This window comes from Aplidium turbinatum, chromosome 4 (genome assembly GCF_918807975.1).
Source record: "Aplidium turbinatum chromosome 4, kaAplTurb1.1, whole genome shotgun sequence".
NCBI classification, from domain to species: Eukaryota; Metazoa; Chordata; class Ascidiacea; order Aplousobranchia; family Polyclinidae; genus Aplidium; species Aplidium turbinatum.
In genome coordinates this window covers 33,205,224-33,277,312 of record NC_137475.1, presented here as the reverse complement: position 1 = coordinate 33,277,312, position 72,089 = coordinate 33,205,224, and the positions used below count along the sequence as shown (strand labels likewise).

Below are 72,089 nucleotides of genomic sequence, written 5' to 3'. Positions count from 1 at the left end.
TTCCTTCATTCTCAATGTACAAGAGCTCAAATGAATTCATCACCTCCATTGTTCTTCCGACCTGTTTTCCAATGAGAGCTCCATACACTGCAACACACAGAGGTTGTATTGATGAACACAACGTAATGGCTCCATAGTATCATGTCATAATTATTATTAAAAACCATCATAAATCTTTAATGATTCTTTTTATAAACTTAATTATTATGTTATAAACCTTAGTCTACAAAAGTCAAATCTTGCAAGTTGCAACATATCGTCGCTTCAGTTTCCTCAGTGATCGTGCCACTTAAATCTCATAGTGGAGACACGACATAACGATAGTTCATCTCACTGTGCTCTCCAACATACAATTTAAATGAGGCAATAAATATCGTCAACACTACAAAAACACTGCTTCATGCTTAACATAGAGTCAAGCAGAACAAATTCAACTGAATAAAATGACAAGGTTTATCGTCCAAAAAACCTTAACAGCTTGATTCATCCTCATCATGAGACCTTCAGAAGATTTTTTTTTCAACTTCAAAGTTTAATACAATGAGGTAGAGAGTAACTTTTATAAACCATAAACAGACATAACTCAGCAACAACACTACAATAAACATTATATAAACATAAAACAATAAGCAAACATTTTCAGCTAGTCATACAGCCCTTTTTAAGCCTATTAGAAAAATATTTTTGAAAGACATACTAAAGAATCATACAGTATCACATCAAAAATATGGTCAAATCTAAACATTTGAGAAACTGCTTAACTAGCTCATACAAAATGATAACTGAAAAATTATGCAGCACAACGGGTCAAGTATTTGAGACTTGAGAGGTAAAATTAATTAATTCTTCAGAATTAAGGACTCAAGCAGATTACGCAAGTTGCACAGAAGCACAACATGAGATAGTGGCACAAACAAAGCAAAAGTCTGAAAATATGAAATGTCGCGTGTTGTGCTTCTTGTCTTTATTTTTGCGTATTTTACTTTTCCATTATTATTTTGTGTGAGCTAGTTAAGCAGTTTCTGAAATGCTTAGATTTGACCATATTTTTGATGTGATACTGTATGACTCTTTAGTATTTCTGTATGTATGATCTGATACTGTATGACTCTTTAAAAAAACATATTTTCTTACAGGCTTGAAAAGGGCTGTATGACTAGCCGAAAACTTTCACTTATTGTTTTTTGTTTTTACAATATTAAATGTAGTGTTGTTGCTGATTTATGTCTGTTTATGATTCAAAGTTTAACGTATAGACCTGGTTTTGATTTTCCTTCTTGAGCCCTTACTCTTGTCCAGTGATCAGATATATTCATTATGACCAACGGATGGAGCTTTACTGTTACACTTCCAACAGTCCCAGAACCAGCCATGACTGAGCCTAACAGAAATTAGATATTATTAAAATACATATTACATTTGGTTGAAGATTTTGCATTATGTTTAAAGAATTTTTTTTATTTTATCTGTTGTGAGAATAGTGATACAAGTACAAGTATTATCAATAAAAAAACACTAGCAGCTTCCCGTTTGCTAAAAGTTTATTTGACAACAGTGCTAGCAAATAGCAATACAATTGTATAACCAAGCATTTGGAGGTAAAAAGGAAACAATATAAAATGGTCTTAAAATAGTATAAATTTACTACAATGACCAAACAAATGGACAAATTTTTTTTACAATTTACACGTATTAAAAAAAATTGAGTGAATGGTTGAAGTGAATACAGGTTTGAAATTTATCAATCTAAACCACATATAGTCTTCGAGTCAGCTGCTCCTCTTATTTTGGCTTGCAATTAAGTGTCTTTGCCGAGATACAGCCGCGTGCTCTAGAGCGGTGTTGAACCCACGTCCTTTCGTACGTTGCGCAGACGTTCTCACTACTCAGGCACTTTTTTAAAAATTAGAAATATCTGATATGCTTCTGATAAGCTTGACATAACTGAACCAAACAACAGAAGTCTGCCACAATAGCTCAGTTGGTAAAGTGCCCGACTTCACAAACGAAGAAATTGCAAGATCAAGCATTGCTAGTTGGAACCCTGGGTGTGTGCTTGAGTAACACGTTTCAGGAACTGCTTTCCATTCAGAAACTACTAGTGAACAGAATAACTCGCAGACAACAACACTTCAACAAGCGAATACTTTTCTCTGCCAAACTTTTGACCAGACTGTGTCAGTACTTCAAAGCCTCTAAAAGTATGCGAAAAAGCCAGAATCAAGCTTTCAAAAAAAACTTTCTCAGTCCGAGAATAAAGATTCCCACAATCAATCAATCAATCAACAACAACAGATGAAGAGTACCGGTACCATAGGTAACAGAGCTTAACCTTACCAACAGCACTTGAAAATAATTCTTGAGAAGGAACACTTTCTTTTGATGTACTTGGTTCCATCTCCATATTTGAATGAACAGCCAATAACCTACACAACTTTAACCTGTCAAGTTATAACTCTGATCTTATCAGAAAATTCGAGCAGCCACGCAAATGAACACTCAATGCAAAACCAACGATTTGACTGGAACTTGAAGTTTGTTGAAATGCGAAAATAATAAGCTTGCATTCAGTGCCTCAGTACTGCCAGACGCCTCAAAATAAATTACACTTTTACATCGGCAAAATTTCATCTCAAATTGTGACAATAATTTATATTACGTCTAAAAATGGTTTTATTGAAATTTTATATGTTAATTTACCCTATAATGAAATTCTGTTTGCCTGATAAATGTTCTAACTAATTTGGTTATCTGAATTCACAAAAACTTTTCCACATAATTGTTGTTTATAATATCATCATCATCATTATCAGCCATTGTTGTTCCACTGCAGGATGAAGGCCTTCCCCATATCTTTATAAATTTGTCTGTCTTTGCACGTTTGTGTCCAGTGTTTGTCGAATTGGTAGAGTTTGTCTCGCCATCTTGTTTTCTGTTTCCCTCTTTTGCGTTTATTGTCAAGCGGTATCCAGTCAGTAGCTCTTCTTGTCCATCTGTTGTCAGTTGTTCGCATGATATGTCCTGCCCAATTCCACTTTAAACTTTTTATTGTTTGAATGATATCTTTGATTTGTGTTTGTTGTCGTATCCATTTGGCTGGTTTCCTGTCTTTCCATGTAATGCCTAAGAGTACTTTTTCATGTGATCTTTGCGCAGTGCGTAGTTTGAGTGTTAGTGCTTTCGTTAAGTTCCATGTTTCTGCTCCGTATGTCATTGTTGGGAGAATGCATTGATTATATACTTTTCTTTTCATTGAGATCGGTAATTTACTTTTAAATATTGAGCTCGCTCTTCCAAATGCCTGCCAACCAAGTGTAATTCTTCTTTTAATTTCTTCTTCTTTCTATATCTTTGTATTATATTGTCGAGTTAATCAGAAAGTGATTAGGCTACATACGGTACGGTAACTTTGTAGATATACTCTGAGCGTAAAATGCGAAAATATAGGGTCGCCTGGAATAAATTGCGACCTATATCCCCGATTGCGACCTTAACAAATTTAGTATCGTTGGAAAGCTTAATTCCTCTTGATTACGATTATCACTCTCCTTCAACCAGGGACCCTTGGCAAAAAAATTTATGGCTGTTTTTTAAGCAGCACCTTGCGCCGCTAGTGGCGCAGCTAATCTAGCTATGCTTTCAGCAGAAACATGGTTGAAATTGTAGCAGAATGATTAGGCTAACGCAGTGCCGGATTAAGGGTCTGCTGGCCTGTAGGCACATTTTATAAGTGGCCCGAAAATCAGGGTTGCCAACTAAAAATTAGAATTATCAGTGTTGCCAAACCATTGCCACAAAGATCGTTGTTATAACCAGTGGCGTAGCCAGAAAAAAATTTTTGGGGGGGGGCCAAATATTTGATGAATTGGAGAGAGCGACAAAGTGTTTGATTTAAGTCATCGCCACCTTATGTGCAGTGGCGTATCCTGGTGGATTAAGCAAGGGAAGCAATAAAGGTGGTGGGAGGTTAGAGCGTGCCGAAGGCACGCGCATTCTAGGGGGGTCTGGGGGCATGCTCCCCCGGAAAATTTTTGCAAAACTGCACTCAAATAATGGATTATAGCTCTTTCTGGAAACACTTTCAGGGTAATATTTATATGAAATTTATTAGCAAATAAACAGCTATTAGCTTATTAAAGGTAGCTGTTACACACGAACGGGCAAAAACTGCGGCTAAAATTAGAGAACACAAAGAACTCAGCTACACAAAAACCCAACAGAGCAAGCGATTCTGAAATTGCTTCCACAGATTAGTTAAAAGAGCGTAAATCGCGTAAACTTTGCGCGATTTACGATTTGCAAAATTTATTGGTGTCTTTCTGTGTGTCTAAAACAAGTCCTGGGGGGTGTTAATAGCCAGATGACTTGGAAAACGATAGAAATTTATACAAATTATATTATATTTTCCACAAAGGGGTTAACTTCGGAATCCAAACTTTGAAAATTTGGGGGAGGCATGGCCCCTTTCGCCCCCTGGCTACGCCTATGGTTGCAACTATAACACAGGGTACCGTGCAAAAACTTGGTCATATGCCTAACTAAATATAGCACCTTTGCGCGTTTTTGCGATTGAAAACTCGTTAACTAGTTTTTGGAGGTCAATCTTACGGAGTAGATCGCTTTCAATACACAAAAGTGCCAGTGTACTAAGACGTTGTTGACACATTGTTGATCGTTTAACGTCTTTCGTTTCAGTTGTGAAAACGAGCGTTCCCCCGAGGAATTCGTAGCCATTACAGACAAGTAGCCTACATTCTAAGTGCTATTTCAGTGTTCGGAAATGCATTACAGTCGTGGCCAAAAGTTTAAGACCACACTTGATTTATGACGTTTTTTGTATTACTTCATAATACTGCATCAGATATTGTTTCATTTGCATCATCTTTATTCTGGGTCGAAATCTGATGTAATCAGTCATTATTGAGCAAATATCAATTGAACATTAGCCAGTAGAGATTACTTTTCTGTATTATTTATCTGTCTAAAATGGGTAAAATGTGCTCTCTTTCGGAGGTTCAGTGATGTCAAATTGTTGTTCTCCACAGGGAAGGATACACAGAACATCAAATTGGTGAGCGGCTTAGATTTAATAAAACTTCTGTGCATCAAGCAATTGTGAAATTTTAAAAATCAGGAACTTATGCTGATGCAAAACGCAGTGGTTGTGCTTGAAAAACAACTCCTAGAGATGGCTCTTTATGAACAGGGAAGTGATGAAGTCTCCAACATGTTCAGCCAAACAAATCAGGGTCAATTTGAATGAATCTGGTAGGTATTCCAGTCAGCAGGAGAACTGTTAGCCGCCGTTTAGTTGTAGAATAAGATCTAAAGTCACGAAATCCGAGGCTTAGGCTACACCAGCGATGAAGAAGAAGGGCCTCCTGTTTGCATTGCAGCACAAAGAGTGGATTTCTTCCCAATGGTCTAAAGTTTAATTTTCGGACGAATCAAGTGTCCAACAGTTTGGTGCAAGACAAAGAAATGTCCGTCGACCCTCAGGAACACAATTTGATGAAAAGCATACCCCGCAAACGATGAAATACTCACCAGGTGTGATGATATGGGGAGCCATTTCGACCAAAGGTGCAGCGGAACCCTTTTTTCTAAAACCAGAAACTACGATGAACGGCCAAAAATACTTGAACTTAATGAAGGAAAGCTACAACTGCACAATAATGCACATGTCGGTGCATGAGTGCACGATTTTTGTGCAAGATGGAGCCCTATGTCATCGTTTAAAGATGGTAACAGAGTTTTTTAGGGCTAACAAAATTACTCTTCTGCAGTGGCCGGGGAACAGTCCCAATCTTAACCCTATCGAAAACTTTTGGACTTTTCTCAAGAATAAAGTTGCTGAAAAACATCCCTTGAGTGTTCCTTCCCTAATTGAAGCAATCAAATTAGTCTGGATCCGTGAAATTCCTGAAGAACTTTGCAAAAATTTAGTCGAAAGTATGCCCAGACAAATCAAGGCCATCATCAAAGCGAAAGGAGGACACACCAAATATTAAAAATTTGAGATTTTAATGCAAAGTACAATATAAATGCTTATTACGTTTTCTTATATATAGTTTAGCAAGAAATAAGCAAAAAAACGACAAGAAATAGGACGGAAAACTGATTTTCTCGAAATTTGCGGTTTGGTCTTAAACTTTTGGCCACGACTGTATAAACACCAGTAGTTTGCAGCATTTTATACATCTTCTGGGCACTTCCTGTTGCTGTTGTTTCATCGCGTCTTGGCTCTTTATATCAGCACATAAACTGACGAAATTCTGATGGGAAGTCGGAAGACAGGTCCTTTGAATACACACCAACCAGACCTGCAAAAGCAACATCGATGTCTTTAACAGACATGGAGTCGTACTCAGTCAAAACTCCAAACCTCTGCAGCACCATGGAATAGCCTATGCATCAATACGTTTCTGTAGTGCACTCTTCAGTTGGTCGATGATCACATAAAACGTGTTGATTTTAAATTTTAACATGACTAAATTTTTACTGATTTTAAAGTGGCCTGGATTTTTGACTGGCCTTGTAGGCACGTGCCTACTTTGCCTAATGGTTAATCCGGCACTGGGCTAACGGTCAGCAAGCCCTGTGAAATTCTGGCTGTCGAAGTTGCTCCGGTGACCACTGACCAGCTTATTAGCCATGAGGTTTGTAAGTAACTAGGCAGTAGGCTACTGAGTAGGTTTGGGACAGCAAAGATTCTTGATCTACCACTCTGCACTGGCTGCAGTAGCCTAAATATCACAGAACTTAGTACCAGGCAAGCCTATAGCCTAGTTTAATTTGTTTTGGAAACTGTTTGCAAGAACATCATTATCGGTAAGTTATGTCAGGTTATTCATTTAATTTGGTTTGCAACAGAAGTCAGAACGTTAGGTACGGTACCAGGCAGCAAGGAGATAGGCCTACACAGGTGCACTAGGCCTATAACAGTGTATGCTAGGCTATGATGAAAATTAAAGAAAACAGGTCTAAATGTTCTTTACATGCAGCATGTTTAATCGTCTAGCTTATATTAAATTTTTGAGTTTTCTGTTGTTCTTTTAGTTGAGTTCTCTTTCATTTAACATCTTGGATTTTAAATAGGCCACTGTTATAGGCTGCCAGTGCACTGGTGCACAAACTGACAAATGAAGGATGTTTATTGAGACCTGGTAGCTTCTAGTGATATCCATGCAATAATGCATATTCTGGTAGGTAATTGCACAATTTATCAGTTAAATAAGGAGGCCAGCCTACCAGTAGGCCTAGCTATGAACTATGGTTCTTGTTGCTTCTGAGACCACCTGTAAATGCTATAACATATTCAGATATAGATTAAGTTTGAAAGAGCAAATGTGCTGTGTGGCCATTTTTTTCCCCAGGTCTGAGGTTAGTTTTCTCTCTTCACAGCTTTACAAAGGTTTTTATGAAATAATAATTTCTAAGTTGTTTCAAATTACTTGCTGTTTGCTCATGCTTGGAGTGGATATGATACAACTTCTGCAATATATCAACAAGATAGGCCTACCATAATTATTCAGCTGTGTGGTAGCAGTAGCCTACATTTTAATCTTGCTTTCAGTATTTTCTGGATTTTCCCCACTCTTCATTCCTTAACTGCTTAGCCTACCATGCTTGCCTGAAAGTACATTTTTACCATTTTTTGATCAGTTTTTAAAAGATATGCAAGAATTGAGGTGGCAGTCATTACCAAATGCACTAAATATTATTCTAATATTGTAATACCGTACTTCTATTTGTAATGCCAATGTACGGAGTGTGTGCACACATTATTTGGTGACAATGATTAATTATTTCATCTGTCTTGTTGCTTAGGAAAGCTAAAGATGTTCAATTACCTGAAGAAGGAAGATTTTCAACAATCTGCTGATGTATTTGGTAGATTAGATTCTACACGTGAGCAAATAGCTGATGCTGGAAGAGATTTGTTATTGAAAAGGTTGGTTACTGGGACTGTATTGGTGCACAGTTAATTAAATAAGAAGAAATGAAAATGTTGCTGAGTACCAGTCTGAATGAGATTCACCAATAATAATGAAATATTTTGTTGATTTATCAAGCTTTAGTGAAAAACCTACAGTATTAAACTGCTGTACCCTAAGGAAAAAATGCAAGTTATAGCAAAACAACTTGCGTTATAACATGTCTAGCATAAACAAGTGGTGTAGGCTACTACAAATCAAAACTTTTATGGCAGTCAGACTTGATTTATCTAAGTTGATATAAAACTGCTGTTTCAGGTATGTCAGTGGAAGCATCTTGACACCGAAATCTTGGATCTCGCACAGTGGGGATGGAAAGCTGACACAACAGGAGCAGTTATGCCAATAAAAACCAATTTAGATCCGGCACCAGAATGGCTATTGAACGTTTTACGATGCAAATGCAGAGAAGGAACAAAAAAATCAATGTGGTACAATGTCTTGCAGCTGCAGAAAACATGGCTTAAAGTGCGTAACAGCATGTGGAGAGTGTCGTGGGGAAACTTGTTTCAATCTCAGTTACGTACAAGAAGACTGCCCTGAGGATTGCGACGGTTTGATCATGTTTCAATAAATGATTTCATAAAAAAATGGAACGTTTTGCCCTTTTGATTTTATGAGCGACCGAGCATAGAAGTTCACACCAGTTAAGTGATATGGGAACGTTACTGCAAAGGCTGGACTGAACCTGAAAATGAGCCTAGAAACGTATGAAATTTTTTTCTTAAGTTTGCTCATGATAATAAAATATAAAACAATATGAAAACAATTGTGCGGTACCACATAGTTCATGGCGATCTTTATTCTCCTATGGTCAGTGCCGGATTAAGGGTCTGCTGGCCTGTAGGCACATTTTATAAGTGGCCCGAAAATCAGGGTTGCCAACTAAAAAAATTAGAATTATCAGTGTTGCCAAATCTGTCACAAAGATCGTTGTTGCAACTATAACACAGGGTATCGTGCAAAAACTTGGTCATATGCCTAACTAAATAACACCTTTGCGCGTTTTTGCGATTGAAAACGCGTTAACTAGTTTTTGGAGGTCAATCTTACGGAGTAGGCTAGATCGCTTTCAATACACAAAAGTGCCAGTGTACCAAGACGTTGTTGACACATTGTTGATCGTTTAACGTCTTTAATTTGTTTCAGCTGTGAAAACGAGCGTTACCCACGAGCAATTCGTAGCCATTAAAGACAAGTAGGCTACATTCTAAGTGCTACTTCAATGTTCGGAAATGCATTATAAACTCCAGTAGTGTGCAGCATTTTAAACATCTTCTGGGCACTTCCTGTTGCTGCTGTTTCATCGCGTCTTTGCTCTTTATAGTTTTTATACCAGCACATAAACTGACGAAATTCTGATGGGAAGTCGGAAGACAGGTCCTTTGAATACACACCAACCAGACCAGCAATAGCAACATCGATGTCTTTAACAGACATGGAGTCGTACTTAGTCAAAACCTCAAACCTCTGTAGCACCATGGAATATGCATAAACACAACGCCACGTTTGTTTCGTTGAGTCACCCAACGGAAATGAGAATTTTTAAAAACATCAAAAAGGAAGTGGCAACATGTTTCAATTCGTCTTTTTTAACGATTTTTGCAGCCTTTAATTCATTTGGAAATACAGAGCTATTAAGATAAATACTTATTAATTTAGAAAATAATTATTTTGAAAACATGACTAAATTTTTACTGATTTTAAAGTGGCCTGGATTTTTGACTGGTCTGTAGGCACGTGCCTACTTTGCCTAATGGTTAATCCGGCACTGCCTATGGTAGGAAGGCGCCTGCTGCGTTAATACATAGGGTGGTTGCCCAGACCCACGCACGATTTGCCAATTTTTCTTGTTTGATGGGTATTTGTGTTTTGCCGAAATTTGGGCTACCCGAAAGATTCCACTGGATAGTTGAGCTGTACTCCTCAGACATGACATATCCATTAGCAGTGTGAGTCGAATTTTCACCATCGACAAGAACAATACTTCCACGCCTTGGGCACTCAACTGTCAACCATTTCCTCGCAGGCATAATTATTGAAGTAAAGTTTTGAAAATTTCGAACTTTTTGTATAATGTCCATAATATACTCTCGCCACTTGTAGCGCTTCATTTTGTCATTAAACCGGACCTGGGGTCAAAATGCCCCGTTAAATCATTATATGAAGCTCTGTTCTGTCTAAAAACGATCTTTTAGATCCCACTACTACATCCCAGCTAGCGATGCCTGTCATTTTTGCATCAATTCAACGTTTGCTGACGTTGAATCGGTGTGGAAGTGACGAGTTTAGCTGATTGGGGTGTAAAATTATCGCTTTATCAACGCAACTTTATAACAAAGCACGCTTGATATCTTCAAGACATAACTTCTCTGGGTATAATTGGATTTCCGCAGGATGATGATGTTGTTTTTGCAAGTTTGTTTTATTTGTTTTTGTCATTGTTTTCATGTCAAGTTACAGCCTTTCTATTTTGTGATTCGTGCAAGGCATGGTGCGTTGCGCTTGAAATGGCTTTGCCCGTGGTAGGATTTCTTTGTGGGGTTTTCTTTGCCTGCCTTGCTCTTTTTTACTATGAGCTAAACACATCAAGACGTGTTCCCCTCACGACCATCAGCACTCTTGATAACGCACCATGACCGATCTTCATAGCAACTGTCCATACAAATCTTAAATATATCAGCCGGGGACAGATATCAGCCAGATATCAGCTAAAGCTATGTGGGCTAATAAAGCTATAGTCTAAATATTAGGGTGTCCCACTTTTAGGCGACTTTTCAGGAAAATTAAGTTCGGGTCAAATTCTGAATGGATTTTCGTCACTGATTTCAAAAATAACGTTATTTTTCATTATGACGTCATCTTAATGCGCCAGCTAGCGGATTTTTGCTATTTTGTTTTTATCACGAATATGGTAAGAGCTAGAGAGTTGGAACTTGCGCCAAAATGACCGGAAGGGACGATTTCCTATTTGTTGTCAATACAATATAAAACGCTAACTGCAACAGAAAAGGAGTTATTTTGAAAAAACATGTTTTTGGTCATTTTTGGACAAAAAAAGTGAAACAATTTTGCTTGAGTTGTGCTACAGTGATGCTTTTATTTCGATTGTTAAGCTGCGCCACCTTGTTCAAAATTAAGTACAGTGGTAGTAGCTTAACAATAGAATATAGTGACGCTTTTATTTCGATTGTTATGTCATAAACAGTACATCTTAAAATAAAAATGATGCAATGTTGCATCATTTTTGTTTGGCATATTTTGCAAACAAGATTCATAAACTTTGTCTGGCAGATAGTGGTTTGATGAACAGAATTAAGAAAATACCAAAACCTAAGCCCTAACATCTGAAAATCCGACAAGATTGTAAAGTTTCCATCACAGATATTGCCGCAAATCATTTAAAAGCCAAGATCTTATGATTTTCTGAGCACAAGAAAGAAGCTAAAGATTCATCTTTTCGGAGCAACCATATGTGTCTTCTTGCTCTGGCAGCTCATTTATTGATGGATGTTCCAGGAAATTTGAAACCTCTTTTTTTATCGTCAAGAAGGCGTGTCCTATGCGCGTTGGATAACAACAGCGAATGGTTACTTAAGAATGTTGATTTTTGGGTATTGTGTTGAGCCTCAGGATATCCCTAAACTTCAACGTATGGTTTCTTTTATTGTTTGTGTTCATTTGCCAGCATTTTTAGTCATCTATCTTAAACCTTCCGCTGCTGAAGGTCCCTCAATTGTACTGTTCACAAGAGATTTATTACTTGCAGATAAATATGTTGATGAAACAGTATTCAACGCTGTTCTGATACATCGTTAAGCATGCATCCCCATGGTTGAGCCCTAAAAACGTGGCTTTAAGTTCTCCACGCTGAAGCTCCGCCTTTTGCTGCTGATGCGGTAAGACAGAAAATTTTTCCAAGAACGTTGATATCGAGCAGACGCTTTTGAAGTGTGGCAACTTACGTGATTTTTTCTTCGAAGAAAGTAAGATGGCTCCATGCATTGCATGTTTTTTATCTCCATCAGTGTTTTGGCGTATGATCGACAACAACAACAGAGCGCTTCATTGGAAGACTGAAACGCGTTGTGAACGGCTTGATTCGAGATGACCAAGATGATTTAACCAAAACAGACTTGCGCATTTGTGCTGCTTTCACAGTAGGGCGTGATAAATAATCCCATTGAACTGTGTTGTGTTGTTGAATGGTGGTTTTGTTTGATAGATCTTTGAACTAAATGATCAAGGGTTTAACGTTTGCTAATATTAGTAATTGCAACATGCATGCAAAAATCAATGCCGAGGTAATTAATTGTAAATACAATATGCTAGTAGACTACTACCAAGTACCACTGTACTTAATTGTTAAACATTGTGGCGCAGCACAGCAACTTAATCGAAATAAAAGCGTCACTGTAGCAAAATTGCCATGTTTCTCATTTTTTTGTCCAAAAATGACCAAAAACATGTTTTTTCAAAATAACTCCTTTTCTGTTACAGTTAGCGTTTCATATTGTATTGACAACAAACAGGAAATCGTCCCTTCCGGTCATTTTGGCGCAAGTTCCAACTCTCTAGCTCTTACCATATTCGTGATATGGCCAAAATAGCAAAAATCCGCTAGCTGGCGCATCAAGATGACGTCATAATGAAAAAATAACGTTATTTTTGAAATCAGTGACGAAAATTCATTCAGGATTTGACCCGAACCTAATTTTCCTGAAAAGTCGCCTAAAAGTGGGACACCCTACTAAATATATGTTGTTTATTCGTTTTTTTTGTTTGTAACATTTTGTTTTCTTTTTTTCCCTTTATATCTTAAATTTTTCTGAAGGTGTTGCGACCGTGCCAAATTTTTTTCAACTTAATAACTTACTTCGGTCACAAGCACGTTTTAACGTTCGCGTTTTGTCGCTTCTACCTTTTTCTCGACCTTTGCTATGTTGACGTGTATTGTTTTTGATACTATGATGGTCAGAAATAAAAACAACTGAACTGAAATGTATTGGATCTGCAATTATGGGCTCGGAGTAATAGGTAAGCAATTTTAATTTGATGACGTCAGAGTGACGTCATTTAAAAATAAAAAATATTTTTTCAAATGTGAGTTGTCTCTTTCTTATACACGTAGGTAAAAAAGTTGAAAATTAGACTAGAAACTTGCGCAAAAGGAAACTTGCACTAGCGGCGCAAGGTGCTGCTAAACAAACGGCCATAACTTTTTTTGCCAAGGGTCTCTGGTTGGAGGAGATTAAAAATCTTAATCTAGAAGAGTTAAGCTTTCTAACAATAGGCTACCTAATTTGTTAAGGTCGCAATTTATTCCAGGTCAATACGTTTTACGCTTAGACTAATAGTAGATAGCCTTTTGGAAATGAAGTTTAAAATTAAAGAAATTAGAAACAAATTTATAAATCAATACATTTGTAACATGTAAGCTACCATGTTTCTAACTAACAAATTAAAATTATGAGAATATTAGGCAGAAACCTATGAGAATTGTGCACTTTGCAAATGCACTTCAACTGTTAAAATTCAAAACCTAAATTCTGCTCTCACGGAATTTAGGTCACGCTTCCTGTTAACAAATGCCACTCTCACAGAATTTAGCTCAGCACATCCGCATTTCTCTACCGACATAACTGTGTAACCCTTCCGCTTTCATAACTCTCGCCGTATTACTGGTAAAAAGGCACCACTTTATGAAATATACGGAGAATTGAAAAATGCTCGTAACTTATATAAACCAATAGAATTTCTATTTAAAAACAGACTTTCAAAAGAGAACAGACCGAACGACTCTAGAACAAGAAGGTAAAATTCACGACGGAAAATTAACAAAAACTACATTTACTATTGTATTAACTTGTTTAACTTTTAAAGGCAATCACACCCCTATACAGACACCCTAATTTATCCACTTGTAGCTAGAAACTCAGAGTCTTTCAATAATCAAAAACCAACACTGGGACTCGTCCGCACGCTCAACATCAAAAAAGCCTACGCATTTGAACAGCTGTCAAAATCTTTATGTAATAACTAGCCTATAGGCTACACTCTACCTGAGTGTTTTTTTTTCTCTCTTGCCACTTGAGGCCAAAAGCAAACTGTTTTTATTGTCTGCTCTCTTTTTTCCATTCAACGTGGAAGCAGCTTAGATGGAAAAATACAAATTGTTTAAAAAATGACGTAGCCTAATAATGGACTGCTACAAAATAATGTATTTTTTTCCAACTTCAACGTGCTCTTCAACAGGTCTTGATATCTTTTCGGTAATTATTTTTTAGCGATTTCAGCATTATTTCGAAAAAAAAACGAGCCCAAAAAGAGAAAAAGTTTTATTGCGTTTATTGTGAGAATAGTAGGCTACAGCACAAACATCTGACAAACATAATTAATCAATATCAAAAAACTAGCACCATTGAAAACTAAGTAACGTCAAAAAAATCAACTTTTGTCCCTACCGATAGCTAATTTGATTAAGCTGTTTTAGTCCGAGGGTAAAGATTCAATCAATCAAGTTCTACAACAAGACTATATCAGCCTTTGAGTATTATAACCTGTTCCCCGACCCAGTCAAATGGCGTCAATTGTTGAAAAAGATGCCTGCAGGTCTCCAGTCCTGAACTTTAAAATTGTAAGTTTTCTTGGTGTAGTTTTTGTATGCAACAACCTTGACATCTACCAAATTTTTTCTGTTTCAAAATTTCTCAAATTTGGCACAACTGGGTCAGGGTAAGTTTTTTTCATTCTGAATGTAAAAAGCTTGAAGGGGCCAGACCAGTGATGAATATCCATTGTTTTCAACTTTGTGCAAAATGTTTTTGTCCTATAAAATTTGCATTCCTTAAAAAACTCACGTGTTGTAAACAAAAATAATTGATAAATCCTTTTCCACCTATAACCCATCCCAGCTTTCACCAGTGATTTTGTTCAATAGCATTTGATGGCTTTCAATTTTCTCCGTTTTAGCAAAACGTTACCTTGTGACGTCAAATCAATGATTTCATCAAGAATAACTTTTAAGAAATAGCGTCAGTTTCTAGTTGCTCTGAAGTCTGAAGTACCGGTAACAAATATTCAATAGGCTATCTTTTCAGTTCACCTCTGTAAAGAAATCTTACCAGGACTTCACCCTTTTTGCTCTACAATCGTAAACATATCGTTGAAATTTGCAAACATTAAATTACGTAATTATTACTTACCTTTTTTATATACCTCCACACAATTAAGTTTTGTGCACATTATTTTCATTTTTTAATTCAAAATTTATTCATTCTAAAATTCTCCTTTCAAAAGTTTGGCGTTCTAAACTCTGCAATTCGAACTCATGAATAAAGAAATTTCTTGATATTCATTTCGTTACCTTTGTGTCATCGAAGCGTAGTTACGCCAGCAGCAGTTCTGCTGTCATCAGGAGATTATAAACATTCAACAATAACCTTAAACCCCTGCATTGAGATTAATAAACATTTAGATGAAAAAAAAACAAAAAAAACTTAGAACCCTTGCAATCTCATTTAATTTTCTTTGGAAGACTTGATAATTACTGTAGTTTAAAATTATGGTCAATCAACAATGTTAACTGCATTATTGCAAATTAAAAAAACTTCAAAATTAACTTTCGTATGTTCATGGCCACCTGGAGATGCGGCCTGATTTGTCACATTTTGCAGATTTTGATTACAGCTACTGCTAGTGCTTGACTGACATTTTTTGAGATGTTTTTACTTTTTGCGGTTTCCTAATGACATAAAACGTTTTTGTTGCCTTGGGGAAGCAGTAGCAAATGAGAAAAAGTAAGTTGAAAAACGCAAATTCAGACTGTTATTGAAAATTAACAGTCTGACTAAAATCGTCGAAATCAAATTTTCTTTGTTTTTCAACATGTGAGGATGTTAAAACCTATTGTGTCATCTGGGGGAAAGAATAAAGAAAGCGTAAAAATCTAATTTTTAGAAAAATTTATATAAACGTTCGCCCAAAGTTAGAAAAACCTGGAAGTTTCTGCAAAATGTGACAAATCAGGCCGTATCTTTAGGTGGCCATGGTATGTTTTATTTTGTTTGGATTAACCTTATCAAAAAAAGTACAAATGAAATTCTGTGATTCTGTCGTAGTGTCAGCCGAGTAACCTTCCGATTTTGTAAAGATGTTGCGACCTAGTCATTTATTGAAACTTTAGCTCATTTTAACGTTAGCGTTTTATGGCTTCTTTCTTTCTGTGCACCTGTGCTATGTTGACGTGCATTGTTTTCGCTGTGATGGTTAGAAATAAAATCAAAAGCCTCGACAAGAATGCGAAACTGCCAGGATTAAACTCTGCAAGAAGCTTTCCCAGTCCGAGGATAAAGATTCAATCAATCAAACTGAGCTGTTACATTGGTCAATAAAAAATTAATTTGATCACGATTAGTTATTTTTAAAATTTCCACTTGGCAACTTCGCATGTAACTGTGACCGGTAACGTCTAGAACATCACACAACTAAGGCGAAAGAGCCATGTCCATTGAGTCCTGTCTTTGTCATGAGTTACCAAGGGGAGTGGGGGGGGACTTGTATACCTGGGACTGGTTAATAAGTCCCCCCACCCCCCTTGGTAACTCATGACAAAGACAGGACTCAATTCAATTTTCTCTTTCACCTTAGTTGTGTGATGTTCTAGGTTTTTCCACTGTGACGGGTGATAAACAAGATTAAATTAAACAACCTCACAACGAAAAGTAAAGTACTGGTAGTTTGGTGGTTGGCAAAAGCTAGATATCGGTGGAGGCTACGTTTGAATCAGTTGCAAAAAAGTGTACCGGTAATACAGGAGTAGCAATCGTTTTATTTTGCGTGCATTGTGACAACATGCAGTCGTTTAGATGAAGCAGAATGAAAGGACATGACCCAATTTGTTTTTAAATCATTTGGTGCTTAAACTAAAAAGGCAATTATTTGATTGGGAAGTGAATAGATGATGCATTCAAAGATAATGTGACCTCCAGTAAGATTATTGTACGCTCTCAGAGTTAGACAGCTTAAAACGTACATTATAAGACACTAATGTAGGCTACTAACCGCACAGCAAAATGAATAATATTTTGTAAACTTTTGCTCATGACAACAGTACGGTACACTGTGAGTCACAGATATACAAAAATTAAGGTTGTTCGAAACGAACTTTTTCAAGTTAAAACAAAATTTTTGCCACCTTTTCCTTTTTTAGCAAACATCTAAAAAAAAACAATAAGCCTAAAATACAAAATGCATTGCAACGTCGAAAACAAAGCCTTTGCAGCCTTTTGTATGAGCTGCCACTGGTGACAACCATTGTTTGTTACTGCAGCTCGCACTTCAGGTGAAAAAATTCTTGCAGTGATCACTCGTAATGGAGAGGAACATTTATTTTTTAGCGTGATAGTGGTGCTGCGTTACCCCCCAAAGTATTGCATTATTACCCCCAGGTTGGGAACCACTGGTGTAAATGATTGCGCCTCCCGATGTATGAGGGGACGACATCGTTGCCACCCCTTTTCAGAAGTGTCAAACTGATGTATTTTCCAAGGCTGCATGTGCTTCCATCCCAGTTAACAATTTTTTTTTTTTAATCTGCAGTTTCATTGCTTAGTAGAGATATCATATAGGATATGTAATATGTATATATAGATTGATAGCATCTTTTGTTGTAACTCTTTTTTTGATAGGGTTTTTGTAGTTTTGTTTAACATTTGTTTGATCAAACTTAAAGTTTGCAAATGAGTAGGCTAGCCAACACTATAAGTAACACTATATAATATATATGTAAACAATTTTTGAAAGATTTTTGTTTATCTTTATGTTTTCATTGTTTCTGGATGAATTCGAGGAGCTGATTCCAAAAATATAATTTTTTATAGTAAGCATAGTATTAAACCAACTTACTTAAGATCACATAGGTCTAGTCCTACTAATCCTTTTTTTGACAGTTTGCCAGCAAATCTTCTACACTGCAGTTTTGTACAGTAAAAACAACTGTGCTTTTAGCTTTTTAAAACAACGTTTCTATCCTACTGATAACGTGGTTTTTACCATTATTATATCTGACAAGATTGTCTGGTTAAGTAATGTTTATCATTGACATGTTCTTGCAACGCTTTGAAAAGCTAGTGTAGATGTGTTGTCATGTTTGTTAGTTAGGTAATTGCAAGCCACATTTATTTTCATGTTGTACATAAAGTGATCAATGTTATTTATCTACAATGCACTTAAAACATGCAAGAAAACTGTTTATTTTAAGCTACAACCTTTTTGTCTTTCAGTTTTTAGTGGATTGTAATTTTGCTGTGCTCACTGCTCAGTTACCACAAAGATGTTTCGACAAATAATTCCCATGTGCTCCCGGTAAGTATGTATGTTCGCTGTTCAGCAATATTATACTCTGTACAAGATTAATGGAAAAGATTTTCACACCAATTCTGTTATAGATTATTTATAGATAGTTTATTTATTAGTTTGATTAATAGTAGTAGTAGTAGTAGGCATCCTTCCATCTTTTCAGATGATGGTAGCACTCTGGGTACGGCAGCTTCTCATATGGCTCTGAAGTCCAATCCTGGCGTGGCAGTCTCGTCCACAGTTTGGACATATGAAATCAGAGGAGTTCTGAGGCTGTTGTCTTTCTTTTCTTCTTTGTCTTCTTTCCTCTAATTGCTTCCTCCGCCTCGACTGACCCTTTGCTAGACCCGCACTGACTTCGTAGCGCCATCTGTTGCGATTTGCTGCGATCAGCTCCCAGCCGGCAGGGTCTATGTCAGTTTGCTTCAGGTCTCGTTTGCAAACGTCTTTGTAACGCAGTGCGGGTCGTCCTACTGGGCGTTTCCCTGTGGCAAGTTCACTGTACAGAATGTCCTTTGGAATGCGCCCATCCTTCATTCTGGATACATGCCCCAACCAGCGTAGACGTCGCTGGCAGAGGAGAAATTGTATGCTCAGGGAGCAAGAACGTTCCAGAACAGTGGTGTTGGGTATTCTGTCCTTCCAGAAAATACCAAGAATGCGCCTCAATCACTTGATTAATAACATCTATATAACTGATTAATTGGGATGCTTTATCCAAAATTTCAAGCTGCTTAGTGCTTAGAGCTTGTCTGCAATTGCCCAAATCTTCTCCCACTGAAATGTCTTGTCTAATTCTTGTCACTATTCATACAGGTAACAAACTGCAAGTAAAGTATTGATGGACAATGTACTTGTACAATATTCATCTAACAAGAGATTTTTCTTTTGTCAGAAGCATAGGTTTATCTGGTGCCGCGTGCAGCCGCCTGAAACACACTCTCCCTGATTTGCCTTATGATTATGATGCCTTGGAGCCCCATATTTCTACAGAAATTATGAGGATCCATCACAGTTTACATCATGCAACTTATGTAAACAACCTCAACATTGCTGAGGAAAAACTTGAGGAGGCAAAAGCAGCAAGTAAGAAAATTAATATAATTTTCATCCTTTCAATTAGGGTATAATATTAAAAGTATTTACTCGCATATATTTGAGAAGTTTTGGATCAAGGTGGACAGCTACAATTCTTCACACCACTTGATTAAAGAGTATAAAGAACTGGTTGTTTTATTTGACAATGAACGCTGTTCATAGCCGTACGAGCCAGGGGGGCAGCCGCCCCCCCTGTTGTTTCAAAACGTTGCGAATTCGGGCAAAATCTTGAAATTATTAGGGCAAAAATTGCTATATAAAAAGCTACAAAATTGCATGAATTTAGAAAAACAATAAATTAGTAACTTTTACCTATCAAACTAAGTACAGCCTCTTATTTGCACAAGAAATGTGCCGCAAAATTGTCATTTGGCACACCCGTATTGATGTATTGTATTTCATGGTGATCAAATTGTAGTACGGTACGAAATGCATTTAACCAACTGCATCATGCCAATTTGGGAGGCCACCAAAATATGTCTCTAATACTTTTGTGAAACTGCCCAAATCAAATGGCAAAATTTGCCATATAGCTAATTTTATTAATTTTCACAAATGCATCGTGTTGATTTGGGCAGCTGAAAACATGAAATTAGGCTGTTTGATGAAACTGATTAGTCTGTTTATGCAACTACCCAAATTAGCGTGAGGCAGTTTCCCCAAAATGAACAAATTCATTAATTTTTCCCATTTACATAACTGTATCATTTAGATTTGGGCAACAAAAAAATATGAAATTATCTGATCATAGTCTATTTATAAAACTGCCCAAATTGGCATGATGCAGTTGCCTCGGCATCAAAATTTACTAAGTCTTTAATTTTTTTCATAATATCAATAAATGCATCATCTTGATTTGGGCAACTACAAAATATGAATTTATATAAATCTGGTGAATAGCCTACTTTTATAAAACAATTCGGGTTGGGAGGTCACTGTACTTGTTCAACCATAAACGGACATAGCTAAGCAACACCACAACATTTAACAAAAACATGTTATACCTGTTAAAAGTAATGTTAAGGTGTTGCTTAGCTTTGTTTATTTACTTTTATAAAAGGTTCTGCTACTATTCGGCGAGTTCCCTATTCGGCAAGAGCCTTTTTCGGTGAGTTGCCTATTCGGCGATTTTTTGAAAATCCAACGACGCCTTCTGCAAATCCGATGATTGAATATTATTCAATATTCAGACATTGAATCAATGTAAATACGTACTGTTAGGCTAATTGGGTTCTTTGAATCCTATGTCATCGTCTGTATGCAAACTTTGAGTACTGTATATCAGTTATTTTTGTCATCAAATTACCTAGCCTAACTATATTTTTAGAAGTAGTGCTGCCAGACCTTTTTATTTATGTACTAAAATTCGTATCATCAAAACTACTTTAATTGATTGAACAAAGTTTATTTGAACAGAAGTAGTATGTCTGTGTTTTATTACATTTAATTATAACTTATCTATTGTTATGTAGTTTTTTCTGAATCCGCATGGTCACCCTGAGCCGGTTTCCTGCAATGTTTATTTTTCTGAGTCTTTTATGACATCACAACTGAATATTTAAGTGGCGTTGTTTATTATTTGTGGTGTGTAAAACAATATTTGTTACTCTTACTTACTATGCCAAAGTGCAGAAGCATCGAGCAATGCACAAGCAAGGTATCTTCAAAGATGAATTCAGTTGTTCTATCTTGATTAGCCTACTTTGGTAAGAAATTCTAGCTAGCTGGTGATCAGTGGCGTAGCCAGTGGGGGGTGGGGGTGGGTATTGCAAAGAGCGAGTTTTGCCATTACCAAACATTCAAATATCTCAGCCAGGAATTAGCAACAAGAAAACATAGAGACTTGTAGCTTTATTTCCGAAACATGCCGAAGAAAACATGATCTTATTCTTTTGCTATGCCACCGGACAGCATCCTTTTACAGGAATATTCATAACCACATTTTTGTTGAAAATACTCTCAGAATGCACCAAATTCAAAGTAATTTTTCAAAATTTTTTGGGGGAGGCCCTCCAGACCCCCACTGCTGGGTGTCGCCATAAGCGAAACACACCGTCAACCCCCTCCCTTTCAAAATTACTGGCTACGCCACTGCTGGTGATCTTGTTATGTTAGTTTTTCACTGTTATCACGCACCGCATACATTATATTTGGGCAATTTCTATAAAAGCGTGCACATTTGGGCAAATTTACGTTCTGCCCTCCCAAAATGGTTTGGTCTCGTACGGCTATGACGCTGTTATTAGCAGCTGTACATTGTACAAATATCAAACACTTTGTGGGGTGGATTGTCGGAACTGTCTTGTTGCTTTTGACAGATAAGCGAACAATTGTCATGTGTCCATCTATGGAAAGGTGAACAAAACCAGCAAATAATCTCATATGTGTAATCTCTGAACAGCTTTTTATTGAATGGTGTTACTCTTCGTTTTTTTTTTTAATTGTCCAATAAAGCTCTTATGCTGAGACTATTTAATACTTCAAGAACAGTAGCTGACTACTCATTTTCAGTTTTTCGTCTTTGTAATGTAAATACACTATTTTAATATCCAATTGGTCAATTTTGAAAAACATGTCTTTATGTACCAAAGACAGGCAAGACACAACAATACAACAGGGTTGAGCATTATAACAATATATATTTACATATTTACAAATAGTTTTAAAAGTCGAACGTTTTTGGCTTAACTTTAAAAACCTTCATCAGAGGAAAACGTTCAACTGTTAAAAATATTTGTAAATCTGTAAAATATATTGTTATAATGCTCAACCCTGTTGTGTTGTTGCGTCTTGACTGTGTTTGGTATAAGAAATCAAACTCTCTCCTGAAGCTATGTGTCTTTATGTACACCTGTCAGGGTTGCAGTTGAAGGTCCACAAACAAATGACAAAAACATACTGCACAAGAAATGGTTTAAATTTGATAAAAAGAAGCTTGTCTGCCCCGATAGCTCAATTGGTTGAGCATCCAGCTTTGTGCATAAAGAAACCACAAAATCAAGCAGCACTGGTTTGGCTTTCAGGGGTGTGCTCTTGAGCAACGTCTTTTAAGGACTGCTTTCAACTCAGTTGCACCTAGTGAATGGAATAATTCAAAGACAACAACACATTAACAATCGAAAACTTCTCTTGGTGGTCATGCCTGCATCAGTAGTTCAAATCCTATGCCAGCATGCGTATCTACCAGGAATGACCAATCAGAGGCTTTGTCAGTCCGATGATAAAAATTTAAAACTAATCAACCAGGCTAAATTCGTTTTTAGTATGCTGGAAAAAGGTAAACGCTAATAAAAAAATAAAAAAACGTTGAGAATCTGAGACCTATTGTTTGATAATGTTTAACTACGGTGTAACATGTGACGCTGATATTTTAGATAATGTATCTGGAATAATTGCGGTAGGACCAGCTTTAAAATTTCATGGTGGTGGCCACATCAATCATTCTATTTTTTGGGATACACTGTCTCCAAACTGTGGATCACCTTCGGGAGACTTAAATGCCGCCATACAGGTGCGGTCTTTTTCTTAACTCTATTCAAACCATTTTGCTTAAATAGCTCAGTATTTTGCTAACTAAATCCTCTTGATCAACAAGATGTTATCTGTATGTTATTGCTATCTAGTTTGCGTGTCGCCATCAATTTATTTTCTGTTTTTGTAACTTCATTACTACAGTGCTTTAGTAAAACCAGATAAAGAGTTCATTTTTGACGAAAGCTAACTACGGTACATCCGAAATCTAGTTTGTGTGATAATTTTATCTGACTATATTGTGCATTCTCGCGGATCACTTTTCCAAACATTTCAACTGTTAAGTTTACGAATTGCGTGGCGTGTTTGTTTTTGATTGACTTTTTAGACAACTTATACCTGGGAATGGGATACATTATAGAGGATAACTTATACCAGGAATATATGAGTCTCTGACCTTATGTAGACTATACAATATTGTCAACGATTTTCCTAAACACCGACATCAGATCCGTTGAAAGGTTGGCGGTGCTAAGCGCAACCTCTTTAAAATAAATCCACCAAAACTATGCTAATAAAGTTTTGTTTTTCTGTTTCGGACGAAGGAAAAGCCTTTTCAGAAACGGTTGATTTATAGTTAAGGTGGTACCACTAACGTTGAGTTACTTTTCAAATCCCTTTTTTTTTTCAGCGAGATTTTGGCAACCTCGAAAACCTTCAAGTAAAGTTATCAGCTGCTTCCGCTGCAGTGCAAGGTTCAGGATGGGGCTGGTTAGGTTTTGACAAAGAAAAAAGCAGACTGCAAATCGCAACTTGTGCCAACCAAGACCCACTTCAAGCAACAACTGGTAGGTAGCTTTGTCAACGTGAGATATTTCTCTGGGGTTGTAAGAGGCTGTTCTAATGTCACACGACGTCCTCGGAAACGAGGGCATGTCACAAATACCATATCACACAAGTTGTAGGAAAAACAACCATGGTGTCTCAAAAACGTTACATTTGACGTCATTTGGAAGACAGGAAAGGTAGGCTACATACAGTGACTCACGCAAGAAGGGGATTACCCTTCTTAAGTTCAGTATCCTTTAAATTGTGTGGTTATTTTACATCATAGACTATTTTAGACTTCTTTCGTCTTTGTATTTACTTTTTTTTAAAAACTAAGGTTAAGGAATGTTTGCATCTGTAGGTCGCTGCAGCAGATGAAGTGTTACATGCACGTGACATCGTGAGCGTTCTTCTCGAATTATTTTTGGTAGAAAGTGACTTAAGCGAACGTTTCTCCTTCGGCAGCGAAGCCTGGCGGGCGGTTTGAGGGTTAGGGAAGCAGCCATTTCCTTGACGTGGTTTTAAATCTATTATTCTCTTTCTTTAATTACCAAAGAAAGTTTCTGGATGAGTGCTAGAAAGGTCACAAGGACTGCAGTCTGCTGGTTCATATGGAAAGTTGTCCTATGTTGAAGTGTTTACCTGTCAAAACTCTCCTGCTGTAGCGACCTACAGATTACAAATATGCCTTACTGTCGAGTGGCTCACAACAATGTATTGTGGCCATTGCCTGGTGGTGCAAAGATGCACGACCCCTGCTATTATGTCTAATATACAGACTTAGTAAAAAGATTAAAAAATGCAACTTCCCTGAAACATTTTCGGCATACGCCACAGGTCAAATATTTAAACAGACCCTAATTTATCGAATTACTTTTCTCATACCTAAAACCAAACTGTTTCGTGCAGGTCTCGTTCCCTTGTTTGGGATTGATGTTTGGGAGCATGCGTATTATCTGCAGTACAAAAATGTTCGGCCAGATTATCTCAAAGCAATATTTAACGTTGTCAATTGGGAAAGTGTTTCCAAGAGATTCGCTGATGCCAACTGTTAAAAATCTCATTTAATTTTACTGTTCCGATTCATTTATTTTCCAAAATTATGTTTACGTTTTAAAAGATGTGCAAAAATAAATACAATTCATGACATGGATACTCTTCTGCAATTTTGGTATGAAAACGGTTAATTTTTAGTCATTGGTGAAGATTTTGCAATGAAGTTATTTGCATTGCAAGAAGAATATTTTTAAATAGTTATTTTTGGACGGGAAAACCTCTAGAAGCTGGGCAGTAGAATTTCGTTTCTTGCCGACGCTTTGCTCGATTAACGAAATAGGCCTCCACATAAAAGATGTCTTATTTGCAAGTCTTTTTCGTTTATTACAGTTTCCATTTTACAATTATTTTTTACTTAGAAAAATGTAATTTCAACTTTAGGTCTTGCAAGCTACGTATTATCAAGGCATTATCTCTAGTGTTTTGATAAAACCTGTCATTGGTGTTAGCGTACAATACTCTTAAGTTGAAAATGCCTTTCCATAATCAGTGCTAATCACTGCCATGCCACTAACTACAGTGGTGGTCTACTGCAATTTTCTGAAACATGATGAATAAAACACGAATATATCATCACAACTGCGCCAGCTTGTGAAAATACCAGTATGTAAATTCGGACAGATGGTCAGTTAACTAAAGCTATAAAATCCCTTTGTATGAAAATTAACTGTAGCCACATAGCCTATATTTTATTATAGTCTAGGACTAGGTGTAAAGGAATCACAATATCATTAACTTTAACATTTATCTTGTCAGCAACGTTTTCAAAGAAGTTTCCATTTCGTCCAGACTGTAGAATATCGGACCTTTGTTTCCTTGAAATTCAACTATACCATCTTTTACTATATACAGCCTTTCAGGCATGGCACCGTAGCCTTCGTTTGCCTCGTTTGCAAAATTATCGACTAAAACAGGACATTCAACTTGGACGTTGTCAACAAAAACTTGGGCGGCTTCCAGCCGGTCTTCCAAGGATTTATGCTTATGCAGTTTGTATTCGCTGTCCATAATCCAACCGTCTGTTGGGTGGGCTTCTTCTATATACACTACAACGAAATCCACCGGTTGGTTCGAATATTCATCAACAATTTCTTTGAAGCGATGAATCTGAAAAGTCGAAGTAGGCTTTAGTGTTAAATTTCGTAGCTTACAAATCAATTCTGGCAAACGACCTCGCCGCGGCAGATAGTCTAATATCATGTAAGCTGTTGCAAAAAGTAACAGAACGACTTCAAGTGTATCCGGAACTAAACTGCTCTATGCTTCAAATAATCAGTAGACGCTGGTCGGATCATATACTAAGGGAACGTTCAAATATTACGTAACGCCTTTGAGGGGGAGGGGGGGTTATGCAAAGCGTTACGTTAGCGTCACATCGGGGGGTTCAAGCAAAACGTTACGTAACGCTTTCGAGTACGGAATGGTAGTTTTTTGTGCTGAATTCGTAGTGAAAAAGCGTTACATGGGGGAGGAGGGGATTGAAAAAAGCGTTACGTTGGCGTTACATGGGGGAGGGGGGGTCAAAAATTCGGAAAAAAAGCGTTACGTAATATTTGAACGTTCCCTAAGAGAAAACAGTTTTGTAGACATGATTTTTCGTTCAAAAGTTTTGGTCGAGGCTACGGTAGGCTACTTGATATAGCAAGAAGTTAAATATTTGATTAGCTTACACTCAACGTAGGCCTACAGTAAACCAAAGCACGGTGTCATGAAAACAGACCTCATCCATAAAAGGGGGTCAGGTGCAGGATCCAAAGTTTATGACAAGAGGTCGCCCAGGCTTCATGTGGCTCAGCAGCCGACAAGCGTTTCCATATCTGTCCCAAATGGTAAAGTCGGGAGCTTTTGCGCCTTTTTCAGCCTTTCTTTTTAATTCCACTTCTAATCGTCTTGCCAAGGCCGGTATGGTCTTCCACTGAAATATAGAATACATGCAGTCACTAACTAAATAGCCTACCAAATGCATAAGCGTACGGTAGGCTACGAGTCCGCCAAAAGTGTTCGAAAACATTTTTTTTTTTTTTTCTAAACTTCGGCCTAATGAACTTTTTGTATCGTAAAATTCCAATTTCCTTTGATTTCTTGTCAAATTAGCTTTTTTGTAAAGAATTTTGTTTCACTTCAAGTTGCGCTATTCATTGGGTAAAATTTCGTTTTCCTTTGATCGAAACAACTTTGGTAACCTGAAACCCCACTCTGGCACCAGTAGGCTACACCGCTAGAGAGTAGCCTAAACCAGGGGTCACCAAACTTTTTTCTCTGAGGGCCGGATTGCTGCGAGATTAACAGCTGCGGGCCGGATGCAAATTGCGAAAAGATATACAACTATTTAGAATCTCCATTGACTTGAATTGAGCACAATAAATAACAAAGTCAGCGGTGGAATAGAAAGTTGTGATGAAAATCGAAAGGTTGCGGGAAAAGTTATCCCCTGCTATGATACACTACAGGGCATCCTGCTCTTGAAAAAACATTACATTTTTCCAAATTTGGCCTAGGCTGTATTCATTTGTGGTGGCCTAATGATAAAAACAGAACACCAACCTGTTGGCTGCCTGGTGGAAAAATGTACAAATTCAACATAGCATACAACAGTCAATCAATCAATCAATCATTTTATTTTTCGTAATTAACGCGTCCGGGACGAAAAAGATACTAACTACAAAAATCGATATAAACCTACCAGCACGTTAACGAACGGGAAAAGGTGGCAAAACCTTGAAAGGTTTAAAACGTGCCTGAATGAAAAATTATGTAGTAGCCTATAGGCTATATATCAGTAGTTAGCACGGCCACAAAACCCAAAAAACAAACAGCAAAAAATGAAACAAAAACAGAGAGAAGAGAAGCACACATGTAAACGAACAAATTTGGTGACTATTTTTCTTAACAGTTGTAGTGCAGCTGTTATTTCCGCAGCACGTGGCGGGCCGGATGAAATCAGTTTGCGGGCCGGTTCTGGCCCGCGGGCCGTAGTTTGGTGACCTCTGGCCTAAACCATTACACACGACCTTAGAATTAACAAGAAAGAAAAGCGCAACCTGCAAGGATAAACAATATGGGTTTCGAAAAAGTAAAGCATTACACAATTAACAAGGGAGAAAAGAAGCATGAGCCGTAAAGAAAAAGTGTGGGTGGGTTTCGAAAACGAGAAATTAAAATTTCTTGTTAATTCTATGGTCATGTGTAACTTACCTCAGCAGAGGCTAGGCCTACAATGCATGAATATAATCTACGCTTGTAGCATATAGGCTACTTACACTTATTTTCCAGCCTTTTTCGAATCTTGACTTCTCGTTATTGGATAAGTTAAGTTTTCGCCAAATAATTCCGCGTAAGTTCATTGCAGCAATAGCAATAACAAGTGCTGCTGTCATTATGTACAGCTTTATATTTCCAAGCCATTTTGATACCGTACCATTGGTAAACAAATCCATTTTTATGTAGCTAGGCTCAGCTGCAAGCCTGCAACTGATATCATGTTAAAACGATACGGTAGGCCTCATATTTAGGCAGCTTAAGCTTAACCTAGTTGTGTTAACTTTCTGGGGTCCCACCGTGTCGTTATCAGTAAGTGAGGCTTGAGCTGATAAAGGTTGAAAAACTACCGGTACTAATTTAAAGTATCACCGTTCTGTGGACACAGTGGCTGGGTGCAGTGGCGTAGCTAGGAATTTCGAAAAAAGGGGGGGGGGCGGCGGCGGACGATGCCCGACGGCGTGTTTGCATAAGACGAAACCCAGCGGCGGGGGATCTGGGGTGCCTCCCCCATAAAAATTTGAAAAATCACTTTGAATTTGGTGCATTCTGAGAACATTTTCAACAAAAATGTGGGTCTGAATATTCCTGTAAAATGGTGCTGTCCGGTGGCATAGCAAAACGATAAGATCATGTTTTCTTCTGCATTTTTCGGAAATAAAGCTAAGTCTCTATGTTTTTGGTTGCTAATTCCTGGCTGAGATGTTTGGTATTGGCAAAACTCGTTCTTTTATTGCAGTTTCGTTTAAAATTAGGCAAACTTTGTTTTAGAGATATAAAGAGACTGAAAGCATCATTTTCAATATCGTAACGTCACACGCGTGCCAAAGAGGGGGTTCAAACCCCCTCCTCCCCCCCTTGGCTTCGCCACTGGCTGGGTGTAGGTCTACAGACTTGCCGACTATTCAAAGATTAATTTTCCCCAACAGCTATTTTACGAAGCTCCGAGAAGTAAGAATCAAAAAAGCTCATCTAGTCAGAGCTAATAGTTTAAAGCAGTGGTTCTTAACTGGGAGTTCGAGGACCCCAAGCCAAGGGGTTTGCAAAGCGTTTACATGGTAGGTCAAAGCTTCCGATTTTTTTGTATGATTGATAGGTCACGATATTTAAATATTGGTTGTGCTTTATTTGTTTATTACAGTGTTCAGTTTGTGTTTATTTATTTTTTTAGCTGGGCCTAATTAGCCATACGGTATGCAAAACAAACTTTAAAATATATCTAGAACAGGGATGGCGAACCACTGACCCGCGGGTCACGAAGTGACCCATCACAGATTTTCAGTGACCCACTTGTGTTTTTTAAAATAATGAAATTTAAACAAATATTTCAGCAAAGAATAAATGTTTCACTAAATATTTGTAATAAACGTCAGTTTGCAAATTTATTGAACGCGTGTGACAGTAAATTTAATGGCTTACTCATGTAGGCTACAACAGTGTAAGGTGGTTAAGTTGTGGTAATGTTTTACAGCGATTAATTGAATTGTTGGAAGAAGTACAACTTTTTTTAGCTGAAAAAAATCAAAAATATCCAGAGTTAAGCGAAAGTAGGCCTACGTGGTTGAATGATTTACATTTTTTCGCTGATTTCACAATGCATTACAATAAGTTAAATACTAAATTGCATTGCAAGGCTGTGGAAATATTGTATTATCCATGTTTGGGCACATTAAAGCATTTGAGAAGAAACTCGCTATTTTTTCTGTAGACCTTGAACAAGGTCAGCTGAAATATTTTCCTCAGTTGTTAAAGCACTTTACCAGCACCAATTTAACTTATGAACAAAAGCAAACTGCACTCAACAAGTATGTTTTATTGACGAAAGAGACCAAAAATGTAATGTCAGAAAGGTTTACCCAGTTCCAAAAGCTAGATACTACATTGCAGTTCATTTTTTTCCCGCATGCAATTCAATTTGAAAATCTTGAATTATCAAACTTCGAATGGCTTCGTTTTTATAACTTGGAAATGGAAATGATAGACTTTCAAGAAAGTGCAGTTTGGAAAACAAAATTTGTAGACTTAAATCTCCTACAAAAAATTGAAATGAAAACGGATATAGATGGTTGTGACTTTCCTGCTGTTGAAAACCATGCTGAAAATATAATTCTTACAGAGTGGAACTCCCTGCCAAATTCGTTTGAAACTATAAAAAGATTTGCTGTAGCTCTGTTAACGTTGTTTGGTTCTTCATATTCGTGCGAATCTTTATTTTCGCACATGAATTTTATACAATCAAGCACACGGAATCGTCTCAGCTCAGATATGAGTGCTGCATGTGTAAAGCTAAAAACTACGGATTACCAATCAAGGATAATAAGACTTGCAGAGAAGATGCAGCAGCAAGTTTCGCATTAACATGTAGTTTCGCATTAACATGTAATTAAATGTATGACCCACTTTTGCTTTTTCAAGGATTAAGGTCTCTTTTGTGACCCATGCACTAAAAAAGGTTCGCCATCCCTGATCTAGAACAAAACAGAACATCCGTTCTCTTTTGCTCCAAAGCGTACGGTACGGCACAACAAAACAAAAATTTGGTTTAGAAATTATGTCATAAGATCAATTGCAAAATAAAAACCATCCTAAGCTTGTATGCTGTATGAAAACTAGACTTGAAGTGTAATTATTTTCACTTGAACAATGAGTGACGTAGCTATAAAGAAAATTTTATGGGGGCAAAAGCAACTGTTGGGAGTAGCAAACGTTATTTCCCATGAATTACCGGTACAGTGGTAAAGTTATTGACCCAATAGCCTAGTATTAAAACACTTTTTAGGGGAGCAAGATAAAAATTTTGGTGGGAGCGATTCCCCCTTCAAGCCAAACATGCCACGTTTCTGCTATCACACATAGGCCACAGGCAAAGCAAAAGTTATGAAAGAATTTGCAAAATTGTTTAAGTTTGTCTCACTCCCCTCGAGTTCCCAAACACTTGCCGACTTTAGGTCTGCTGTATCTTCAGCTCTAAAGCTGCCGGCCGAGTTCAAACAGACCCTTTTATTTCTCAGTGTTTGAGCTAGGCACTGACATAGACTAAGCTACGATGGAACAACAATTTGATTTACAAAACTGTGTCAAAAAATTTCATTACAAAAATTCTGTCTATTCTAAACGAAAGTGTGGCTTACTTTGATAAAAGCGTGAACTAACAATTCAATTTTATAAACAGCATTGGCAAGCGACGCTGTTTTTATTCTTTTTAGCTGTCCTGCATTGTAGAATACTTAACTAAAGTCTTAAACATCATCGGAAAATGATGTAGCCTACAATGTTTAGTTACTATTTTCTAATATGTGTCAATACGTTGATCAGCAATATTGCCACCTTACTGGATATGCCTACAAGTTGTCTTACTAATGATTAACAGAAATTGGAAACCTTTTGCCTGCCTTTTGTGCATACAACGACTTGCATAAAACAAGCTCTTCGCTATACTCAAGAGTGCGTAGGACCTACTTCACACAATACTTATAATACTCTCCTGCGTAGTTTAAATTAGACTGAACACAATCATAAAACTCTTCTTTAGTAGTATGATGTTAAATTTGGGCCAAGTGTAAATGCTGAGGCCAGTGATCGGTGCCCCTGTAAGCTGCAATACCTGAGGTCTAAAATCATCTCACTATTAACAAAGTAGCCTATATAACATAATTATGAAATTTGTATTACTAGAATACTAGGCCTGCTATTGCTATTTAGGTTTATTTTCAACAAACGACGTCGAATCCAAACAAAACGTTAACTTATTTCAACAATTTTCTTATTATTCCAACTTATTTCTACAATGATAGAGCTTCCAGATGCAGTTGTTTGCTTCTTTATTCTTTCATTGGACTAAGCCTAATTATGAAAGCTTCATTTTCAGGCTGAGAAAGCTTCTTTGCAAGCCTAATCCTGGCAGTTTCGCTTACTTGTAGAAGCTTTAAACCCCCAACGCAGGCCCGGTCACCGGAATAGGCAAAGTAAACTTTCCCATTGTTGTTGAAGGCTTGTAGTCTGTGAATTGTTTCATCCATTAGTTGTCATCTAATGAAGAGCTGTCCATACCTTGAAATGCGTTGCTCAAGCGGCGCGCATACACAGTGGTAGCCTTGGGCCCTGAGCCCAGGTTTTGTAGGCCTTGGGCAAGAAATAATATGAGGAACCCTTACAGTCCGGTATCGAAAAATTTAAGTACATAAATTCAAATAACCATAAATCACAATAACACAAAAAGGAATTAACATGATACAACAACAAACAGCGATGGTAAGCGAGAAAGGTGTATTTCAAGCTGTGACATCTCCACATCACTCTGATGCAATGTTGTACACCCTGTGCCCTCCGAGTCCTACACCACCCGTGTGTAAGCTGTAGCACTTACACAAAATGCACCTTTCTAGCTTTTATTGCGGCAAACTCTTTAATGAGAGAAGCATTGTCCAATGTTTTGCCCACGTTGTGCTCAATTGAAACAACAGCTAGTCCAACCAAGCGTTCTTGGCTCATCCATTGTAGTGCGAAGGTAATTTTTTATCAACTTTAGTTTAGAAAATGATCTTTCCCCTAAAGCTACAGTAACTGGCACAGTAAGAAATAGTCTTAGTAACAAACACAAGTTAGGGTACACAACATTCAGTTTGTTTTGATACAGATAGGCTACTGTAGAACAAAGAGAACTATGGTTTCTTTTTGTTTTTTTCCGGCCCTGGGCGGTCGCTCAGTTTGCCCACCCCAAAGGCCACCACTGATGCCGCATACCCAAGAGTTATTGATAGATAAATTGCAGCGTGCTACTAACTTATAGCAAATCGATCAATTTAACATGATATTCAGACGCAAGTTTGTGTTTCAAACAAAAATTCTTGAAGTGCCTAAATAAAATATTAAACAAAACAATTCCTAATCATAAACTTGCAATATATGTTTGTAGCTTGTTATTTTTTGCTGTGTGTTTTTTAATAAATTTGTTTCTCTGTTAATGGTCTCCTGAATAACGTAGCCTACACTTGCGTTGAAATAGTTTCAATGGTACATCACTTTCTCACACTGTAAGTTTTCTATTTAATAGTAGCGGAAAAGTACTCTACTTAGGTTACATATCTAGGCCTAACTATCTACTGATTTACTCAATCTTGTCAATTACTTGCAGAGAGATTAATCTTAGCAGCTTGTCTGTTAATATAGGCCTATTCTTCTTCTTCACTGCAGTATTATATTTACAAGGTACCAAATTACCCGTGACTTGATTGTATTTAACGTCCTTGTTTGACATCAATGCTATAGAAAACGTCTTGAGTTGACCTGTTTAAATCTGAAGGTAAATGCATGTGGCCCTTCACATTATTATCTCTCATAATTACGTTGAACATATTTTATCACATTTCTGAGTGTAGCCTTAGAGGCTATATGGTTCATAAAGTAGCTGTAGGCTGCAAATAGGCTGAAAATAGGCTAAAAATAACATCAAATTCAGTATTTAGTTGCTACATGTTTGCGAAAGTTTCTTATTTTATTGTCTTGTCAGTGTAGGTTACATATTGCAAACTACAAATGGTTGTAAAATGTCAATTCGTGTCTGTAAATTCAATTTTTATTTTTCCTTGCTGGCGCGAACATAAACAGCACGATAAAATAAACACACGAGTTTAGCATCAACGAAAGAAAAAGATGACAAAAAATGGCTTAAAAATGCATCAATAAAGCAGTGTTTGAAAGTAAATATTTTTAATTTGCACAGCCACCAAACCTGCTTCAAGTCTCTCTTTTCAAAATTCAATTATCTCTTTAATCAAAAACAAGGCCATGATAGACTTGTACGACTTTAGCTGCGGTTGTCATATCGAGACTGGCTTGCCTCTTCCAAGCCGACAAATTAGCACTTTTGTACACTGATTTAATGTTTGCAGACGTAACTAGACTTTCATTGCTATTTTTTCGAAAAGTCTGCTTCCTCGAAAAACGATTTGGAAGAATAAAAAACGTGAATGATTGCTATTTATTGTTGGGATGTCGCATAATATTAAGAAAACAAAACTTTTATAGGCTAATACCGTTGAAAGGAGGAGAGGTGTGAAAGCTTTTATGATCAATCAATTTTCAGCAATTTATTGCGTAGGCCTACTGTAACACGACATTTTTATAAAGTCAGGTATGTGGCGTCGTGGCTCCGATTTCCTCTAAAAATCTCCCGATTAATGACCTCAGTCGGACAATATATAAACTATGACGTAGACAAGCCTGTGTGAACAACATCAGTTTTTTACGACACATGAAGCTCAGAAAATTTAATTTTTTATTTCATGCTTTTTCTCGTTTGACTTCCAAAATGTTGCAACTTAACTGTTTGACCCTTGAAACTCAAATCTTACTTGAAATCTAAACTAGAAACAGATGCAGAGATTTCCCAGTTCGTCCTTCATCAATGCTTTACGACAGAAGTGTGCAAACCGTGGCTCGCGAGAGAAATGTGGCCTACGAACTTAAAGTTTCGAACCGCGGAAAGATCCGGATTTTAAATCACATATGGCCAGCTAGACAATTTTCATTTATATCTCAAGTTTACAACGGTTAGAAAACATTATTTTTTGTTTGACAACTTGACAAGTTCAACCAGTGTGAAATAAAGCATAAAAATCTTTACCTACATCTATTGACTGCAGTCACATTTTATCTGTGATAACAATTCTACTTGCTCACCAAAAAACAAGACAAAAAATCCTCTGCTGTTTTGCGGTTGAATAGTCCATTCGCGTGCTGCGTGTGAACACTGAACAAGGAGTGAACCTCCACCTGCTGAGCATTCCGCATAGTTGTCATAATATGATGAACAATAGATATTTTCAGTTGTGACCTGCGGACCAAGCTGGTTGTGTGTATTTGGCCGCAGTGCTGAAAGTTTGCACACCCCTGTTCTACGACGTTAGCTATATTGGTTGCCGTGGACCAGTAAAGAAGCTGTTAACGAAACTGAAACGGACAACGGCAGTGACCTTGTAGAAACTGAGACGTCCAAATGTCATCTGCACATTCAGGCCAGAAAAACATCGAATGGTCCTTCCACTCCCCAGGATCAAATCATGTTTGGTATGTAATGTAGGCCTATGGGAGAATATGAAAAGAAGCGTACGCCAGATTCTGTTAAAGTTACAAAAACAAGCAACCCCAAACGATGCTGTCTACGCGCTGCTGTTAGAAGTGCCAGATATTGTGAATTCGAGACCTTTTACCTCACAGCACAGTCCTTGAATAATTCACAGACCACAACACTTCAACGACAATCGGAAACGTCGCTCTGCCAATCTCGGTAACCGGTCCTGCGTCAGTGATTCAAAGAATCTACAACTGCCAGGAACAACCTAGCATCAGATGCTTTCTCAGTAAGATTAAAGATAAAGATCCCAACCAACCAAGTCCTAGTTCCTGCACGCGCATCGTGATTCGAGCGTCAACCATCACACCCAGCATTGTACGTTTGTGACATGAAACGACAAGGCACAGAGTAAGCTTATAATAATTTGTTATAACTTTTTGTTATACTACTCTAACTCAGAGTCAACACCTCGTCTCAGACAAACAATTGAGTTGCAATGTGATGGCAACTTCAACAATCGCTATTTGAAACTGGTTGCTGCCACCTTTGAAACATTTACAGTTTGTTCTTTAATCAAGCTATTTTATCTCGGAAATAAAGTGTTGCAAATAACCGCTTTACCATCAACTTTGAAAGACGCATAAAAATAAAATTATACAGTATATTGTACATGAACAAAGCAATGAAAAATTTTCGAAAATGTTTTTTTAAAGGAGTTTCTTTTATTAACGATAAAAATATTGTTTTTCAGTCCCTTGGTGGTGCTATTGAGTAGTATTCATTATCATCATGTTTCTTTTTGTATTGATATACTGCGTATACCGCCGTATACCCTCGAATACAGCACTGGATTTATTGTAAGTGTTGCACACAAATATTTTAGACAAAAACTTAGTTTTACCAGGTTCTACTTCTTTTTTTAGTAAGTAACTGAGGCGAAATATATTGTGCGTAAGAGGTAAGAGCCGCATAAAATTAAAAAAGCGCATGCGGCCAGCGAGCCGCGGGTCGGCCAGGCCCACAAAGTGTCTAAAATATTTCAATGTTCTTCTTTTGACTATTTGTAAGAGAATTTTGAGAGAATTGAATTTGGATAATATTTCAGCGTATTAAAGATCACAAAAAATAGAGCTGGCATTGATTTGAGTGGCATCAAATAAGCAGGAGCTGTTCAATGCAAATACACTATTGTGCAATTATTATTTCGTTTCGAAGCTTAACTTATTTGTTACGACTTCGCTGACAATGAAGTGTCTCACTGCGGAATTCTTCTTTATTTTCCAAATAAACCAAATTAAAATGCATAATATTTTGTTTGTGGAAGCGACATACATATACCCAGAGCCGTTGAAAGGATATTTTGCGCCTGATTTCAATGAAATCCTTGGCCTCCAAGTCAAGACATTTTGTAAAAAAAACGCAATGTATCCAAAGAATATGCTGTGTCCAAAAGTCCCCTTGAACCTCCTCGAACACCTGTTCAGGCAAGGCTATTGCCTTTTAAGGATTTTGTCACCTTTTCCCCTCATTGACGTGCTGGTAGGCCTATAGTATATTGTTTATTGCTGCTGGAGTGCTGGTAGGACTATATGTATTGTCCCAAACACGTTAATAGAGAAAACGAAATGATGTGATATGTTCCAAACGAGAAGACCTGTTTCTTTTTTGCATTTTATTTCATAGTATGGGATAAGTGGGGAGGTAGGGCTACGTTCCCCCTTTTCCCCCCACAATAAAACGAGAAAAATACGAAGTTGTTATCCGTATTTGTAATATTTCGTCGTTCGCTTCAAATTGCTTCAATTTAGTTGCCGGCAAAATGTCATAGGGTAGGCTACACAGGGCTCAGGGTAGAAATTATTTTTATTTGACCATCAAAACTATAACAAAATATTCAATACAAACACATGGTCTCAACGTTTGCATGTCTATCTTCTCTTGCAATTATTGCTTTGTTAAAACTCTAGAGCCCCTACAAATTTTTGTCAGGGGCAGGGCCGTTTAGAACATATCAAGCGATATGCTCGGGGCCCAACAAGATCCTCAGGCCCAATTCAAGATACTTCTAAAAAACGAACGATATCCACAGGTTACGCGAAAGTTCCTTCAAACAAACCCCTCAGTGCATACCGACCCCGGGTCCAAACGTACTCCGGGACTCACCTGTCAACGTTACGCTGAAAGGTCATGCAAAGATAGGCAAAAAACACCGTCACACAAAATGAAGACTTTTTTATATTTAGAGATCACGTTGACCATGGTGCCTTGCTGCATTGATTGTTCGGAAAATATAACAATGCTTGGATTCACGAAGAAGCCTAGCTTAGTTGTAGGCTACAGACAAGAACTGTGCGAAATAACTTTTTTAGACGACCAAACAAAATGGAAAAAAAAGGCAACACAACCCCACTACGAATGGAAATTAAACAAAGAAAATAATCACTGAATAAGTAAATCTGGATGACGAAGCAATGTACTGTTGACTTAGTGTTGTGTAAAGTTAATGCGAGTTTAAGAAGCGATTTGAGTTCAAAATAACATTTTCACCCAAGAGCCGAAAAGTTTTGCGTCAATATGTTTTCAACAACGGATTTCGATGTGTGGTAGTAGCCTACTTGTATAAGTTTGGTATTATTTTTGCTTCTCATATGCAGAGGTGACATTGGTAAAACAAAGACGTCGTAAACTGTACTTGCACCATCAATATCATGGTTTATGATAATAGGGAAATTTTGGCTTTATCACTTTGAGCCGGCAATTCGTTCGACGGTTTGGGTGAAGTCGTGTTCTTTGTTTATTTATTTATTGCATAGTCTTGTGATCGATTGGACTTTAAACTGTATTTGACCGTAAGTAAACTCCTGTGTTGTTTGTGACTGAGGTGACATTTCAGCAGATTCAACGTCGCTTTGCATTAACATAACATTACGCAACAGCACGTTGCCCGGCACGCAGAGATAAACCTGTGGTTTTGAAATAACGCTGTTTTGTATAATAAATTTAAACTTCGCTTTGCAAAAATATTCCCAGCATCGCTATGCGCTTCTCAGCATGTTCTGTATTACTGTACTCAAACATTTCTGCTCATTTAATCATTGCTTTGTTTTGCTTCGCATTGTTTCGTTCAGTTTTTTTTTATTTTATTTCAATAATAAAATAACTATTAAATAAGGAATCGATGTAGGCTACTAGTTTCATACGGCATTTTCGCACGAGAAGCTCCTTGTGCCTAAACCAGTTTTTAAATCTATTTTCTCATTGGCAAACTGTGTTGTGTCCAGGGCCCACAAGAGGGGGGGGACAACCGGTGCATTGCACCGGGGCCCAGTAAATTCAAGGGGGCCCGACAAAATGTCTAAATTCACGCGATAAAAAGATTGATTTCAACGATTTTGCATAAAATATTGTATTATTTCCGTATGTCGAATAGGGCCCTCTTATGGTTAGCCTAAGCTATGCCCTTTTTTTAAATTACAGAATTTTCAATTTTTTGAGTTTAGGAGGGCCCGACAAAATGTTTACATTTGCGTGCTCAGGTTGATTTTGCATAAAATATTGTTTTTTATATGAATATTAGTTTTGTATTTTGAATGGGCCCCCTCATGGGTATGCCCTTTTTTAGAACAACAATATTTTCATTTTCTTGCGTTCAGGGGGCCAATAAAATGTTTAAATTTGCGTGTTAAGATCAATTTTGCATAAATTTTTTTTAATATTTTGAAGTTGGTATTTCTTAATGTCATGAACAATAGCAATGCATTCATCCTAAGTTTGCTGCCCTAGTCTCTGCAGATTTCAAGGTCAGAAATGGCATTGTATGATACAAGTTTTTGTTTTCAACAGCTATAAACTTTTCCTCAAATTAGGGCAGAACTCCATATCTGACAACGTTATTGAGGCTATATTTACACTATGTAGTGTTTTAGCATTTTACAGCATTTTATCTTTGTGTATAACTAGTGTGTATCTGTGAATTTAAAGTTATATTTACAATAGTGCATTGTTTGTGAAATAATGGAGTGTTAATACTTTAACCTATTTAGTTTATAGACAGTCTAACTAAAATCAAGTGATCAACAGTTTGATTGCTTTTTTTGCAACTTGGTCAAATCGATGTGTTTTGATAGCCCCATCGATGAAGTCAAGTGTGGTATCAGTTTGAGGATGACAGGATAAAATTCTACTGTAGCTGATTTATTTCTTTCTGTTCCATACCAAAAATCTGGGGGTAACGTGTGATCGCCGATAATGTCCCTACCATATGGTTGATTCCTTGTTCAATATTCTTTCTTTTTGTGGTTAAGAAACTTTAGATCAGGAGTTCCCAATCACCAGGTCGCGACCCACTACCGGGTCGCGAAAACGTTCAATCAAAATGGCGGTCAAGAGTGTGAGTTGGTTAGAAGTGTGTTCTTGGCCATCAAATAAATTTATTGCAGTTAAAGCAATTGCAATCATGCACTTAATAGGCCTACGTATGAATCTTATCCATAACTTGTTGTATATCTATCAAAGTAGTGACTGATCCAAGGAGGGGAAATCCAGAGGGGGACAGGAGTTCCTTTGTCACTTGCTACAAAAAAATAGTTAAAAAAAAACAAGTAAATTTATTAGGGCCTACAGTTTTGCAAAATTTTCTCGCTCGCTTCCTGATGTCCATCCTGATGATAACCATCCTCAATGATGTCACAAACTAGGTAGCAAAATTAGTCTTTTGACATTCATTCAACGTTTCCAAATGTCCAGTCGCTTGCAGACTTGAAAAAAAACAGATAATAAATAAAAAATAAACCATATCATGTTTAGAGTAGTTACAACAGGATACGATTTTGTAAAATGTAAAAGAATACGCGGTACAAAGGGCGGTGTTAACCGCTCCAGTGCCCCCAGATGCTCACCCACTCTCGTGGCTGAATGTCGCGTGGTCACTGTTCATACCGATGTGTGGAATTCGAATCATGCAAGCAAGTGAACTTACACACGACGTTCAACTTTAAACATAGGCGGAAGGGAGTTTTAGACTTTAACTGAAAATAGCAACCGGCTTTAAATGTTTTGTAAAGGGGAAAATCTTGACGTTAAATTTCGTTGCAATAAATCTGGACAAATTTGTGGCAGAACGCTTGGATTCCTTTCCAATGAATGAGATTGTTGGAAAGTTTCTGAAATCAGGTTACATTCTTTCCAGATTGCTCGTAATCGTTTGTCCGAGCTCAACACAAAGATTCAACAAGCACTAAGTAATTATTATTAAATCCTCCGACCCAGTGCTTAACTGGCAACTGTTTGTCAGCAGAATTTCCTGTGCTCCTATCTCTTAACCGTCTTTGATTAAATTGTCACGTGTTTTTCTTCATGTCTTGTGTTTTGTTTAAAGGGGACCTGAAATGAAAAATTAAAGTTTTTTTGGTGATTCTTTACTGTTTAAGTATTATATTTTTCGAAAAATTTTTTTGATATGCCTTTTTGTTTGGGAGATATACCCAAATAAAAATTGGCCACCTGATTGCGCTATGTGTCTTGTGACGTCATCGGCTGGCAACCAAGTAAACAGCTTCATGCATTTGCCTTAGAAACGTCGCATAGGTCATTGTATATCGAGCATAAACAAGATGTCTGAAACAAGACAAGGATTTCTATTTGAATCAAAAAGACGGCGACTTGACAGCGAAGAACATCATTCTGATTCGTGCTCTGACAACACCAGTTTGGACAGCAGTCGGATAGAAAATTTGCATTGAAAAAAATGCAGGAAAATAATTTGCTTGAACCAAGTGGTTTATATCAACTAAAAGTAGCCGATGTATTCAGAGTTGCCTAATATGCCTACCCTGCCAATGTTTTACTGTCCTACTGACCTGTTTCAAAGTCTTGTTGTTTTCTCGCTTTGCTATTCAATCCAAACGTCCGATCGTACTCACAGACCTGAACCTAGGTCGATCGAGTTTTGTGGGTACTGTATTGACAGTGGCTTTCACATATCTTGAAGAATCAAAGACAGAAGAAACAGCTTCAGGGATGAGCAGGTGTCTGGACTTGGTGCCTTGTGGCTCTGCCTGTAGATCACGTTGGTAATCGCTGGCCAGAAAACGATTGCTGCACACACGGCAGTGCTTGTTTACAGGTGGGTTTCTGAGTTTCATCGCTGAGATCCATTTCTTCAGCTTGTCGTCATTATTTAGAGGTAAACGATGAAAGGATACCCCTTTGACGATTCCCCGGTTAGTACAACCGGAAGCCATCATTTTAAGGGCGTAAAAACTCCCTTAGCACAAAATTGTTCGCTTTTTCGGTAGCCTACGCGATTTGTTCCTGGTGTTTGCACGCGAAACAGAAGACCTTGGATTAATGGATGCCGCTTTTCCAGCCAATGACGTCATCAAAATTTTTGACCAATCAGATTCATTCAATTCAAAAAAGGTTTTTTTAGGTTTTTTAATTAATGGTAACACAAAAAATAAAAAAACTGTTGAAAAACGTTTTATTTCAGAAAGATCTACAAATACAAAAGCCATGTATTTTCGTTGCAGTGCACCTTTAATTATCTTGTGTTGTGCTTCTGTTAGGGTTGTAGGCCTAAAGGGGTGGAAAGTTTCCGGAAATTTTGAAAACTTTCCGGGAATTTTGAAGGACCCGGGAATATTGGAAATTTTCATTTGGCATTTGTTATGTTTAAAACATTTGTTAAATATTTTATTAACCAGAAGAAAATATTCAAAACCTATCTTAAGCATTTCTTAAAAACACTTCAATTATAAACACTATTGGTGTTAATTAAGAATGAGGCTTATGCATAATTATCCCTGATAATTATGCATACCTTTTCAATATTTAAAAAAGTACTGGTCAGTAGGCTATTTGGGAACACCCACACCAAGGTCCGCAATAGGCTCGCCAATGAAAGGGTGGAAAAACTAGTATCAGTTAGGTCAAAATTGGCATTGTTTGAGCCGTGTGAAGACAAGTCAACTCAAATTGAAGTTGACTCTGAAGTCGATGACGCTGCCAGCACAGTCATTAGTAATCATCTGAGGAAGCCGAACAGGAGGAGATGCTAACCTGCAGCTAGAACGACGACTTTGTAGCTGCTTCAGCATAGTAGCCTAATACTGACTCAGTATTGTTTTTCTTTGCAAAAAAACAGATTGGCGATGATTCATTTTTGGAGTGATTAAACTAAAACTAAACCATGTGTTTGTCTGAAGTAAACAGTATAAAACCATCAGTAGCGTAGCCAGGAATTTTGAAAGCGGGGGTTTTCGCCTAAAACGACACCCAGCGGCGGGGGGTCTGGGGGGCCTCCCCCAGAAAATTTTGAAAAATTACTTTGAATTTGGTGCATTCTGAGAGCATTTTCAACAAAAACGTGGGTATGAATATTACTGTAAAATGGTGCTGTCCGGTGGCATAGCAAAAGGATAAATCATCTTTTCTTCTGCATTTTTCGGAAATAAAGCTATAAGTGTCTATGTTTTCTTGTTGCTAATTCCTGGCGGAGATGTTTGAATGTTTGGTATTGGCAAAACTCACTCTTTTAATGCAGTTTTGTATAAAATTAGGCAATGTTTTTTAGACTGAAAGCATCATTCTCAATATCGTGACGTCACACGCGTGCCAAAGGGGGGGGGGGGGGGTTGTAACCCCCCCCCCCCCCTTGGCTACGCCACTGAGACCATTATTTTCTGGTTTCAACATCAAATTAAGATTGTTTTGAAAGTTTCCGAAAATTCCCCAAAATTTCCGTTAATTCCCAAAATTTTCATGGAAAGTTTCGGCTCTAAAAATTCCCGGGAATTTTGCAACCCTAGCTTCTGTCTATCTTACGCAGTCTGTTTGGACACTTCCTCTTTGAACTTAATTTTTTTTCCGATTACTTGACCCGTTGTGCTACGCAATCATATAGCAGGAGGGCAAGATAGCAGTTTCTCAATGCATAGATAAGACCATGTTTTAGCCAAGTTGATGTTGGCAGCAGTGGCCGAGTGGTTAGCGCGTTGGGCTCGCAGTCGAGAGCCTGCATGTTCGACTCCAGCCACCTGCACTTGCTGTTGTTTCTCTGGGCAAGAAACTTTACGATAATTGCCTCTACCCAGTGATCGATTTCGAGTAATGGGTAGTACCAAATTTAAGTCATAAGTAGAGTAGACAACCGGAAAATCAGACATTGCTGTCGGCTGCAGCGTGGGTCAGGTGTATGTCGGAAGGCGTACACCGATGCATAGCGCTCAAGTCCGCTTTCCCGCAATGCAGGATAAAGATAAACAAACAAAAAAACAAAAACTATATTTTATGTTTCTCTAATATTTCTTATACATGCAAATTTGTTTTTCTTCTTTTTTTTAAAACTTGAAAAGGACTACATGAATAGTCGAAAACATTCGCTACGTTAATTTATTTCTGTTTTATTGTAATGTTAAATGTTGTGATGTTGCTAAGCGTTGTTTATTTATGGTTAAAAAAGGACCCCCTCTACCCAAATTGTAATATTTATATCTATACACTGTCGAGTGTCGAAGTGTAAATGATTAAAGTTGGACACAAATCTACCTTCTCGTCTGATCAACATGAATTTTTTTACCAACAAGAAAGCATGAACGAGACAAAATAATAGACTAACTTATTCTAACATTTTTCAAACCATTTCAATAGCCTACTCCACTTGTAACAAACAACCATTACCCTTTACCCAACGTAGGGTAATAGTGAAGTGGAAATTCTTTTCCTGGGCTCATGAAGATCGATTTTTGTTAGCTTCGTAGCCTACACGCTACACGCATGACAATATTTCTTGCTATAGAATTTATTACAGCTACAATCGACTAACGTATGTCAAATGTTCAAAGATATTAAAGTTGGTACCGTACAGCGTAATGCAAACAACTGTTAAAGTGAACTGAATAACAAAATGGTCATAACTGTATTCAAAACCAGAGAATTACAGAGTTTAGCCTCTTGTTGTTTTTCTCTTGCTTTCTTGAAAGCGAAAGATGAGCTCAGCATATTCACCAATAAAATATTGTTGAATAAATATATTCTCGTCAAATCAATTTTGCTTGGAATTTAGGGTGCTACAACATCGGAAAAACCTCACTGCTGCAGTGTGAGGCTACTTCCCGTTACCACTGTAGGGTGCATTATCATGATTTGAAGAGTATTAAATAAACATGAGATCACATATTTCCATAAATTTGTTTTGACGATACACACTTTGTGCACACGTGGATAGGTCACTTGCCTAGCACCTGGGTATGCGCATTCTGCGATGGATACAGCGCTATGACAAAATTTCTAAAAAAAAGAAGATAATTGACTACGAAACATTGTAATAAAAAAAAATTTAGGGTTATGGGAAGTTAGAAAAAACAAGAAAAGGCTTTGACTAGTGACTTGGTTCCAGTGGTTTCAAAAAGAGTGAAAATATTATTTTAGAAATGCGTTTTTTAAGGTGAATTTTCGAAGCATTTCTGGAAAATTTTGTTTGGCTCGCTTGGTGATTTGGCAACATTGAGAATGAAATTTAGAAGTCTGAAAAAGGGAGAATCCAGTATCCACTGAAGTGTATCACTTGCTTTGGCAGTTTTGCTTCGAAAGCACAATCTTCGACAGACCGAGTGAACTAGGCAGCAGCGCGCTACAGCTTTGTATTTGTTTTGTGTTCGTCTCATGTTGATTTACGAAGGTTGTGAAATATGCAATAATTTTTTCTTAATCAGCTGTTTGTAAGTGTTATACAAATAGATTGAACCATTAACATGATAGTTAGTTTTCAAATGCCGTGTATTGTTTGTTCAGGCTGTTGGTTCCTACAATTACCATATCTCTCGCTCTAAGAGACTAAGCCGACCTCATTTTTTTTTATCATTGTAATTAAGATATATTTTTTGACTTTTTATGAAATTAAGTTAAGCTCTTTAAAGCATACGAAGGCCTTTTATACATCCTACTTTGTTTAAAGTGGAAGTTTTGCAGACCACTTTTCATATGCTACTACATTAGATCCAGATGAAGATAGTGCCAAGAGAATAGTTTAGAAATACTTTGCAAAAGTTGGTTAAGTAGCCTACTTTGTAGAATACAATTTCAAACTTGAGTTATATTCAGGCTTAACAAAGTTCTTCTTTTTCTCAAAGTAGGATAAATTTGCAATAACTATTTATACTTAAAAGGTAGTTCAAGTTTGTGCGTCCACTTTTTGAATTTAACATCTTCTGAATTAACCTGATCTCATTGAATGTATCTTTTCAAAGTTACTTTATGAAAAAAACAATCAAAGATTAATTGGTTTATGAGCTTCTAACACAAACAAGACCTAAAAGAAAAAAAGGTAAATAGTATACCGGTACTGGGTATAGTATATAAATGGTTTATGTATAATATACTTATCAATGCCCATCATAATGAGGTTATTGCTGATGTTGATTTCAAGATACAAAATAAATGCAGTACATAACATAGTACATAGAACTTCATAGAACAGATACAGTAACCATATTTCAGATGCAAATATTTGTTTGCATGGTGTACAAATCATTTGTGTAACAAGGGTCAATTTTATATTATTTCGTATTATTCTTCAGTATATTATTCACATATATTATTCAGTATTATTTTGTTGTTGTTGTTCGTTCTTTGTGCATTTGCAGTTTGTGTAGTATTTCGTTGTTTTGGATATGGACACCTTTGTCTGATGCAAATAAATATTATATTATTATTATATGATATACAACAAATATAGCATGTAGGCTACTACTAAAATTTCTAGTTGTATCTTACAAATTTTGGTTAATCATGAATCATCATAATAGGCTATTAACCAGATTAGGAATGAAATACAGTAGCACTGTTCTATCATGAGATCTCTTTGACCAAACTGCTTAAAATTTATCTTGCCTTGTGTTGTTGAAGCTTTGTTAAGCTTCTAGTTATGGAGCAGAGGCTGACCCATAGCATACAGGCTCAGCTTTTCTTTAGCAAAGCATGGTGTTCCTGTTTGGTTCTGCAGTGCTCATTGCCACAACATTGACATCTATATTATTAGTACCTAACACACTGTAGTCAGATGCTTATGTCCCACACTGATAAGTAATGTTATTATTTTTGCAAGTACCGTATTTTACGGACCATAAGGGGCACCGGACTATAAGGCGCACGATCAATAAATTGCTTTGATTAGTTTTTTGTTCATACATAAGGCGCACCGGACCATATATAATAGTATATCGGTACTGGTTTTGAGTGTAGGCAATAAAGCACTACCGCACTTGATCCATACATAAGGCGCATCAGACCATAAGGCGCACGATCAATTTATGAGGAAAAAAAAAGAATTTAAAGTGCGCCTTATGGTCCGTAAAATACGGTACCTAACGTGTATAGTGTTACTATCACAAATCTTGGTTGACAAAAATTGAAGTCAAACGTTTTTTCCTTTATAAAGCCAATTCTCCCTTGAACGATCAGGCCTGTCGACTGAAATCAAGACACCCATTTTTGTCAGTTGCTCAGTATATGCTTAGCAAAGCTGACAAACAAAACATTACTGTGGCTATTTAAGCGGGTCATAAATGGAAAGTTAAATACAGTACCTTCAGAGTTCATTTCCTTGTTGTTGATAAATTGCCCATCCACTTGCTCTATTAAGACAGGCATGGGTGCACCTCACTATCTTTAGAGAAGGCTTTTCCACTCAAGCCTACTTCAATTATTCCTGACAAGCTTCTTCCTTTGTATTGTAGTGTCTGTTCATATGTATAATGCAAAAAAAGATACTATCCTTAGTGTAAGAGGCTTAAACAAAAAGGTTCATTGCTTCTACTGTGCTAACTGTAGTGTAGTTTTTACAACTTATCTAACATTTAATTTTGGTCAGCCATTATATTTCAAACTAAATTTGTTTATGAAGGAAAATGAAGGAACACACTGTGGTTGATTTGACTGAACATAATGGAGTACCAGGTCATGGGGATGCATCTACTTGGTCGACAGAACAAGTAAAAATGTGGCTTAAGGAGAATGGATATAAAACAATTGAGGTACATCAAAGCAGAATGGTTGGCAGGAGCTAACACTGTTACTTTCTGGTCTGATATTGCATGTGGTAGATTTAGTTTGTGTTTTGTTATGTTTTTTTTGTGTTACAGTTTTAAATTAACTTATACAATATATATAAAGTGTTAATTGTGCTAATGTTTGTTAGAGTGGTTGTTCTTTGTATGAGTAGATGTTGCTTAAACAAAAAGTTTAACTATAGAGTTTTGATGCGTTGTTGTATCCCAAATATGCAAAACTAAGAAACACCACAGGACTTAGCATAGTTAGTTAAACATACCAAAATAGACAAAGAAGTAAGTTGTAACGGTTTGGACACAATACCTCTCATCAGAAACAACAGCATAGTTATTTCCTGACGAGGACACATTTTTGTATCAAAAGTTTTCAATTTAACAGCACTGTATTTATTTTTCTGTGTTCAGTTTGTAAAAATATGCAAAATCTTATTCTGTTGCTTAGTTCCTCTAAGTTGCAGTAAGTTGTGTAAGGAATTGCATAGAAGTAAGTTGCTTAAAGTTTTCTCCAGTTAACACTGCATTGTTTTATTTGCTGTAAATTTTGTTTGCAGGCAAATCTTTCCAACAGTCAACACTCCATAAATGGACAGGCTTTGTTGTCACTTACACGTGATGATCTTCAACAGGCTCCCTTTAATATGACCGACTTACATGAAGTAGATCATCTGCATTCCTGTATTGAAACATTAAGGAGGGATCAACTTACTAAATACATGAAGAAAATTGAACGCAATGTGAGTTTGCATTCAAATTTATATTTCAAACAACGATGGGTAACATTTTCTTTAGATTTTAAAATTATATTGTTGTATTTTTACTTGTATTAATTGTGTCTATTTTAAATGTTCTTCCTCAAAAAAGGTTTTCCTCAGTTAAACTGCATTTAATTAAGGTTCAATATCTTTTTTTGGTTAAATTTGGAATATTTTTTTGTAATACAAACTTTTGCTATAAGTTAATAATTTTTCTTTAGGGTTTGTGGAATGGATTTCATAACAATTCTACAAAGCACATAGGCAATGGTCGAATTCCAAATGGCCATTCACACTCACAATCAATGATGGAAAATGGTGACTCAAACCAATATTCAAAAGCTACTACTCCTCTTTTAGCAGGTTAGATTTAGTAATGTTGAAAAGTTTTTTGGTTGTGGGACAAGTATTGTGATAAAAATATTTTCATGTGGAAAGAATGTACTGATGAGGTTTTATTATTGCAGCTTTTTTATTACTATTGGAATTTTATTTACTCATTCTGTCTCAAGAATCTTATTGAAGTTTTTTTGTGCACGTTTATCAAAGTTATTTAATTGGAAAATGGTGATATAATTTTAGTAGTATTGACGCCTTTAAAGTATGGTATGGTGTATGGAATTTGTAGGATGTTCACCAAAGGTTTAACAGTGCAAATGTGTGACCTAATATTGGTTTTTGAAGTACTTTTTTGTACAAACGCCATACTTGAAGATATACCAGGTGTGTAACTAGCTGGAAAATCTAGAGAGAAGTTTTATAAAAATACGGCTTAGATTAAAATTTGCTCAGGTTGCTTTTTTTAAATTCTACACAGAATACATTGTTCGGCTTCATTTCCTGATATGCGCTAATTGACGTCGATTTTAATGTATCATTGCACTGTGTTGACCCCGTCTTCTCAAAGGTTACTTTGTGTCAGCTTGAGATATGCATAACTGCACTTCAAATATTCGCCTTCAAGCTATGCCACATGTGAAATTTAGAAAGCAACATCTGTTTTTTAATTTCTTTTTAATTGGGTAATTTTCCAATCTGACAAGTTCTTTCCAGCCAGCACACCTGGCCTTTTTACATTGATTGCACGTAGGCAGACTCAAAAAAGGAATCAACCTTAAAGATTGATTTGTTATTTGAGTTGTAGCAAAATATTTTTACTGATAGTCTAACTTTAACCAGTCAAATGAACAGACGTATTTAGTTAATACTGTGTTTCAACGACACATCAGTTTTTCATTGTGTCTTATTTTTGTTTGATTATCTTGATGTAGCATTCTTTTGTGATGTTTAACCTTAGAAATAGCTGTAATTATGTAATACCTTTAGCCTGATTCGTTCTGTAGGTATGTGTGTGAGATAGAAGACAGAGGCCCAACCCTTAGTATTGTTCAATGGAAAATATATGATCAATCAATATCCATCCTTATTAAGCTGAGTGATTAATATCATTGTAATTATGATTTAGCAAGCAAGTGATGTGACTAATCTTACTTCCCTGTGTGGTGTTCCAGCGTTTTTTTGCTATCCATAATTTCCTGCTTCAAATTCATGTATTGTTACGATGCATAACTTGTGACTCATCTCTCAGTTTCAACCGAGCTGTCATTGTTGTTTTCGATTCCCTAACCCCACTAGCTGAATTGGACCTTTTCACGTCGGGTCAATGTAAAAATGATCAATTTTGCTGATTGAAAAACTGCCAATTTGTATTCATCGCTTAAGTTCTAATTTTTTTCAGGTGGTGATTATTCCAGTAATACTTCAAATATTCACGTGCCAGTGGAACAGTATCCTTCCGAAAAGTTAAAAACCTTCATAGCGCTGATGTATATGATGTTCGGTAAGGATTTAAAGAGACTCGTTTTCTTTCAAATGGTTGGAACGAAACTATTAAAGCTTTACTGCTGCTCAATGTGATATTATTTAGCACAAAACGTTGGTTTTGCTATAAAAGGATGACTTGGTTCTTCAGCGTCTTGTTTGCTTTCTTGTACTAACTTTTAGTCTCGAGTAGTTTTCTCGTTGCCATCTGTTCAGACAAAAGCCATATGGCTTGAAACTATTTCGCGCTTTGATGCTTGGTAGATTGTAAAACATATGAAACGGCAGTAAAACCTGGTAGATAGGCGCATTTGTAATCTGCAGGTCGCTGCAGCAGATGGAATGTTTTGACCGGTAGACGCCTTGGTAGGTAGGCCTACTGTTATAACCCGTAAAATGAATGAACGCTTGCACAGAATACTCATTTATCTCCATTTTTTGTCGAATTGACCTGAACGAACGATATAGGCTAAAACACGACGCTTTTTGCTCACACGCAGCTCACATTCTTTCAGGTTTTGTGGTCTCTGTGCTGATGCTCCAATTAGTCCATGAGAGGGTACCTCCAATGACAGTTGACCCGCCTCTCCCCGACGTCTTTTTTGATATTGTACCGAAGAGAGTGGAAGGTGCTTTTAACGTTTGTGAGTCCGTCGGAATGGTGCTTGTTATCTTTCTATTGATCCTTGGAGTTTTCCACAAACACAGGTCGGCGAGGCTGTTGAAGTTGAATTTTTTCTTTACCAGAAAAACTGCGATTGTTTTTCATACCAGCAATGATTCATGTTATTAACCTACTAAATGTTGCAAGCCTATTCTTATGCGTTCGACATACACTTTCATGCCCTTACGTTTAAAGACTTGAAGCATCACTTCTTTTGTATACCCAGTATGTCGCTTCAAATGAGTTGACTCTTGGCAGCTATCATTAAAAGCATTCGTTGGTTTGATATGGGCGACACAAACTGCTCAAAGAAGCCTGTTTTCTCTCAATTGATTCAGTTTTAAAGCGTTGAAATCATGTTGAAACCATCATACCTTTCACTGCGTGCCAGGCTTCGTTGCATCAATTCCGGAAGCTAGTGTTAAACTTATTGAATCCATTTGGCACAACGTGATATTTTCATCGACAGCGTTGGTTGCGAAGTTCTCTAAGACCACAAACCAACCTAAACAAACCCCTTCTTGAACAGTACCAAACTATGAAATCGATCTAACGTTACTTTAAACCCTTCTTGCTACACTGCATTTCGAACTAACAAAACCAGCCTCTTTTGCATTGATCTATGATGCGTGTATGGCTTGTATGCAATGCACGTAACTGCAGACAGTGGCACACTGTTTCGGCCTTACATTGCCCCTATGTATGTATGTATAATTTTTTGCAATGTAAATCCAACGGATGATGGGTTGCCCACATAGCTTTCATTTTAGTTATAACTTGCAGTTTTTCTTCTGCGTAGAAATTATATATAAAACTAACAAGCAACATCATCTTTTCCCAGGTTCATTATCTGTCGAAGAGTATTCTTCATCATGGGTACACTGTATTTATATCGTTCTATTACCATGTACGTCACGACGCTACCGGTTCCTGGCATGCATTTCAAATGTGCGGACAAGGTACGTATGTCGACAACCGTTGTTTGAAACCTATCTCCATCAATTTAATGGTTGCGATAAGACAAGTCGTTGATGAGTGAGAATTATTCTCACTTTTGTTCATGTCAGTAACACGTTTTTGTAACCACTGCACACTATGTATGTTAGCCAAGCGCTTTTCAAACTTTTCTATTGTGCGAATAATTTTTATGCGACCCTTTGGTTTGCAGTTTCCAGTGTAAACTACCCACTGTAGGCCCACTGGCCCAATTTCAGTTTGTTTAGTGACCCAAAAATTACGAATATTTACGACTCCATTTGGGGTCATGGTAGGCTACCAAAATATAATTATCCTATTTTATTGTTTCGCTCATTTAAAAAGTCAATATGTTTTACTTTTATGTGACAATATCTCAAAACAAACTAAACAGGGTTAGTAAAAGTTTGTTTGAGAATAAAAATTGACATCGGTTAGTGCAGTCTTGCAGAAATTAGCCTACGTGAGTTGGCAAATAGTTAATTTCCTAGTTTTCGTATAAATAAACCATTTTTTAAGTTTCTTAAATGTGAGTTTACCAAATGTGCTTGGTCAATAGATTATTATCAATTACTGGTACAGTAGATAGATATGAAATTACCTCAGCCAAATATTTGCAAGGCTTGTAGCCTATTTCTAAATCTAACAGTTTCACGTCAACATGACCTGAGAGGGGTCGGCAGGGTCTGCAATCCGCTATTAATTGTTGGCAATTGCTTTGGATTAGAAGTAAAACTGACTGGTTTTCAGGCTTGCCTGCAATGATAGGTTTGTTAACTCTTTACCGATTGGAATGTATTTTTTCTCTGTCAAAGTGCGGGACTGTGCACGAAGCCTAGTTTCGCAATAATGAAAATAGATGGCGGCATTGCTTCTGTGGCTGCAAAGGTCGAGGTTTTTCAATAAGTTAAATATTTGCTTTTCCAGATGTGCCAATCGTTAAAAGATAGAGTTGTTCCAGCACACTGATGCAATTTACTGATTTGCACGCAAAGCAATCGAAGAAAAAACACGGCCATAGAAAGCCATTACCTGCCGTTAACCATCGATCTTAAACTTGCCGAGTGCAATCTAAAAGGGTTGGCTCACGTTTTTTTGACGTTAATCTAAACTAGCGCAAGATGTGATAGTTATCTCATTTCACACCAAAAAACACTCAATGCTGATTAGTAGCCTCTTTCAATCTAGTTTGTGTCACACAATGCATTTTTGCACGTAACACACAAAGTTGGTATCTTATTAGAAAAAATCATAAAATGCATTCAGCATTTAATGAAACGAAAGTGTTCTTAGCTTTGCATTCAGCACTTCATCTTTTCCTTTAGGCGATTTTGTTTCTTTTGTTGTAACATTTTCATGACCTAGTCTTGGTGCTCCAGTGACTGCAGTGAGAAACGATTTACTTTATGTTTAACTCAACTTTTTGTGAACCCTAATGTTCGGAATCGAATTTTCGAGTTAAATTCAACTAAAAAAAATTCTCTTGAATATTTATTAAATGTCAAATCAATGCAAAAAAGTGGTCATTTTGCCGAATGATGCGAAAAATATCCATTGGATGCGAAATCGCGATTGACATCGATTTCAACTTGGTTGACTGATCCGTGAACAAATGTTTGCTCAGAATTAAGTGCAAACAGTGAACAACAGGAGTCATCTTGTATTTGTCATTCTTTTGTCTGATTCTTTGAATTTGCTAGCAGGATTTGTCTCCTAACCACAATGACGCAGGGGAAGCTTTGTATTATATTTGCATTTTGCAATATAACATTGCAAGGGAAAGCCGTTTCAGCAACGGTGTTTTTGCAACACGCAGCAAAGCTATATCCCAGACAGCAAAACCCGTCATTTTTCGTTGATTCAACATCTGCAGACGTTGAATGAAGAAAAAAATGACAGATTTAGCTGTCTGGGATAGGTGATGCAAGAAAAATTGAATGGCAAAATTATAGCAATTTGTGTGAAGGTTGCCATGGTTAAAATCTTTACATTTAAACGAATTCTGCAGTGCATAGTGAATGCAAGAAATGATTAAAGTATCAGAATCCGCAAAGTTGTCTAGTCTTTCAATGTAATTTCTAATTCTTGTCCATTGGCGGTCGATAATACTACTTTTGAGATTCTGAGTTAAATCATGACCTGAAACATGCCTCAAATCTTTTAGAATGATTAATCGGATTTTTCACTTCGTTGTGTTTGCAGATCGATTTATTCTGCCGCAACCAAAAAGCTTAGATCTAACCAATGTTTGTACCACCATGGTTTGTACTGTGCACTTAGTAGTAATAGCCTGGGGTGGTCATCGTCATAGTTGTTACGTCGTCAAGACAATGTAACAGTGGAAACTTTTACCCGCACAGCAAATCAATCGTCTTTTACATTGATTCAACGTCGCAGAAATGTGAAAAAAATTAACTTTGAATAAATGTAAAAAACGATCAATTTGATGTCTGGGTGAGGTGAGACTTGTGTGAGTGATGTGCGACGGTGGATGGAATGTTGTAGGAAGAACTTGGGCGTTAGTGTAGAATGAGTTTGTATGTAAACTACTACTTTTCATAACACAACTTGTGCCTGGGGAATTGTGGGATTTATAACATTATCTTTGCCAACTCCTGCATTTAAAACAGGCTGATGTTCTCTTGAATGTCGCTGTGTAAGCTGGCAATAATAATATTTTTGGCTTGTTTTTCCACGCCTGATGGGGTATCAAAATATTGGGTTGTTGGTGTTCAGTGTTTACATTCCTAGCTGTGATAAGCAATGCAGTAATAAGAGTGAAAGCACAACGAAAGTCGCAGTGTCTTTCACCATAGTTTGGCATAGCCTTGCAATGCAATACACATCCTCAGAACGAGTGATACTCAAAGTAAAGTGTTAAGGGTCAGTGGTTTTAGAAACGTTATCACCATACCTTATGTAACACAGCGTGACGTCACAAAGTGCTACTCTTTTTATGTGATGACTAGGGCAAGTTTTTTTTGCACTAAAAACATGAGAAAGTTGCACTTAATTTTAACAAAAGTTGCATTTATTTATTTACCTTTTTACCATTCATTTACTTCGAAAGACTAGACACAACCTGTTTCCGTTTATGCGGGCTTGGCCAAAAGCCAAGTCATAATTCCACTTCTAATTTAGTTCGGGCGCTGTCGTGCTTGGCTGAGGTTGTTGAACTTCTAGCTTGCAAGCAAACTGTTGCGTCATAGATAACATTGAGATGCAGCTAATCCATCACATAGCTTTTGTTGTGCAAATCAAAGAGAATAGAACCATACTGTACTAGAAACAGTTTTATGGCATGTTTTTTAAATCACTCCTTTACAGTTTGCTCAATACTTGATAAAAGTTGCAGTAAAAAGTTGCATGAAAAATAGAAAAAAGTTGCAATATAAAATTCCTACAAACAGCTTAAAACATCATACTACATAAATTCTGAGTATTTAGGAAGCTGCCGGAAGCTGTAAAAAAAAGTTGCAAAAACTTGCCCTAGTGATGACCAGTATTATCAACAAACACTACATTCACTTCAGCAAGAAATCCTACTAAGCTGTTGCCAGCCAGCTACACCAAAAGCAAAGATCCTAATCGAACTAATTAATCATCCACATGCTACTAAGCACTGAACTATGGCAGATGAAACGGATGTGGAAACTATACCACAAAGTGATATTAAGAATAGCAATTCAAATGTCAGGTTTTTTCAATTTTATTTTGCTGTGGAACTCATTCAACAAATCAGTCGTTTTGTACATTGATACAACGTCTGCAGACGTTGCATCAATGTAAAAAGCGGCTGATTTGCTGTCTGGGGATATTCTGTCGGAAGTATGGCTGTGAAAATTTCGCGATTTGAAACAAATTTAAAATGGCAAGGTAAAAGAAATATACTGCATCAATGTGATAGGAAATATTTGTGATTATAAAAATGATTATCACCTGCTGTAGCGCTGAAGATCATCATCAAAATCACATGTTTTTGTCACATTGGCCTTTTTTTCTTGGCAATCGTTTGTGGTATAAACCTCTAAATTTTTCCAAAACGCCCAATATCTGTGCGGGGGCGATTCAGGCAGGTCGACTGCGTTTCTTTCCTGGTGGCATAGGTCCAGCGTGAGAGACAACGGAGGGGAGTCTGGAGGTGTTCTGTGTCCATTCCTCTTTCCATCGTTTTACTAATCGTAGGGTTATTTTGACAACGTTAACATTTTTCTGGTAATGAAAAAATTGCTACACTTTTATAACGATATTATAGCTACAGGACAGATGGTGTGGCATAAGTATTCTCTCAGCATATTTAATCATCGGGTGGAATACATGATGAACTTTAAATGTCAAAATTCATACGCGAATTCATCTCAACTTCGACAAATGGGTCAAAGCGATGGAAAATTAACATTTGAGTACAGTTGCCTAAGTGTAAAATAATTTTTTTAAAGAAACTCTTGATCCAATGTTCTGTTTTTTTTGGGGGTTCTTTTTTGCACAGTCTTAACAATTTCAAGTTTCGTAGTTTAAGTTTTTAATGAACGTCCAAAGTGTTTTCCAAAGTAAAAGAAAAAGTTGGCAATATCTTGAAACGTTAGAAATAAACCGCCAATAAAGCAAACTCCTTTGAAGCTGTTTGCTCAGACGGTTACTTTGACGGCCCTCAACGCCTGTGAGTGTGCATAGCAGTGTCTTAAACAAACTCCACCGGTGATTTTATTGTTTTGAAACAATATGAATCATGGAGGTTATCACTTTGTTTGCTCAGACGTCTGCGAAGCCATCTTTCAAGTGGCAAGCGAATATAAGCATTGAAAAAAAGTTTCTTTTACTTCTACACAAAATTTAGATTCCTGATATAGGCTTAGAAAAAGTCAAAAAGGTTCGGTTATATTAGGAAATACGTCAAGTATATTCACTTGTTTAAACCCGATTGCTTTGCCTTGCTTGTCTTTTGATACAAAGAAGCAATTGCCTTGCTCAAACACAGAGCGGGGTCGCACAGGGAATCGAACACCTCTTCGATTTCGAGCCATACACGCTGCTACTGCGCAACGCCCATACTACAAAACGTAAAAGAATTCTTTTATACGAAAGTGAAAAAGTTGCACTACAATTGCTAATTTTTTCCCAACGTAAAGAAACTAGCGGTCATTTATGTAGCCTACTCTGTTATAAGATACCCATTTTTGTTCATTGTGTCATAATCAGTATTTCACATTCGTCAACTTATCAACATGATAAAACTCGTTGAAACTCTGAGACCAGTTTCAAGACAGACGAAATATCATTCACCTAAAAAGAATGATCAATGACCGCTTGGCACTTAGACAGCAAAATGCGTCTGGGATAGAGTAAGGACTACAGCCAGAAACAACAAATAGTTGTTTTGTTTTCCAATGTTTAACCTCTCTCTTACGCAAAATCAAAATAATTTCATTGTTTGAAGAAGTCTTACAACGGAAGTAGGTCATAGAAGCAAAGTGTATAACGTGGACGTCCACGTCTATAGCACGGAAATGCTAAACAAAAAAGCGGTCAAAATTAACGGCTTGGTATTTAGAAGTATTAACTTGAATATTGCACATACAGAAAAAATTATCCCATTAACGTAGACTTGTAGAAAAATGATTAAAAGTCGCGGAAGCTTTGCGCAAAAAAGTAGAAGCTCTCTGTACAGATTTTAAAACGGACGAAATACCATTGGCTTGAAAATGAAAAACGATCAAAAATAAGCACTCGGCACTTTGATTATGAAAACACCCGAGATTGTGCAGGGCCTCCAAAGTAAATTCCAATTTCATACAGGCGCATGGGAAGATATCTGTGATGCTGGGTCGAGCTGCTAGTCTGTTGTACGGAGGAGGTTTATCTGTCACCGGATCGCATCATCTGTGTGGAGACTATTTGTTCAGTGGTCACACGATCATTCTCGTTATCACTTACCTCACAATTACAGAGTGTAAGTCTTTTGTTTCTTTTGTTTTTGACTACGTTCGCTCGCCTCAATCCAAATGGTATTCTCGAGAGAAAGCATTTTTTTATATATGGCCGTTATTAATACCGCAAGAGAAATCAAGAATAGTTGAGTGCTAAATGAAGAAGACCTTTATAAATGTGCGTTTCTTGATAGTAAAGTAAAGGTGAGTCCCATACTTGATTCAAGCCTCGGGGAACGAGAAGATAAGGTTCTCATTAGACTAAGCCTTCGGCATTAACGAGAGTAGGGTGGCCAGTTCCTTTCTCTCAGCCGCCTTTCCTTCAGCAACTACGCCCACCCAGTTTGTTACACCCTGGGTAGAGGTGAGCGGTGTTTTTTCAACAACCAGCTTAACCTGGGAGTCGAACCAGGATTGCATGATTGGAAAGCGAGCTCCTTATCCGCTGCACCATCCCACCGCCGTTTCTTGATAATATGTCTAAAAGAGGAAAAAATGGCACAAGTCTCAGTCCAATCTTGCAGGTAACAACACTCGTTTTGGAGATGTCCAGTGTAAAGTATGGGATGAGCATCATCTTGAGTACCAGATTCAGCAAGGAAATGTCATTGTGCCATTTTTTCTTTATTTGCATTGGTGCTGTTTTTTCGTGTACCATTTTTTTCCATTCACCTCACATTACAACAGGTATATTTTATTCCTGAAGTGTGCAGCCAATACTTGACCTGCGTTTGATTTTATGTTTACATTTTTCAATTTAAAACACTCAGTTCTGAGTCCAAGTGGTTTAAAATATACTTATTTCCCCAGAGAATTGCACCACAGCATGCTGTAATGCCCAGGTTTAAAGGCTTTAACGCATGAGCGATTACATAGTTTGGCAGATGTATTGAAGAAACTCTAGCGACGTTAAAACAATGCAACGAAGCAACTTTTCTGCAGCTAGAAAGGAATATCCATCCAGCAAAATCTGATTGCAAAAAGGATGAATTTTACTAATTGGGCGAATTTATCAGCTACAAATACCGAAGTTCATAATTTTAATCTTTGCAAAATTTTTGGATGATTCAGTTCAAAAGAATGTGCGGCATTCTTGTGATAGCGCGATAGCATCCGACACTTTGTAAGCATTTCACCAGTCACAATACGTCATGGTGGAAAGCAATATTCTCCTCACTCAATCACTGACTCAACTCTAAACTTATAAAAACAAAAGAGATGACATCACATACTCTTTAAAGTTTCCAGTCAAGAACTTGACGCCATCGTCTTGACGTCTAGGGACGTTGAAATGATATTCGAAAGGCAACATTGCATTGCTGGCGAATTTGCTACGCGGATAACCTTTATTGTTATTGGGCGTTTCATTGGCGCGGGCTGTCAGCATGCTGCGGTTGTTGCATAACCACCTTGTCAATAAGGTTGTTGCTGAAAGGGATCTCTTCAGCAACAACCTTGAAGAATTTTTAATATAAAATCTTACGTCCGTACAACAACTAAACATTGTTGAATCATGGCTGAATCATAAAATAAATCTGCGTTTTACCAGTGACTGCAGGCTAGAACATCACAAGATGTTGAAAAAGATAACTAGCTTTATATCTGATGCTGTATTTCCATCAGTGTCCCTCTATTTATCTTATTTATTTTTGTTGTTTTCTCAAGATATTTTACATGTTCCAGCTGATAAGGTTGTTTACGGATAGACTACCTATTTTCAAGTATTACTGTTGAAAGATGGTACTGCTATTTTGCATTCATCAAATGCTGGCATTTGCACACCAATCTAACCTCTTCTGAGTGTAATTTATTAAGAATCGATTTCGCTATAGTAATAGCATCTTCAGCTGAAACGTTAGGTTTTTGAAAAATTTCCACCGCTTCCAATAAAACAAATATTTCGGTTATTCGAAAAAGATGAAGTATTTCGGTTATTCGAAATGAAAATTCTCGCAGCGACTTTTTGTCTCAGTGCGAAACTCTTTCGTCTTTTCGTTTCGAATTCGTTTCTTGAAATGAATAATTTCGTTTTGCTCAAATGAATTTGCCCCGTAGGCCACGATTTGCCCCAAACACTCTTACAACACAACTGAGATGTCTATGATGGTTTAGCTACGTCGGTTTATAAAGTTTTTATATATTCTCAACAGCATCAGGTTCTCTCGCCTGTTGCTGAATTCTGATCAATTATAAACGTGCAGTTATTTTTGGAAAAGGGCGCGTTGGCAGTTGCCGACTTAATACAGTGCATCCTGTTTGGGCAATGGGCACTTTCCATCAGGGCTCGAAAGCGAAGTAATTCGTCTGGCTTTTACTGATTAATTTGTTATCAAAGCGTTGCAAACAACACATTTGCTGTTTCAATCTCCTTGCCTCGGCATCCCAAAAGCGATAAGTCGCACATTTTCAAAATCACGAAAAATCGAACTTTATTGCCTCGTCAACAGATACGCCGAAAAGATGGTGGTGGCTGCATTGGATATCCTGGTTGCTCTCTGCTATCGGCATCGTTTGTATATTGCTCGCTCATGATCATTACACGGTCGATGTGGTCGTCGCTTACCTTCTGACGACAAGATTATTTTGGTCATACCACACCATGTGCAACATGGGGGTAAGTATATTTTGTGATAGTGTATCTGTTGCTGGCTTTGGCAAAGATGAGAATTGCTCCATACCAAGTTGCGTTGGTATGATCAACGTCAATACAATGCAATGAAATGTTTGTTTGATCTGTGCTATGTAGATCATACACAAACCAAACACCTTTGTGCTGTTACTTTTACCAGTTTTGTATACAATACAAACAGGTTTACAAGTTGCATTTATTGCAATGCTTGATGCTTGCTAAAAGAAACGCCGGCTGCATAGCCGAATAGTGAGACCCCTGGTTCGATAGGGCACCGGTTCGGTACCGCTCAAGAGCGTGTGGCTGTGTTTTTTGCAAGAAACTTAAAGGCATGTCGACTGCGGAGTGGCGCCCTTCCTTTGACTAAAGCTCTTGATTTCTCTCATGATTATCAACAAGTACACTGCTCTAGAGTGAAATGCCTACAACCAAGGCTATGGCCTGCTGAAATCATAGGTCACTTGCGGTTAAGTGCGCTTTGATGCCCCCATAATGCCCCTAAGTAGCATGTTGTAGAAAAGGAAACTCAGCAAGTGTGTAATAATGTAATCATCGTCTCCCACACAGTCGTGCGGTGTTCTCAATGTTGTATGACGCCTACAAACAATTGAATGATGATGTGCTTCTATTTTTGTCTCACTGCTCACTTGAAGTAATCCTTCACTACTTCCTCGTACGGTAATCTGTTCATAGGTCGTCATACTCTGTCAACGCTTTAGAAAATAAAAAAACTGCATGTCGGCGAGCTGTTGTAGTCCGCCTTTATTGCTGTAATTATTTATCAATACATTGAAGGGGTACTCGACTAAGAGTCTTTTAATATCCCTCAGATGATTCATTGATTCTCGGTTGGTGTGGTAAGATCAAAACCATACTCGGAGACCGCAAACTTGGGCTTGTATTTTTTGTGTTTGCGTGTTGTTTTAGATTTGCGGATTGCTTGTTTTTTTACTTTTTGTTAACGAAAATTTGCAATAATAAGGCAGGGCGTGGAGAAAACTTGCAGCAGTTCATATATATACGTTAAATTACTCTGGTGCGTGGGAGATTTTTTTTTCAATTGTCGCTAAGCGGTTTGCCACCATTTTCTGTGGACTTGCGTATTTTGGCCTTGTTTTTTCAGATTTGCTTAGTTTTTACAAAATAACCTTGCAACGCTACTTGAAAGGCAATTCTTTTTTGTGTGGTTCAAAGTGTCTGTGAAGATATGGAAACCTGATAGAAATGGAACTGTCAGTTGATGCTACCAATACACAACATACCTGTAATTCATATGCAGTCTACGCTGACAGCAGGGCTCATCATTTGATTACTGGTCACTTTTTTTGGACTTTGCATCCTTTAACCAAAAATGGATAACTAGCTGCTGTTGCGTCATGGCGGTTGCTTGGGTCAGCTTTATAAAACATGCAGGTTTTGTTTAAACACGATTTATTGCAACGATGTAGTCAGCTAGCTGGCGTGTGGTGATGAAAATGTCACCCGCAATGTATTCCCTTATCATGCATTTTGACACACGGCGATGCTGTCATTTCCTGAAATGAAATCATTTCATTTCTGACGTTATACCACAACACTTTGAAGCTTCGATTCTCACTGTGGACAGGAGAAATGTCTTTCTATGATTAAACCTGTGCTTTCTGTTTTGTGGTTGGTTTAAAACCAAATTTTTGAATCAATCAGATACGTTGGATCAATGTAAAGCCGACGGATGTTGTTAGCTGAGGAATGTGAGAGTGAAAGCGATTTCGAGAAGTTTTCTCAACCATCAGCAAACATTTTTAAATATATCTTTTTGCGATAACCATTTCATACAGCTGACTGTGCAGCCAACAAAGTGACCTAGCCAGCAAATCGGTCCTTTTTTGCATTGATTGAACATCTGCAGAAGTTGAATAAATGCAAAAAAGGACTGATTTGCAGGCTGGGGAACAACACATGCTCACTACTTCATTGCAGTATTGAAAACATAATCTTCACAAACACACGGAATTTCACAAAGTTCTAAAGGAAACTTCGCTTCCTTTCTTGCTCCAGCGAAATACGAGTCTCTCTCGAAACAGCTTGGCGTCTCAATATAATTGCCCACCGTATTGCGAAGCCGTATATCCTCTATTTGAAATTTCGTCGGTATGACGCACTCGCCATGCACGACAGTAGATGTTCAACTAATTTTCCCTTCTGGCCTCTTTCATCCAAGCTAAGACCTTCTACTTCGCTATCAGACATACTAACCCGGTCTCGTTAGAAACGGTTCAACCAACGCCGCCTGACGTTGCAACGCTGTAAAACTTACAACTTTTGCTGGCTGCCAGTTGGAAGCACTATCATGATGCTGAGCGAAGTTTTATGGTTCACCATCTGGCTATGAAAATTTAGTGATAGTCGACATGTTCGAGCGCCAGCAAGTTTTTTTTTTATAATTGTGAGGTTTCACTTGTGTGCCATAGGCGGACGGAAGTTTTTTCGTTTTCCCGCTCTATCTTTCACGTTCACCACGCTGAGAATTAAAAGCAATCTAAGGGAAGTAAAGTCAATGAAATAAAGTTTTTTTTTTTATTAACTTATTGCGGTGTGGTTTTAAAGGGCGGGGAAACCCAAATTCACTTTTTGCGAGTTTTTTGTTTCAGCGTGATGTCATTGTGTACAACATGCGTTTTAGCAATAAAAAAGTCCAAATTTTGTTGCCCTCGTCTCGCTAAGGCCGCTTTTGTTTGATACCCGTTTGCGAGGTCTCGTTGCGCATCAAGCTGTGATTCTGTTCGCTGTGACGTCACAAGGTACATATAGTTGTGGCCAAAAGTTTAAGACCAGACTTGATTTATGGCGATTTTTGCATTACTTCAAAATACTGCATCATATATTGTTTCAGTTGCATCATCTTTATGCATCATCTTATATCTGATGCAGTATTTTAAAGTAATGCAAAAATCGTCATAAATCAAGTCTGGTCTTAAACTTTTGGCCACAACTATATGTACCTTGTGACGTCACAGCGAACAGAATCACAGCTTGATGCGCAACGAGACCTCGCAAACGGGTATCAAACAAAAGCGGCCTTAGCGAGACGAGGGCAACAAAATTTGGACTTTTTTATTGCTAAAACGCATGTTGTACACAATGACATCACGCTGAAACAAAAAACTCGCAAAGTTAATTTGGGTTTCCCCGCCCTTTAAGTAAGAGTTCTGGACACAAGGAGTCGGTTTCAAAATCTTAATTTGATAGGTTGATAAAAAATCAATTTTTTATCGTTTGGTCATTTTTTTTAATTTTAGGTCAATAAGCCAATTTTATGTAATTGACATGTCCACTCATTGTCCAGTCCAAATACTTTTTTTTATGTGCTGAGAAAAAACTGATACTAACAACTTTTTGTTCATCAATCTCAACCTGTGCTTCATTTAGCTTCGTAACATTAAAATCACTGCAAAACAATTACGACATTTCCAAAATCGTTGACATAGAGAAATCAGAAAGTTAATTCAGCACCGGTTCGACACGCTCAAGAGCATGTGGCTGTGTCTTGGCAAGACACCAAAATACTTGCCGTTGATTGAGGAGTGGCACCCCTTCGATTATACCCCTTGATTTTTTTTCATGATTGTGGACAGTACACTGCTCCAGGGGAAATTATTATACCCTTTTTATGGCCTACTGAACTGAACATTACGTCACACATGGCGTCACATCTCAACTCTTGTTGTTAGTGAACGTGATGTTCATTGTGGAGTTAGTTGCCTGTTTAGTGCTTATACGGTACAGCCTTCAGACGACCCATAATATGTGCTGTTCAGGATTTCAATGTTTTTTCGTTGAGTTATATATTCTTTCGTTCAAGCAGCCTTATTTTAAATATAAAATGTAAGAAACAATGGTTCATTTAGCCAAATTTTCGTTCGATCAATAAAGTCAACTTTATTGAATTTTAAAGTCATTGTTTTTGAAATTTTAGGTCAATAAAAACTTGCCCCAGCAAAAACTAAAAATAGATAGCGTACGCTGCTACCTCGACAGCAAACAGGTTTATTAATGGAGTGCGAATCCCGCTTCTGAAATATCCCCGCATTTGAGGCAGTTCGGTACCCAACGTCTGTTTACGTTTAATCACTGTAAAATGGACGAAATTTGTCATTTGGGAGATGGCATACATCCCCAAATAAATTCCGTACCTTCATTCAAAAAAGCATACTCGACCTTATTTTTGGACTTTGCCCATTTTCCAAAGTTTGTGAACTTTGGATTTTGTTTATATAATCGCCCATTCCTGCGCGAGATCAATCTACAACTGTGTTTGTTTCAACATATAATTAGATTCTGTTTTTGCGCAACGGCTTGCACAAACGGAGTGTGATATTGATTACAGCTTTATTAATTATTTAAGTTACGTTGGAAAGGTTTACGCTAAATTGAGTACGTTTTGCGTAACCCGACGTAGAACTGACGCAAAAGTGTAGACTAACGATTTTTTTTTCACTTTAGGCTCTCAAGGATGTGAGCAAATCCAACCTGTTGTCACGGGCGTGGTGGTTTCCAATCTTTTGCTACCTTGAAGGGAACGCGCCCACGAATGGACGTTTGCCACGTCAGTTTGAATGGCCGTTGCCTTGGCCACAACGACTGTGTAATGTTGTGAGGCATTCTCGAAAGTCACCCATCAAAGGTGTATGACGATGTCACGTATGAGGAACAACATATTTGGTTTAATACAGACAGAATTTCGGGAACGTTCATCTCTCACTTGAAAGTCTCTACCCTTGCAGTAGCGAAACTTTGAAACGAAACTTTCCAGAGTAACGATAAAAAACATTACCAAAGTTGTTTGCAGCAGAAAATCAATTATCTTTCTGAGAGTTTTGATTTGAATAGAAAAACAAATTGCCGTTTTTTGTAAGTTTTGTCTGAACCTGCAGAAGCAACACCGTGGTGATGGAGTGTTTCTGTACTGACAAAAACGCCATCAACGGGAATTTCGTTACAACGATTCAAATTGAACCAATCAGCAAGCGATTTTTCAGGAGAGAATAATGACGTCTTTGTGTGCCATGACGCGATTGCTGTAATTTTACCTCAAAATTGTAATTGCTGACGCTGAATTGACTGATTCTCGACATTTAATCGTTTAGTTTCTCCAACAAGCTATTGCTTTTTTGCTCGTTGCAACAAAAATACCGTTGACTTCGGACTTCACCAGGTGATTGTATCATTTTAAGATGAAATTTTGCGCTATGTGAATGTCACTTAAACCACAGTATGTAGTAAATTTTAGGCCAGAAAAATTTCAAACGCATTTTGTGATCTGTCTTCATTTGCCATGACAACGGCACTGCTTCATTCGACATATTTTTCATCCATGACGTCTCGTTTGCGTTTCGTTGCCATCAGTGTTACCGTACGTTGAATTGCATTGAATAAAGGCAGCAGCGAGTTGGTTAGGCTAGGATTGTTTTTCAGATAGCCAGCACCCAATCATCATATCAGTTTTTATTGATTTAATGTCTGCAGACGTTGAACCAATAAAAGTGGAGCTGATTTGCGAGATGGGTAAATCAGCTGCTTTGTTTCTGTGAAGTGCAAATCGTTCATTACGTTTCATCATGCTGCATTACACATTGCAAAAATTGTCTGTAAATAGGTACATTGAGTTTTTTTCTCGTTGAAACAAACTCAATTTTGACGTCTCCGTTGATTTTACATCATGAGATGCAAAACTAATCTGACTCGTTTCCACCGTCGTTCTTGTGTTTGTTTTAGTACGCTGTTTTGAATTCTTTTACATTCTCGTTATTTAGCTTTTCATCAACAAATCGTTTTTTTTTTAATTTGTTGCGTTGTCAAATTTCCGCTTTAAATTTCTGTCCGATTTGTTAATTTTTGAAGAACGATCGCTGTGACACCTGTCAATTTGTACGCAGTAGTATCCCGGACGCAAAATTTTTTTTCCCACCAAATTTCTGTCTCATTTGCATATTTTGGTAAAAGTTTGTATTAAAACCGTGTGAATGCAACATCTTCTCGTTGGCACGGATGGTTCAGTCGTTTCATCCTTTGCCTAGTGATCGTGAGAACGAGGGTTCGACGCCCGTCAAAGTCAAACTTTTTTTTTTCTTTAAATTAATTTTTGAGGTGCACAAGAGCTTTTCAAAAAAAGTAGGGTTAGGGAAAACGTATGTTTTATTATCATAGCAGAATTTCATTGGCAAATAGTTATTTCGCAATCAGAATCAACCAATCTCTCAAAACACCTTCGGAAAATCTTACTTTTAGAGTGACTAGAATTAATGAGACAGAAATCTCGTGGGAAAAAAAATTTCGCATCCCGGACAGCAATTCATGTCATTTTTACATCGACTCAACAATCTGGAAACGTTGAATCAATGTGAAAATGGATTGATTCGCTGTCTGGAACACGCAAATCATTCTATTTTTATAACGCTAAAACAATGAAAAAGTAGACCGACTTGCTAGCTTGAAATTTCACCAACCAAAATTTGCTCTTTTTACATCACTTCGTTGTCTGACTGGACCCTGGTCAATCAAACAGCTGCCAGTTGCTCCACTTTCTAGATAGAAAATAGTCATTTTTTACATTGATTCAACGTCTGCAATATAAAAAATGACTGATTTGTTGTCTGGAATTGTATCAAGTTTGATTGTAGCGGCGTTGGTCGTCTGGCCAATAGATTGCTACGACCACAACTGCAAAATCTGTTCCTTTTTGCGTTGATTCAACGTCCACCTACATTGAATCAAAGTAAAAAGGATTGATTTTGCTGACTGGAACGGTTTTGAATGTGCCAGTTTTATTTAATTCTGCAGTCAAATGTGATGTCGCGAAAAACAGCACCGATGGCCGTCTTCATCTTGTTGCACCGAGAACGTTGTCCTCAACTACCGTTTATTGCAGTTGAACGCCTTCTTTTCGATGCTGAAAAAAAAAACTTGTGATCTTCAAGTAAACTCTTGTGTTACTATCGTTACAAGAACAAACGGTTACCAGAAGTTTTTTTGCAATCTATTGTCATCTTCGATTTTGTACTATAACAATGCAACCATGACGTTTTTTGTTACTGCTGCAGCGCCAATGCTTTGTTTCCCGAGAAATTGCAATACAACATCATGTGTTACTGCTCTTCTGTGTTTAACTTTTGTTCTTCCAGCAACATAGTGTTATTTTGAACATGACTTTACGTGAAATCTGTTTTAACTTTTGTTGAAATTTGCAACACTTCTGTTCTATCCAGCCAGCAGAAGTTTATATTTTCACACTGTTTCAACGCTACATGGTCTAAAAGCGATGTAAACAACTAAACATGGCAGCTCTTTTAGATGAAATGCTTTTCTCATCATTCAATGTTAAAATCTTCAAAAGTGCATGGAGATCGTTTGCTGCTCTGCATTATTTTTGTCCGAAACGAACCTGACAAATTTCGTTGGTATGAAGTTACAGTTGCACCTTGAATGAGATGTGTAGCCATGTAAATGTGATGATCCACTGAATAGGTTAAAGATTGTAAAATCGATTTCGCGAAGGCAAAATCATAAAGAATTCATCTTTCTCAAGGAGCTGTTCAAACATCATATGACGCCAATTTTTTGTCGTTTTCTTCCCTTTATGACGTAATCGTGGTAACGTTTCTCACACTCTCTCCCTCAAAAGGCATCGTATATTGCGTGAAGAGTGCAAAGATAGAAATTGTGAATTGGTAAGAAATCATATTTTGACTCTATTTGTAATGAGCAATAAAGTAACCGCTATTTTTAGTTGAGGATTCGTGAAAGACTTGCTAAAATTTGAAATTGCCGCGTGGTTTCATTGAATAATTGTTACACTAGCAATGGTTTTGTGATTTTCTCGCTATATCATCAATGATCTTTTTACTTTTTGACTGTTCGGTATTAAAGTACGATTAACTTTCACTGCCTGCCATCTGTGTTTTTACGTTAATTTTTTGACCGCTATTATTTTGTGCTCGAAACATGAGGCAATCGGCCACCATGAAAAATCTTCTTTATTTTTGGATAATATCTTGAGTTATGTAATGGTGTCGTGGCGAGCAATATTGGTCCTTTTTAGATTGATTCAACGTCTGCAAATGTTGATGCGACCAATTTCCAAGGGACCAATTTTGCAAGCTGGTCTGAGCTCGTTTCCGTCCAAATGTTTTATTCAAAGATTGTTATTTTCTGTCAAACTGAGACAAAATTTTTGATTAGGATTTTTTTTACCAACTTTTTACATATTTCCAACTACAAATTTGGCTTCAATGGCGATGCAATGCTTTTCATTTATAATTGTTTTCTGAAATATTCGTTTTTTAATATTGACACTTGAAACTTTCAAAATGTGTAGGCATGCTCAAGGAAACGTTTGGTTGTCTTCAACTTAGTCCATGTGTTTCTTACTCGTACATCTGTTTGATTTGCCATTCATTTTAGTGCAAGTGGTGTTTGGCGTGGCATCCGTTGTAGGAAATGTAAAATAAAAACATCATTTTCCTTTGAATGTCATGCTGATGCAGTAATTGTGTTAACGTTTGGCAAACATCTGGGAAACTATTGATAAATGTAGTAGTAGTAGTAGTCCAGTTTTAATCCGGTGATGTCCCCGTTACCGAGGGTGGCCGGATTCACCTCCAAGTGCCGCAATCGTCTTCACACCCTGCCTCCACATCGAAATTCTTCCTCTCATTTTCAACGGAAATCTTCTACCACATAACAACTCTCGACACTCTCTGAATTTCACCCAACCAAACCTTCCTCTTGCAGTCACTGCCGCTTCACAACCACCACTGGCATTCAATCTATCTCCTAGATAGCAAAAGGCATTTACTGATTCAACTTCGTCATTCAGCTTTTCAACAGGACCAATCATTCCTTCCTCAATCTTCTTGCATCTTTCACATTCAAAACCATCTCCAGATCTGCATGTCACTCTCTTCATCTTTGCACATCTTCCATGCACCCATTTCTTGCATTTCGTACATGTAACAGAATTTGCCATCACTTTTCTTCCGCAGACGCCACATGGGTCAATTTTGCTCATTGTGATTTCCCCTTCCGTTCCGCTTATTACGACCTTTGTCTTTTTGATGTTCACACGCATACCTTTACATTCAAACGACTCCTTCCACTTCTCAAATTTCCCTCTCAGATCTTCCATTGTGTCACTCAACAAAACCAAATCATCGGCGTACAGTATCTCCATTAATGAATCTTCTCTTACACATTCGGTAATCACATCAATCACAATGGCAAAGATTAGAGGAGAGAGGACAGAACCCTGGTGTACACCGACCTTCACCGAAAACTCGTCTGATAGGGCAGATCCAACGCGAACTCTCGTCCTTGCACCGTCGTAAAGACCCATTACGGCTTGCACGAGAGCTTCTGGCATTACTTTTTTTCTCATTGCCCATTCCATCACTCTTCTTGGAACTCTATCAAACGCCTTTTCCATGTCCACGAAACACATGTACAAGTTCTTACCCTTGTCCCGATATTCCTCTTGCAACCTTCTCAAAATAAAAATAGCATCTGTCGTTCCCTTCCCAGGCATAAATCCACACTGCATCTCGTCCAGCTTCACCACAGATCTTATTCTATTCTCCAACACCCTTTCCACTACCTTCATTGCATGCTCCAACAGTTTTATTCCCCTATATGACCCACAATCCATTACATCACCCTTTCCCTTGAAGATGGGTATCACCACACTCATCTTCCATTCATTTGGCATTCCTTTTCCATCTAACACACGTTGACTGATTTCCTGCATTGTTTTCAATCCTGTCTCTCCACTTGCGCGTATCATTTCCACAGTGACTACAGATAGTCCAGGAGCCTTCCCCGATTTCATTTTCTTCATTGCTTGCGTCACCTCCTCTCGAGTAACTCTCTTTAATGGACCTGCTACCACGTCGGCTTCCACATTTTGATCCCAATCGTTTTCTTCGTTCATTATGTTTTCCATATGTTCTTTCCAAATTCTTTCACGATCTTTCTCACTGAAACCAAGTTTTCCATCCCTTCCTTTAATACATCGTTAGTTACATCGTTAGGACTGTTTTTTAATTTGGTCAATTCCTGCTCAGCTTCTTCATAGCTTTTGCAACTATTCTCTTTGTCCGATTTTTCAATTGCTTGTACTTGAGCTTAGTTTCTTCTGATCTATTTCTGCTAGGGAGGGGCACAAAATTGCAAAATCAACAATTCAATAATGAGTACACCTGAACTTTATGCTATGGATCAATGTCAATGCACTAAAAAATTTTTTTTTTATTTTGGTCGCAAAAACCCCCCGGATAATCAGATATCAAAAATGTGGGGGGGCGCAGATGGTTTTTCAGAGGTAATTCCAGAACCACTTGTCAGAAATGCTTGCAATTGGTCTTAAAAGATGCAGAATAACAGTCTGAGCAGTTTGAGACCTTATTTTTTAATCTAACAGAACATCAACATGATATTTTTTTAAAAAGTGACATTTTTCTTTTTTTTCACCCCTAAAAAACATTAATTTTGCATTTTCTCAGAGTTTTAAAATAAATAAAAAAAACATACTTACAATTTACCAAATTATAGGTTACTGATGGAGTAGTTATAATAACAGTTGCCAGTCTTCTTCTGTAGGTTGGAAGAAACAGTTAAAGTTTTCTATGGTCTTAAACTGAAGGAAGATAATCAAGTAAACTGGGTGAAGTACGCAAAAATACATATAAATAAGTATGCAAAATGACCTCTAAATACACGCATTAAATACAGGAAAGTGTTGTAGTATGTAAAGAGATAGAGTCCACAAAGTTGCAATACTTCGAACACGTTCTCCCAGAAAGTTCATTCAACATTAGATAGGGTTAACGTTTCAATGGCAGAGTCAAAATCTTTCTATGTTACGGTTGAGGAACACTGAAGTTTACTCAGGTAAATCAGCAAACGTACTCTCAATGTCACTGATGACTTGCAAAAGTTTCCTGTTGAACATAAGGCAAGGATGTGTGTGACAAAAGAGATATTGAGGAATATGGTCAACACTAAGATCAATAGCAACCATTTCATCCGCATGAAGATTATGTGTAGCTAAATCTGTCATCTGAAATGTAATTTTCTTGAAAATTTCCTCAACTGCAACACCACTCACAGTGGATAAAATAGCAAGGATGGTTTGCTTTAATAAAGCCAAGTTTTCTCTGTATTCATTGCTCACAGGTAAAGCTGGGAGCCTTCTATAAGTAGCTACCATTAATGGTGATACTCTCCAGTACCCTGGAGCTTAGAGCCATCAGTGTGATAGGTTACCACAAAATCACTGCTATCCATAATCTCCTCTACCAAGCAACCACTAGAGACAAAGCATGTATGGCACCTCTAGTTCTTCGAATACTTTTGCTGTGGGGAGCTGTATCAAGATCAATCAGCTCTTCATTTTCATTATGATATTTCCAGTTTTTCCGATCAAACATTATTCCGACCAGTTTCAATCACTGCAGGTGTTGCTTGCATTTTGGAGCAATGGTTATTTACTAATCAACACATCAACTGTTTTGTAAAAAGTTGGCCTTACAATGTTTGAGCTCTGTCGAATATGTCTGTATTCTTTGGGAATGCAATCACTTGAAGATTTATCAGTAATAATGTGACTACAGGGCCTTTTCTTACTTTTAGATTGTTCCATTTCTGGAGAATAATCATCATGGTCATCAGTTTCCATTGCAACATCTCGTGCATCAATAGCTTCAACAACACTTGCTGTTCAAAGCCAATTCTTCCCTCCTTTCTTCTTTTGCTGCATCTTCTCAAATTTACGTTCTTGAGCAATTTTCCTTTCCATGAATTTTTGCCATCTATTTGTTACTTCTTCACAGTAGTGCTTGCGAACTGTTCTCATATCATCCAGAAACTTCCACTCCATTTCTCCCATCTTTATTCCATACATATGTTCCAAAGCCACTCTTCGTTCCTTATTTTCAAATAACTTGGTCATGGATGCATTGAAGTCAGTAAAGATGGACTTCTTTGCTGGCTGCATATAAAATTTTTTGCTTTGACTTTTTCATGGTATCTTTGAACAAACTATAAAGACTAATAGCACGCTTCTTGACAGTCTTCAAACTG

At 37.4% G+C, this 72,089-nt stretch overlaps 4 protein-coding genes and 1 pseudogene across 5 annotated transcripts in view; 2 read left to right on the top strand and 3 right to left on the bottom strand.

Moving 5' to 3' along the window:
* The window catches only part of LOC145768493 (COP9 signalosome complex subunit 6-like), a 6,155-nt gene extending 3,632 nt beyond the window's left edge, over positions 1–2,523 (bottom strand). The window contains exons 1-3 of the mRNA XM_082579997.1: positions 2,338–2,523; positions 1,259–1,381; positions 1–87 (exon numbers count right to left, since the gene is read on the bottom strand). The exon at positions 1–87 is cut by the window's left edge and continues 45 nt beyond it. Coding sequence (XP_082436123.1) covers positions 1–87; positions 1,259–1,381; positions 2,338–2,404 — 277 coding nt within the window. The 5' untranslated portion in view covers positions 2,405–2,523. The remainder of the gene's footprint in view (positions 88–1,258; positions 1,382–2,337) is intronic.
* Positions 2,524–18,278: 15,755 nt separating this feature from the next.
* On the top strand, positions 18,279–24,906 carry LOC145768150 (superoxide dismutase [Mn], mitochondrial-like). The gene is made up of 5 exons (XM_082579620.1): positions 18,279–18,362; positions 19,252–19,442; positions 22,829–22,965; positions 23,617–23,773; positions 24,663–24,906. The coding sequence occupies exons 1-5, from the start codon at positions 18,331–18,333 to the stop codon at positions 24,806–24,808; spliced, it is 663 nt and encodes a 220-aa protein (XP_082435746.1). The 5' UTR covers positions 18,279–18,330; the 3' UTR covers positions 24,809–24,906.
* A 7-nt stretch (positions 24,907–24,913) lies between these two features.
* LOC145768149 (thyroxine 5'-deiodinase-like) lies at positions 24,914–28,269 on the bottom strand (annotated as a pseudogene). The gene is made up of 3 exons (XR_014288913.1): positions 28,070–28,269; positions 26,530–26,724; positions 24,914–25,916 (listed from the first exon to the last, which is right to left on the bottom strand). The product of XR_014288913.1 is annotated as a thyroxine 5'-deiodinase-like (transcript).
* Positions 28,270–45,277: 17,008 nt separating this feature from the next.
* Positions 45,278–68,484, top strand: LOC145768799 (phosphatidylcholine:ceramide cholinephosphotransferase 2-like). Its single transcript, XM_082580394.1, has 10 exons — positions 45,278–45,466; positions 47,045–47,174; positions 47,762–47,944; positions 48,184–48,325; positions 49,701–49,802; positions 50,299–50,491; positions 51,289–51,406; positions 57,219–57,372; positions 59,797–59,963; positions 64,461–68,484. Exons 2-10 carry the CDS (start codon positions 47,049–47,051, stop codon positions 64,647–64,649), a joined length of 1,374 nt encoding a protein of 457 aa, XP_082436520.1. The 5' UTR covers positions 45,278–45,466; positions 47,045–47,048; the 3' UTR covers positions 64,650–68,484.
* On the bottom strand, positions 66,622–71,685 carry LOC145769083 (uncharacterized). The gene is made up of 4 exons (XM_082580679.1): positions 71,634–71,685; positions 69,626–70,010; positions 69,277–69,493; positions 66,622–66,717 (listed from the first exon to the last, which is right to left on the bottom strand). Exons 1-4 carry the CDS (start codon positions 71,683–71,685, stop codon positions 66,622–66,624), a joined length of 750 nt encoding a protein of 249 aa, XP_082436805.1.
* Between the last annotated feature and the right edge of the window lie 404 nt (positions 71,686–72,089).

Excerpts from the sequence above, each read along its gene's own strand:
- LOC145768799 (XM_082580394.1), top strand. The coding sequence starts at position 47,049 with ATGAAGGAACACACTGTGGTTGATTTGACTGAACATAATGGAGTACCA. Across the intron at positions 47,175-47,761 it reads ATGGATATAAAACAATTGAG|GCAAATCTTTCCAACAGTCA; the intron begins GTACATCAAAGC and ends TTTTGTTTGCAG. Across the intron at positions 47,945-48,183 it reads TGAAGAAAATTGAACGCAAT|GGTTTGTGGAATGGATTTCA; the intron begins GTGAGTTTGCAT and ends ATTTTTCTTTAG.
- LOC145769083 (XM_082580679.1), bottom strand. The coding sequence starts at position 71,685 with ATGGAAACTGATGACCATGATGATTATTCTCCAGAAATGGAACAATCT. Across the intron at positions 69,494-69,625 it reads TCATATAGGGGAATAAAACT|GTTGCAAGAGGAATATCGGG; the intron begins GTTGGAGCATGC and ends TATTTTGAGAAG. Across the intron at positions 66,718-69,276 it reads CAGACGAGTTTTCGGTGAAG|GTGGACGTTGAATCAACGCA; the intron begins GTCGGTGTACAC and ends GATTCAATGTAG.
- LOC145768150 (XM_082579620.1), top strand. The coding sequence starts at position 18,331 with ATGTTTCGACAAATAATTCCCATGTGCTCCCG. Across the intron at positions 19,443-22,828 it reads TGAGGAGGCAAAAGCAGCAA|ATAATGTATCTGGAATAATT; the intron begins GTAAGAAAATTA and ends CTGATATTTTAG. Across the intron at positions 23,774-24,662 it reads CCCACTTCAAGCAACAACTG|GTCTCGTTCCCTTGTTTGGG; the intron begins GTAGGTAGCTTT and ends TGTTTCGTGCAG.